General features: G+C 32.2%; 5 protein-coding genes across 11 annotated transcripts; 2 read left to right on the top strand and 3 right to left on the bottom strand.

The window, feature by feature from the left end:
- Window positions 1–671: 671 nt before the first annotated feature.
- LOC101221315 (E3 ubiquitin-protein ligase arih1) lies at window positions 672–6,013 on the top strand. Of its 2 annotated transcripts, none has more exons than XM_011662019.2 (4): window positions 672–1,060; window positions 1,479–2,101; window positions 2,602–3,359; window positions 5,134–6,013. In XM_011662019.2, exons 2-4 carry the CDS (start codon window positions 1,694–1,696, stop codon window positions 5,513–5,515), a joined length of 1,548 nt encoding a protein of 515 aa, XP_011660321.1. In that variant the 5' UTR covers window positions 672–1,060; window positions 1,479–1,693; the 3' UTR covers window positions 5,516–6,013. The 2 variants fall into 2 exon arrangements, with proteins under 2 accessions (XP_011660321.1, XP_004145453.1); XM_004145405.3 differs by having other exon boundaries at window positions 1,454–2,101; window positions 5,134–5,793.
- Window positions 6,014–20,972: 14,959 nt separating this feature from the next.
- LOC101207020 (O-fucosyltransferase 23) lies at window positions 20,973–23,616 on the bottom strand. Of its 3 annotated transcripts, none has more exons than XM_011662017.2 (3): window positions 23,191–23,616; window positions 22,967–23,029; window positions 20,973–22,827 (listed from the first exon to the last, which is right to left on the bottom strand). In XM_011662017.2, exon 3 carries the CDS (start codon window positions 22,678–22,680, stop codon window positions 21,340–21,342), a length of 1,341 nt encoding a protein of 446 aa, XP_011660319.1. In that variant the 5' UTR covers window positions 22,681–22,827; window positions 22,967–23,029; window positions 23,191–23,616; the 3' UTR covers window positions 20,973–21,339. The 3 variants fall into 3 exon arrangements, with proteins under 3 accessions (XP_011660319.1, XP_011660320.1, XP_011660318.1); XM_011662018.2 differs by having other exon boundaries at window positions 22,967–23,011; XM_011662016.2 differs by having other exon boundaries at window positions 20,973–23,029.
- Window positions 23,617–32,588: 8,972 nt separating this feature from the next.
- LOC101221075 (snRNA-activating protein complex subunit) lies at window positions 32,589–42,591 on the bottom strand. Of its 4 annotated transcripts, none has more exons than XM_031885805.1 (13): window positions 42,260–42,591; window positions 41,242–41,298; window positions 40,800–40,996; window positions 40,668–40,723; window positions 40,525–40,591; window positions 40,376–40,440; window positions 38,320–38,437; window positions 36,522–36,610; window positions 36,343–36,433; window positions 34,655–34,750; window positions 33,696–33,821; window positions 33,358–33,615; window positions 32,589–33,078 (listed from the first exon to the last, which is right to left on the bottom strand). In XM_031885805.1, the coding sequence occupies exons 3-13, from the start codon at window positions 40,953–40,955 to the stop codon at window positions 32,794–32,796; spliced, it is 1,407 nt and encodes a 468-aa protein (XP_031741665.1). In that variant the 5' UTR covers window positions 40,956–40,996; window positions 41,242–41,298; window positions 42,260–42,591; the 3' UTR covers window positions 32,589–32,793. The 4 variants fall into 4 exon arrangements, with proteins under 4 accessions (XP_031741665.1, XP_031741661.1, XP_011660317.1 ...); XM_031885801.1 differs by having other exon boundaries at window positions 40,800–40,979; XM_011662015.2 differs by having other exon boundaries at window positions 42,270–42,591.
- Window positions 42,592–43,455: 864 nt separating this feature from the next.
- LOC101220841 (ras-related protein RABF2b) lies at window positions 43,456–47,076 on the top strand. The gene is made up of 7 exons (XM_004145403.3): window positions 43,456–43,717; window positions 44,562–44,639; window positions 44,744–44,911; window positions 45,611–45,659; window positions 45,767–45,840; window positions 46,033–46,126; window positions 46,619–47,076. Exons 1-7 carry the CDS (start codon window positions 43,679–43,681, stop codon window positions 46,714–46,716), a joined length of 600 nt encoding a protein of 199 aa, XP_004145451.1. The 5' UTR covers window positions 43,456–43,678; the 3' UTR covers window positions 46,717–47,076.
- A 19,083-nt stretch (window positions 47,077–66,159) lies between these two features.
- Window positions 66,160–67,991, bottom strand: LOC101206783 (probable aspartyl protease At4g16563). Its single transcript, XM_004145430.3, has one exon. The coding sequence runs from the start codon at window positions 67,951–67,953 to the stop codon at window positions 66,397–66,399; it is 1,557 nt and encodes a 518-aa protein (XP_004145478.2). The 5' UTR covers window positions 67,954–67,991; the 3' UTR covers window positions 66,160–66,396.
- Window positions 67,992–72,089: the final 4,098 nt, after the last annotated feature.

Below are 72,089 nucleotides of genomic sequence, written 5' to 3'. Positions count from 1 at the left end.
TATCAAAAACCATAAGTGTTAAATTTGAACTTATACAATTAAAGGCATCAAATTCTAACTTCTTTTCAAATAAACAAGAAAAGAAGAAAAAGAAAAAAACTTTTTGGTAAAAAGTTTTGGATATATTTTTCTTTGATCTTTAAATACCAAAATATTAGGCTTTTAATTTTAAGTTTTGAGTTTCATCTAAAAATAAAAATGTTTAAAATGTTTAATTTTCAAATTTAATTTTAATTCTTAACACCCAATACCATAATAAATGTTTAGTAAAAAATGAGACCAAGAGTAGGAATCTTAAAACAAGAGACTAAAATGAAGAAGAAGAAAAGAGACTCAATTTTTAAAAATAAAACTATCTATAAATGAAAAAGAAAAAACTAAATTGAAACATAAAAACATACATCTTAAAAAAGATTGGATATAAAAAATTTAAGAAGGTTGTTATTAAAATAAAAAAGGGATAAAATATTTGTATTTGATAAAATGATTTAGTGTAATGGAAGTTTAATTTTTTAATTATGGTTGAAAAAACCCAAAAAGTAAAGATTAGAAGTAATTTGATTATAATAGTAATAATAATAAATAAAAAAAAAAAAGATAGAATGAGAATTAAAAAAAGAAACCCCTTATCCATAACAAAATTATAGAAATAAAAAACCCAAAGAAACATTAGAAAGACAAAAGAGCAAAGGAAGGAGATTGGCAACAAGAACAAACCCCCCATCAAATACAAAACCAACTTTCCTTTCATCTTACGCCACCAAATTACCCACTACTAACTCAACATTCTTCCTTTCTCCTCCTTCTTTCTTCTGATTCATCTCACTCTCTCTGAAAATCTCAATCAATGGATCCACTTGTTTCCTAGAGTGAGAGACAGTGTGTGTGTTTGTGAGTCAGGAGAGAGAATTTTTGGGTACTAGTTTTTGGTGCTCATTCTTCCACTTTGTCAGATTAGGGTTTTCTTTCTTTTTTTCTTTTTTTTTTTTTAATATCATTTTTCTACAGACAAATCTTTCAGTCTCCAGAATTCCCTTCACATGAGGTGAAATTTTTCATGGTATGGAACCTTCATTTCTTGTTTTCTTTGCATACTTTATTTTCTTCCTCTTTCTTTATTCTCCAACCCTCAATCCTCAGTTTTGTTTAGTCTTTTTATTCGTGTTAATATATGGGGTTTCATGGATTAATTAGTTGCTTAGTGGGTCGATCTTGATTTGAACAGAAAATACAACAACTGTTTGTTTTTATTTACATTTTCTGCAATTCGGAAATGTTCCTCTTTTTATTATTCCATGTCCTCGATGTGGAGATTTTACGAATCTTAATCCTTTTGAGTTGATTCTGCAATGGGTATTCTGTTGCTTTTTTGATCTAGAATATAGGTTTAAAAAGAATTTTTGAGTGATGTAGATCGTTTTTTTTTTTTTTTTTTTTTTTTTCCTGATTTTAGGAGCGATTGCTGATTCAATTTGCAGATTAAGGGAAGATTGCTTTTCTTATGGTGAACATTTGAAAAGTTGGACTCTCGATTACCGGTGGATATGGTAGCTTCTTCACGTGATTCTTTTGAGTGATTGTGAAGTGTGAAAGATAGTCTTAAATTCATTTGCCGGTGGGTATATTCTCTTATTTACTGCCACTTTAATTCTTAACCATTTGGGGTTTGTGGGTGGTTTGAGAAATTGGGAGAATGGAGCATCGTGAGATTTTTGGTCGTGGTTCTTCTCATGGTCCAGCTGAGGAAGATGATGTTGAAGATTTTCGAAGTTGTTGTGAAGATCACGAAGTGTGGAAAGAGACTGAAGATGCAGTAGAAGAAGAGTCTGAGGAGGATCTTGATGAGTTTTCTGTGAAAATGTTCTTTAAGGGCGTTTCAATAGCTGAGATTGGGGACTCTGCTTCTGGTCTTTCTGGTATTGGAGTATTAATGGAAAAATCAGGGAAAATCCCTTTTGTTCAGGTTCAGAAAAAACTTGATTTTTATGTTGACGAGTTAGTTGCTGACTATCTAGCTCTAATGGATGGTCTGGTGGAGGCCATGCAGAATGATGTCCGCTGTATTCGAGCTTTCACCAGCTCTGATCTGTTATATAAACAGGTTATTACTTTCCCAACCTCCTAAATTTTGCTTGTTATGACAGATGCTAACTATCAGTTTTTTTCTTCATGCTCCTACTGGAAGTTTGTTGTATTTTTCTAACCGCATTTTTGGGGTATGTTTGTATTGTTTTTCAAAAGAAAAATTGAGAATTCTCACTTACTAATCTAGTGATGTAATTTTCTGGAAATCTCAGTTTTTTTGTTTTTAAATTTGACTAGTTCTATATTATCTTCTTTATGAGAATCAAATTTTATTGATGACACGAAATTAGTCAATAGAGTGGAGGGACTAGGATCGATTATTACCATTTCTTCTGCAGAATCCAGAGAAGGATAGGGTTAGTTTCATTTTTCAGGGCAAGTCATTTTGAGTGGCTTAGGAGTGACTTTATGAGCTGTGGAAGTCGAGGAGAGTGGAGAGATGCATGAACTCTTATAGTTTTTTAGCCATTAGCTTATGAGTTTCTTATATGTTCAGATAATATGAATGTTTGACAGATAACAAATCACGAGGAGCCTGAAATTCCACTTCTTGTAGCTCTGAAAGAAAGGATTCTGGAACATGCTAGCAATTTTGAATCCTTTTCCCTGAGCCTTTCTTCAGGTGCTGATCTTCAGCAGCCATTTCATCTTGCCAAAGTGGCTATTGGTGTTCTTTCTTGTCCACAAAAAGGAGATAAATCAGTTGAAAATTGTTCTATTTGTTGTGACAATAAACCATCTGCTATGATGGTTGCATTGAAGTGTTGTCACAAGTTCTGCTCGCAATGTATGAAGACATATGTTGATGGAAAAGTAGATGCATCTCAAGTTCCTATCAGATGCCCTCAGTTGAGATGCAAGTATTACATCACAAGCAATGAGTTCAAATCTTTTCTTCCCCTGACTTTATATGAATCATTAGAGAATACCTTAGCAGAAGCAAATATTCATGCAGATAGAATTTACTGCCCTTTTCCAAATTGCTCTGTCTTGTTAGACCCCAGCGAATGTTTGTCAGCTAGGGCAAGTTCATCAAGTCAATCAGAAAATAGCTGCATTGAGTGTCCAGTTTGTCAGAGATTTATCTGTGTTGAATGTCAAGTTCCTTGGCATTCATCAGTGAGCTGCGAAGAATTTCAGAACATCCCATTAGAGGAGAGAGACACTGCAGATATTACCTTACATCGTCTTGCACAAAACAAAAGGTGGAGGCGTTGTCAGGAGTGTCATAGGATGATTGAATTAACTCAGGGTTGCTTTCATATGACATGCTGGTAAGGCTACTTCCTCCAAATCTCACTTTATTTATCACAATCATTTTGTTTGTACATATTGTGGGAAAATCGGTGATCCAGCATCAATATAACTATATATCAGACACTTCGTGGGATGTTAGATTTCTGAAGGATTGGGTTGTAGGACTTGTTGAGAAACTAAAACTTAGATGCATGTTTGTGGATAATCAAAACGCATGCATACAAAAAAGTCTTCCTTCCTCTTTCTAATATCTTTGCTTTCTGCTAACCATCGTGGGTTGACATAACTGTAAAAAAGGAGACATGGTCTCATTAATTAAGGGATCATGAGTTCAATCCATGGTGATCACTTACCTAGAGTTAATTTTCTACAAGTTTCTTTGATATCTAAATGCTGTAGGGTCAGACGAATTGTCCTATGAGGTTAGTTGAGGTACTTGTAAGCTGACCTGACTCGTGGATATCTAAAAAAAAAAAACTTTGCTTTATGCTAGATTAGATTTTTTATTGTTTTACAAATTTTCCAGCTGCAAATTTCTTACTTATCGGGTCCATCTCTCAGGAACTGCTGTTTATCACAAACTTTACCAGTTTACATGAATCCATATTTCTAAATTTCCTATCGGGATTTGTTGCAAACATAAATTCAAACTTTTCACATCAATGCTACCAAACCCAAGTTATTGAAATTGTGAGGCAAATGTTTCCATAGGGTTTTACCGTTAAGTGAATACATGCCTATATACTAGGGTAAATATTAATTTGGTGCATAACTTCACAAGTATATCTATCTTATTTGAAGAAATAGAATGTGGGTAAGCACATAATAGTCAGCATGTTAAATGTCATTTGCCACTATATATTGGTAGTCTGAGCTGGTCGTACAATGGTCGCGGCCTTTTTAGGGATTTCTCTAGAGGTGGAACACCTCCACCAGTTCACTTAAACTAATGTCAATGTGATGATAGTGGTAAAAGAGTGATCAATGAATATAAGGTTAAATTTACAGGTCTCTGCTTCTCTAGAAATGTTTTCAACTCCTTGGGTGTTATATATGATGAATCGGTATATTATTATTATTTTTTGATTGCTTTTGCTTTTGCTATGTTTACGACTTTCTGTCTATTTCCTTTAATCTCGCATTGAGACTCTTAGGCAAGAGTCTAGTCTATCAAGCACACTACTATTTACATCAATGAACATATGTGCTCACTGTATTCTTGTTTTCACTCCCACATGGCGATTATGTTAGTCCCTATAGTATTAACTTTGCAGATATAAGAATTGTTTGGTGTGATGGTTTATTGCCTTGTAGATAAAAAAATTGGTCCTTTATAGCTTTATTGGTGAATAGAATTTGTTATGCAATTGTTTCAAGAAATAACTTGGATGCATCTCCTGCTTCTTCTGAACCAAATCTGCCCATAAAACTCCCATCTCTTTCTACCAAGCTAGAGTTGTCCGCCTAATTTAACTGCACACATTTCTCCAGTAAAAGTTGAATTCCCAAATGGCCTTTATTCCAAACCCATTGGTTTACATTCTTTCTTCATTTAGTGACTACTATTCCTGTAGGTGTTTGGGAAATTGAGATTTTCGAACATGTATGAATATCTCAGATTTATACATCTCTATGGCCAGGCAAATGGGATTCAATATTTGCACTCAAAAGTCTTATGAAAATGATCCACAAATTGGCAATACCCGGCTTTGTCATAAGCTAGTTTGTGCAGGGCTTAATGTATATTACTTAGGTTGGATGCTTATACTGCTTTGCTTGGTGTGCTTACAGGTGTGGGCATGAATTCTGCTATTCTTGTGGTGTTGAGTATCAAGATGGGCAACAGACCTGCCAATGCGCCTTTTGGGACGAAGACAATTCTGAGAACCTGGTCACCCACTCTGTCCAAGAATCTGAGCAGTGGGCATGGGAGACTTTTAATTCCCTCCCCATGATAATGGATGCATACTCAGAGCAAGAGAGGTCACAATTGGCACTAATTCAACGATTCCTCGCTGGGGGATTTAGTCTGAGCGACCACCAACCATGTCAGTCTCCACCACGATGTACAGACTCTTATGTCGACACTATGAAGGACATACACCAGCTTCCTTGGCTCGAAAGGTTTGTTTCTGTTATAAGCGATAGCTACTATGAAGATTATGTACAATGATATCGATTCATAGGTGTCTTACTGAAGTTGACAAAATAAAAGGGAGGTAAGAAGAGTTTCTTACTCAAGCTTTCCTCCCTCATTTACACCGCACAGCTTGGCGTTTCTGTCCGTAGTTAAGCTCTCTTTATCTACTGAATCATGCTGGAATTTATGATGTGACCCTCCCTCAAAGGTCCTCCTTGCATTAGATAAGAATGGAGGAATCTTATGCAAGAATGTCAGCTTTCTTTCTATCCTCTTTCAAAGAATTGTTTGAAGAAAAAAAGAAAGGAAAAGGAAAAAAAAAAAAGAAAAAAGAAAGAAAAAAGAGAAAGGAAAAGAACAAAAGAAATAGACAAGAATTTAATGATGTCAATCAATGAAAATGAAATTTGTCTTCATTGTGTTGTGTGATGTGCATCCTTTTCCTTGTGAATGATAGTTCTGTTGTGACAAGTAACTCTCATTGCAGAGGTGGGCTTTTCTCTTTTAATTAATTCTTAGTCATTTTTTACATGGTCCCGCCCAATTTCATTCTAACATTATGAGGTCAATTTAGGAAAGCATTTGCTGCATAAATGGACATATGTATTGAGCCATGCATGCATTTAGCTGTCATTAGCTGTTATGGGAGGGTGAATGCTTGTTCTTCAAACTTTTTCAGATAAAGTGGGTCTGAAAAGAATAAGTTTAATAATTGTAGTTTAGTTTGTTGAATTGTAAACTGATGTTTGTATCCCATATAAGTTAAATGATGCCCTTTTTTATCTACTTTTTAGATGTGTTTTCAAAATTAAAGTTCAAGTTTTTGACTAATAAAAGGTAATTTTAAATTTACCTGAAAGCTATTAGGTATCTAAAGAAAGTTATATTGACATGTTAATGAATGATTTATTAAATCAAATAAGCATCTTTATCTCAAAGTCTGGCAATGGACAATCTTCATCAAATATATGTTCCCTCTAAACTGCACAACTCCTCTTATTTATAATCGATACAGAAATAAGCTTTGACTTAATAGGATAACAAAAACACAAAATAGCTTCTTAAATAGCTCATGGAGATCATAAAATAGCTTCTTAAATAGCTCATGGAGATCAAAAAAATGCTTAAAAGTGATTTTGAGTTATTATGTTCGATTCTACTAGTGATTTTAAAGTTACTGAATTATATTTTACATTTGAAAATTTATTTAACTAATTAATTATAATAATATGTTTTTTCATTTTCTGAAAAAACGTTGGTCACCGACGTTGTTGGATAATAGTTGATGGAGATGGCGGTAGAAGGTTGCTAACGGTGGTTGTTGAAAAATGGTGATTGGAGCTTGTGGCAACAATCGTTGGAAGTTGATTGACGATGATCATTGAAGAATTGTCATTGATAGTTAGGCGTTATGATTACGAGGAAAATGGTCTTCCAAAGTTGTACATCGGCCGTAATTGGAAAGTAGTCATTCGGAATGGTGATTGGAGGTGGCTACTTATGGTTGCCAAAAAATGGTGGTCAAAGGTTGATTTTACCCACCGGGTAAATAAAATTTATCTCTTGTTTCATTATTATTGATCAAAGGCCCTTTACATAGGCAATGAATATAGAAGAGAAATACAAGAGATAGAAGAAGAGATTAAATAACAGTTATACGGGAGTTGTGACTAATAACAAATTTAGTTATTTATTTTGTTACGCCCCCTCAAGATGGAATAGAGATATTGATGATTCCATCTTGGACAATAGGTTTTAAGAAGTAGAGATAGGTAAAGGTTTAGAAAAGATGTTTTTCTTGTAGATGAGTTCGAATGGGCAGAAGTTTCAATATGCCTCGAGCTATGTGACCACGAACGAAGTGTCAGTCTAACTCTATATGTTCTATTCTTTCATGGAACTTTGGGTTTAAAGCAATGTGTATGGTAACATCATTGTCACAATATAGAGTGGATGGAGAGGTGGAGGTTATATGAAGTTCTTTCAACAATTGAGTGATCCATAAGAGTTCACTGGTAGTGGTTATTAATTCATGATATGTTACTTTTATCGATGATCGTGAGTCTGTGGTTTGCTTTTTGGCCTTTTGTCTTATTAGTGAATCCTCGAGGAATATGCAAAAGCCTGTTGTGGACTTTCTTATATCAAACATAATCTCCAGTCGGCATCAGAAAAGGCACAAAGGTTAGATTGGTTGGTGGTTTTTAATAAAATGTCTTGTCCTGGGGAGGCACTTTTAAGTATTGTAATAATGATAAACCTGTATCATAATGGGGTTGTCTAGGACTAGCAAAAAACTGACTTCGTTTGTGTACGATATATGTGATGTCAGGTCTGGATATGGTTAGGTATAAGAGTATGTCAATCATTATTTTGTAGGATGTTGGGTTTGCCATTAGTTTGTTAACATCAAATTGTAGTTTTAGGTGGGGGTCTAGGGGCAATGAGTCTGGTTTGCAGACAAGTAATTCGCATTCTTCAAGTAGTTGAAGTATGTAGCGCCTTTAGGAAATATATACATGCCAGTAGATGACATTGCAAGTTCAAGACCAAGGAAGTACCAGAGATGACCAAGGTCTTTTAGTTGAAAGACTAAGTTGAGATGTATTTTTAGTTTGTCTATGTTAGTGGATGAGCCACTTGTGATGATTATATCATCCACGTATACTAGTAGAGCTGTAAAAGTGGGACTAGAGCCTCAAATGAAGAGTGAATAGCCTGACTTGGATTGGTGAAAGCCCATTGATAGTAGGGTGTGGGAGAGTTTTCCAAACCACTCTCGAAAAACTTGTTAAAGTTCGTAGATGGACTTTTAAAGTTTTCATATTAAGGTGCTCCCCCTGATTTTCAGCAATGTTGTGTTTATAGCCTAATGGTATATCCATATAGAACTCTTCAACAAGATCTCCATGTAAGAAGACCTTGTTCACATCGAGTTGGACAAAGGGCCAGTTCATGCTGGTGGTTAGAGTGAGTAGGATTTTTACAGTAACAAGTTTGACAACCGAGGAGAAAGTCCCAATGTAATCCAAGTCTTCCTATTGAGTGTACATTTTGCTACTAGGCGTGTTTTTTAGCATTCAACAGAGCCATCGGCTTTATATTTTACTTTGTACACCCATTTACATCCAATGGTGTGATGTCATTTGGGTAATGGTACAATGGACCATGTTTTATTTTCCTCCATAGCATTCAACTCGGCCTTCATAGCATCACGACCATGTACAATGGACCATGGTAAAAGGTTGGTTCAAAAGCAGAAGATACTGTTAATGATCAAATTCTTAAACTCAGTTTGGAGTTTTTTGTAAGAGATGACAGACTCCAAAGGGAATTTTAAGGTCACTGGTGGGGTGGGGTTGTTATGTAGGAGGTCACAGTGATATTTTCTAAGGTAGAAAGGTGGTTTTGTGACTCTGATTGATCTTTGTGGGGCTAGTATTGTCTCTGTAAGGGTGTTATTTGAGTGTGATGTTTGGAAATTGAAGGTGAGAGTATTATTAGAAGGTGTGGGTGGGTTTTCAATGCGGTTGTTTGGTGTTGCTTCAAAAGTAGTGATGGTGTTTATGGCTGAGATATTGGAAGGAAAATCATTGAAAAATATTTCATTTAATATGTTTGAAGGTTTTGGTATGACTAGGTCAGAGAATGAAACTTTGACTTTAGAGGTGTTGTTGATTTGCTGGAAGGAAAATAGGTCTTCGTGTAAAATGACATACCTTGATATGAAGATTTTTTGAGATGTTGGATGTCATATAGTTTGTAGCCTTTGACTCCTTGTGGATAGCCTATAAATAGGGGTGTAAGAATATGAGTTGAACTCAAATAATCCGAACTACCCAACCCATATTATAAGGGTTGGGTTGGGTTAGGTGAAAATGTAGGTTGAGTTGGATTAAAAAAATTGAACTTTTTCGGGTTGGGTTGGGTCTCAGGTTGGAGGTTTGAAAAATTTGGTTCAACCCAACCCAACCCGAATTAATATAATATATATATATACTATACATATATATTATTTAATTAATAAAATAAAATCTAAAAAATAGGTCTTCCTCTCTCTTCAATCTTTATCCCCTTGCGCCCCACTCACCCTTCTTCACTGTGTTCGATTCTTCTCTTTCATCTCACCTTAGTCTTCGGTCTTCTCCCTCACGATCGTGTCCGTCCACCTCTATTTTCGTTAGAAAGTAGAAACGTGAAAAAAAACACAACCCGATAACCCAACGTAACCAATATTTTACAGGTTGGGTTGAAAACTAAATTCGGGTTATTCGGGTTGCCAACCCATATAATTCGAAATTATGGGTTGAGTTGAAAATGTCTCCCAACCCAACCCAACCAAACCTGATTACACCTCTAATAAATACAAATACCAGCACACTGATGAAATTTGTCTCTAGAAGATTGTATGACAGAGGCAAAGCAAAAACAACCAAATGTTTTTAGGGTGTTGTAGTCTGCAATGGTGTCATTGAGTGTGTAATAGGGTGTTTACCCTGAGAGGAACTGGGATGGGGTTATGTTTATTAGATATGCAACAATAAGTACACATTCACCTCAAAAGGTCATAGACATTCGGGACTGAAATATTAAGGCTCGGGATACGTTGAGGAGGTGTTGATGTTTTCTTTCAACAACAACATTTTGTTGTTGTCTTTCCAACACAAGAGAATTGGTGGACTACTCATTTGGAAAGAAAAATTCTTTGAAGTAGGGTTCAGAGGCATTGTCGAATATGAAGGTTTTGATGGTTGTTTCATATTGAGTTTGTACATATGTAAAGAAGTTGGGGATTATCTTTAGGGTATCAGACTTTCTTTTCATCAAGAAAACCCAAGTATAGAGTGAGTGGTCATCAACAGTGGTTATAAAGTATTTATAGCCAACATGAGAAGTAATATCATAAGGTCCTCAAGTGTCACAATGAACCAAGTCAAACATTTATTTTGCAATATGGTTATTACAGGTAAAAGATAACGATCTTTGTTTAGCTAGAGGGAAAACTAAACAATTATCATGACATTGTGCAGGAATAGAATCAACATGTATCAAGTCTTTCAAAACATATAAGTGTTTATGTGATGGATGACTCATTCGGTTGTGCCAAGTAGTAATTAAAGACTTAGCTATGGAGCTGCAGACAAATTAGTTTGTTTTGTTGTTTGAGTGCAATAGGTATAGGCCACTCCACTTGCTAGCTTTGCCAATCATCTTCAAAGAAGACTTGTCCTGAAGGACACAAGAGTTATCAACAAATTTTATCATGATGGATATTTGTGCGATGAGAGAACTTAATGAGATTAAGTTGAAGTGAAATGATGGTATAAAGAGTACATCATGGAGAATTAGGTTATCATTCATATCCACATTGCTAGTGAAGTGTACCTATCTTTCTTTGGTTTGGTTAAGAGACAGTGGTGTTGGTGGTGGATTTAAGTGAAGTAAAAGGTTCTTTGGAATAACAAATGTGTTGTTGCTCCATATTCAACTATCCACATCTTTTGATTTGAAGAGGATAGGGAGAAGGTAGTACCTGCTACGTATGATCATTGGTGGTTTTGGTGAATGAAGTTGGTTTAGATTTGGCCTTATTCATGTGAGTTTGCAATATGTTCAACAAGCCTCAACATTGCTCATTTGTTAATGACGATGATAAGGAGTCTGTGAAAGATTCTATTTTTTGTGGACCTGTGGAGTTTTTTCCCAAACGATGGCCAAAAGGATACCCATGGATTTTGTAGCAGTGGTCCACAATGTGTCCAAAAAGGTTACAGTGGGTACATATTCGTTTTTCTTTATTTTTAGAGTGGTTTTTGGATGTGTTGTTTGAATTTGGCGTGTTCTTTACTAATAGTATGCAACAACAAAAATGGCAGGATTGCTAACGGTGGGTGAATTTTTGAGATTTTTTTGTTTATCCATTTCTTGGACAACTAAGGAAAATGCACGATTTATAGTAGGTTCTAGTTCCATGAGTATGAGTTAGGTCTAGACTTTTACGAAGGATTTATCAAGCTTCATTAAGAATATCATAACATTCTTTGTTTGAAAGTAGTTGGCCAAATCTTTTGTTCCACCACAGGTGCAAGTTGAGCAATAAGAGACTAATTCATTCCACAGTCTTCATCTTTGTAAAGTAGGTTGATATAGAATCTTGATTTTGTGTTAGATTTGAAAGTCCACAACGAATTTGGAGGATTCTTGGGTCATTCTTTTGTTAGTATCTCTCTAAAAGGTCTAGCAAAATTTTGCATGCAGAGTCAAAGAAATTAATACTAGCATAAATTTCTTTGGATATGGATTTGAGGATCCAAATTGTGACAACTCTTAGGATTTATGACCTAAAATTTGTAGATTGTAAATATAATCTATTGACCGTTATTAATAAAGTGTTATTATTGTAATAATTGATATTGATTAAATTATTAATTTTGTCTTAATAACCCAAATCCAATAAAATAACATCCTAAGTTGTTTTAATGAGTCTTAAACAGTATGTAGAGACATACAAGGATCAATGTTCAAGATCAACTTAAACAATTTATAGTATACGAATAAGGCTGTGTACCTTATCCTAGTAACAATATGAATACGACTAACTTTATATTTGATACAAACACAATGATCCAACACATTCATAGTTGACATGCGAGTGATGGTATCCTATGCAATGAGTTTGCATAAGACAAAACCATGAAATAGTAACCTCTAGATGTAACTTCGTTAACTAGTTAGGTATCTATTTCACTAGGATGACCTAGGTAACTTAGTCTTAATCCTGAGTGTATTATGAATTTTTGTTCACGATGGATTGTCCTTTGATTTGTACGGGTGAAAGTAGCCAGATCGCCGACTCAATAAGCTTATCATTTTGGGGACAAGACCAAGTGTGGAGCTAGGAACATAATTACACAAGATGGAATTCACTCATTCCCTACTTTATGGTAAGTAGATGAGTGTTTCCTTAAAGGGTGTCTCCAGGTCTTAAACAAAGAGCCCTACCCTCTATATGGCACGAGAGGGGTTCTGTTTATTGGTTGGACCATAAACAAGTTGTTCATTAGAGGAGCACTGATATTTAAGGATTATAGGTAACTCAAAGGTAAAACGATAAATTGACCCAACTTGTGTTACGAACACTCATGAAGGACTAACTTACTGTTATTGGTCTATATCCATGGACACAGAAATATATCTATATTGAGAAGAGTTCAGTTGTGAGTCTTTAGTGGAGTGTACACATAATTTATCTCAAATCGTTGTAGCTTTTGATCTGTAGGTCCATTAAGTCCCCTTCCTAGCTCGTAAAGGATAATGAAATTTATTCATATTAGTTGTAATTTGAAATGTTCAAATTTAGTTTGGAAATTAGTTTAATGCATAGTGATACATTATAATATAAAACTTATTGAACTTTATTATATTAATTTAATTTTGGATATGATTCAAAATTAATTTATGAGAGAAAATATTTGAATGAGTTCAAATATTAATTTAATGTGAATTTGATTCATATTAAAATTATTGATTGTGAGATAAACTTATATTTGAATATAATTCACATTTAATTTAAGTTAAATATAGGGGAATTTTTAAAAATAATAGATTTTACAAAATATTTACAATGTATAGCAAATTCTATCACTGATAGTGATTGATATGCTATAGTGATAGAAGACTATCAGTGATAAAATCCAAAATTTTGTCATAGCTTGTAAATATTTTAATTTATTTTGCTATTTTTAAAAATGTCCCTTAAATATATGATATTTAATTTAGATATTAATTAGTTGGAAAATTAATTAATAAATTAGTTTTATTTAATTAAATTTATAAGATATTGCAGAGATATTCATTCAAATAAGATTTGAATGAAATATTAATGAAATATGATTTAATTAATTATTAACTAATTGATTAATTGTTAATTAATTAGTAGATTTGATAGTAGAATCTATGATTCTCTCCTACTCCTTTTCTTATTTCAAGAAGGAAAGAGACTTATAAATATTTAGAAGAAAATAGTTTTCTTTAAAATGAATTCATCAAGAAAAGAAAGCCAAGGTTTTTGCTCTGCAAAAAGAAAAGAGTTTCTCTCAACAACCTCCAAACTTTTTTCCATCTCAATTGGTTCCCACAAACCAATCTCATCCCAGAGGATAGGAAGATCTCTGACCGGTGGTGTCCCAATTCGGTGGCTTGCAGATTCAGAGACGTCAAGAAAAGTAAGTTCTCTGTATCTTTTATTTAGAATTTTGATTCTAAATTTTTGCCAATGTACTGGTATTTTAAGATTCCAAAATTAATTTGAGGAATGGTTCTGTAAAATCTTTCGTTGTCATAGGACTTTTATCCCTTCAACAACGTCATTGCATATGATCCTAGAACGTGCATTTCTCTGGTGGGTCGTGAGAGATCTCCCTTGATGAATTTGATCCTGTTCTTTACGGTGAGTGCAATAATCATAGTCTAATTCCATGTTGTGTAGTTTGATTCTGTGAGTGGATTTGAGACGAATACTAAATTGATGTTGTCCGAAGGGTGAAGGAAATAAGGATTGGTATATTTCTCAAGAGTTCCCAGACTTAGAGGAGTGGTCGATGTCAGAATTGAATATGAACTCGATAGGATCACGTTAAGGGGTTGTTTGGTTGGGAGCCAAAGGAAGTTTCTGGTGGAGTTTCAGGAAGGATCATGATGGGAGAGAAGGAAAATTAGGTTCTTCAAAATGGGTAAGGGTTTACTTCTATACCATTTTACACACTATAAAATCTCTATCTTGTTTTATTATTATTGATGAAGGCCCTTTATATAGGCAATGAATGCAGAGGAAAAATACAAGAGATAGAAGAAGAGATTAAATAACTGTTACATGGGAGTTGTAACTAATAACATATTTAGTTATTTATTTTGTTAGTTGATTGGTATTGATTCGTTGGTTGCACATAACTAACTTCCGTAGAATTAATTATCTCTCAGGATGGGTTAGGAACACAAGCTGCCAAAGCTGCAACTGAGGGTTGATTTCCTTAAAACGATTGGTTAATGGCTTTAGCCAAAGAAACCAGTTGGTATTTTGATGCATTAAGCTCTTGGAGCTGCTAAAGCCTCAAAGTTGTGGAAGTTGATAGTTTTGCAAGCCAATTGTGACTGGTGGAAGCCATCTGCTCAAGCAAAGCATGAGCTGCTTCTGCAGTTTTAGAGAATAAGGAACCACTTGCTGTAGTATCCAAAATGAATTTTGTTGTACTAGTAGATTCATGGCCTAATATGTAAACCTGGAGCAATGCCCGTGTCGAGGATATTTTCAAAGCAACTCTTTGTATCTTTCCCAAATTTTAAACATATTGGAGGTGATTGTCAGTCAATTATCAAATAAAAAATAACTTGGTTAGTGATTTCTCAAAAATCAATTTAAAGTGATTTTTTTTTTCAAAAACAACTTTTATTTTCTTGCCAAACATGATCATTTGGGAGGAAAGTGATTTTGAGAATGACAAAAGTGATTTTAGTTTTGCCAAAATTACTTTCAAAGACGCCATTAATGTCTACTCTTAAATATTACCTCCATCTCAGAAAGACCATTAAAGAACATGCAAAAAATAGACCCAACTCAAATAGCCATGTTTAGGCAAACCTACTCTAGTTCTCTCCTAAACACTAAAATCATTTTTAAATGATCAAATGGTCCACTATATTCTTTTAAGAAGGCTAACAAGAAGATTAATATTATGAGTTTTAATCTTTTAACAAAGACAATTCATTTAGTTAAAATGAGTAACCTCATTACTAGACTATTAATAACTTGTAGAACTACAAGTTATTATGACCTTTTAGGTAAAATAATGAGACCAAAACACATAGTAAATGTGTCAAAATGCGTAGCTTTTATTGTAAATTTTAACTATTAGAAAATACGTCTTACATGAATCTCCATACCTATTTTACCCTGGATTTCAGTCATGTTTTAACGCATGATTAATAAGAAAAGAAGAATAATGAACTATAGAAGAGCACGTGCAAAGTAGTACGCTAGAAGAACCTTGTCTGGCAAGTGAAATCCCTAGGCGAGGAACTATGTCATCAAGCAAGGAAGGTTCACTTTGGGAATTAGTTTATCAAACTTTATTATATAAATTTAATTTTGGATATGATTTAAAATTAATTTGTGAGAGATAAAATATTTGAATGAGTTCAAATATTAATTTAATGTGAATTGGATTCATATTAAAATTATCAGTCATGAGATAAACTTATATTTGAATATGATTTAAATTTAATTTAAGTTAATTATAAGATATTTAATTTAGCTATTAATTATAAGATATTTAATTTAGCTATTAATTAATTGGAGAATTAATTAATAGTTTACTTTTAGAGACATTTTTAAAAATACCAAAATTTTAGATTCATTATCACGATAACATATCAATGACTATTAGTGATAGAATTTGCTATAAATTGTAAATATTTTGTAAAATCTATTATTTTTAAAAATTTCCCTTACTTTTATTAAATTAAATTAAATTAAATCAAATCTATAAGATATTAGAGAGATATTCATTCAACTAAGATTTGAATCAAATATTAATTAAATATGATATAATTAATTATTAAATAATTGATTAATTGTTAATTAATTAATAGATTTTATAATAGAACCTCATGATTCTCTCCTACTTCTTTTCCTATTCCATGAAGGAAAGAGAGTTATAAATATCTAAAAGAAAACAGATTTTGTTTACGATTTGATCAAAGAAAAACGAAGTCAATGTTTTTGCTCTCTGTAAAGAGAAAATAGTCTCTCAAATATCTCTAAACTTTTTCTCATCCCAATTGGCTCCCACAAACTAATCTCATCCTAGAGAATAAGGAAGTTTTCGACGGGTGGTGTCCCAATTTAGAGAATTAATTTGTAGATTCAAAGACATTATCGAAAGTAAGTTACTTGCAATTTTTAAGTTAAAAGCATGCTTAGCCTCTAAGTTTTATTTAAAAACTAGTTTCTTAATTATTTTTGTCAATGTACTGGTATTTTGATATTCCCAAATTAAATTGAGGAAGAGTTCTCTAAAATATTCCTCTGTCATAGGGCTTTTATCCATTCAATTTTAACATTCTTTCACATTATTATATTTTTGTCATAACGTCTAACTGATAGGTAGACCATAGAACTAAGATTTGATATCAATTCTCTATGTTCGACCTTGGTTCATCCGAGAAAACTTATTGTTTCGCTTACTCTTGGACAAGTAATAAGAAAACTTACACAACGCGAATTTGAAAATATGTGGTGGATGATATTAGGAGCATTCAGTGTACAATGATCTCATCAGCTCGCATGATGAATAGAATATTGGAAAGCATTTTGCATGCAATGATCTGTATTCAATAACACATTTGTACATCACAAACAAACAAATAAGTGGGCTAGATAAGTCTTTGTGCCTTTGATGATAGGCAAGTTTTTTAGAATATTGTTTAAAGGCAGCACAACTTATGTCATGTTGAGTCCTATGAAAAACCCCAAGCACTACCCAATCAAGGTCAAGAAAGGGAAGATATTGTACCACATGACATTTTGATATTTGAGGATTTCCACTGCCGGTTAGAAGTAACATTCAACAAAGAAAAACCATCAGAAGGAGGGCTACAAATAGAGGATTTTTGGTCAAGTTGTAGGTGCTAGTTCACTTAAGAAAATTTTAGAAAAACTATAGTATGACTACTGATTCTCCATCAATTGCATCGATAAAGATCATGAGAATTGTCCAAGGGAGTTTGAAGTCAGGGGCTATTCAAGAAGATAATTTGACAGTAAGTGGTTCATCTAAAAATGTTTGCAAAACTTCGTAGTTCTAGCCAAATTGTGGAATTTCAAATGCATTTATATTTCGAATCTTAAATCATGAATTTCTTATCATAAAACTTTGAGCTATGTGATGCATATAATTTCTCATATATTCTTAACTTTTGAAATAACACTTTTATGAATTATGATGATATGATAAAATGACTTTGTATCCTATTCAATGAAAATACTCTATCCCTATTGTGAGATCTGGAATAGAATACCCTATTTTTGTTGGGTGATCTAGAATAGGATGTCACATACTTGTTGTGTGATCTAGTATGGGATGACCTTTGCTTGCTGTGTGAGGAATTGAAGGATGTGTCGGGCAGTATAAAATTTGTGATAGAATGCTGCTACGTTGAGATCACTCCGCATCACGGCAACCCAACAAAAGAGTGTGGTGAACGCTTGAGGTTGGAGAAAAATGGAGTACAAAGAGATAACTAAATGCGCAAGGACTCCTGCGAGATAAATGTACTATAATAACAATCATGCATGATTTTAGGAAAAATAAATTTATAAAACACCTAATAATAGAAGAAATAAAATATTTGTAGAAAGCACAATTTTTTTTGTTATAATGACATGATTTGAATAAATTCTTCTTTGTATTTTATTGTTAATGAATTTGGACAAAAAAGAACCCCTCACTAGACATTTCTATCTAACTTTCAATTATTTTGATTTGTCCCCCGGGTAGCAAGGAACATCCAGCCCTTGTCTTGCCTTCCTAATTGCCTAACGTGTCATCCTTAATTTGCATAATTTATTTTGGTAGTTGTCACTATCTTCTCATAAGCATTTAGATGCTAGGCAAGATAGTTAAGAAGTTACGACTTGGTTGAAGTAGTAAAGTTTGTTGTATTAACAAAGTACTTACATCCATGTATTCCACTTTTACCATTAATGAAAGTCTCACATTTTGTTGGTTGCCTCATTCACGTTATCTCTCTTTTATCTTGTCCTTTCGGTTAAGCTCGCTTACTAAGTGATCTGCAAGATATCTCGCAGAAAGAATTGTGTAGAAACGCTTAGGCGGTCACACCCTCACTTATTTGCATTAGACAAATTTCGTGACAGGCATGACAGTGAGCCTCTCGCATGCAATGAACATGTCTCGTTGCGTAGAAGGATTGCGATATGCATTTAACATATACACTTTAATCGCGCAATACTAAGACTATAACTGAAACAAGAACGTTGAATCAATACTGTATATGCTGGTTACAAGCAGCATATACTATTGATTTTATCCAAAATATTTTTTTCTTAATTCAATCCAAACGAACCCACGTAGAGATAAACACTTTTAGACTAATCTTACCGTGATAATCGGAGCAACATAAGTTTTGACAAAAAGACGAAAGAGCTACAAAAGCAAGTAAGGACAAAAAAGAGTGGAAAACAAAGACAATGAAACCAGAAAACAACAAAGTTATAGTATTTATGGCTTTTCACATGGATCCATCTTAGCACTTACTTGTTGATTGGATTTTTAAAATTTATTGCACTCTTCTCATCTCATAAATGGTCCTAAAGATGTATGTGTTCTTAATACACCAACTGTCTTTGGACATATGATTTGAATATTTCAAAGGATTTTTTTCTAAGAGTTGGGTGCAACTCCTATCATATTACGAAAAAATTTCTATACCATCATTTATTGTTTGCTGTAGAATGAACTAATGAATCCATTTTTATAAATTTAAGATCTAAAAATGTATTTTTTTTTTTCTTTTCAAAACACACTTATTGATAGGAAGACTAAAAGTGTAATTTTTCTTAGAAATTTTTAAAACTTATATTATGAGACATTTTCATATATAGAAAAATGGTTAACTTATTTACATATATTATAGCAATATACCAAAAGAATTTCATTTTTTTACCATTTTGTCATAAAAAAATAACTTTTTCATTTTTCTATTTATAATAATTTCTCTTTTACAAACAACACAATGACAAACAATTTTTCATAATAAGTTTATCTAATTTCTATATAGCAAATCTCCGTCTCAATCCTATAATATTTGTCGAAAAATTCGTAGAGACAAGAAATAAAATTTGGAGAAGAAGCAGAGACCAAAAACAACCTAAAAGCCTTTTATATTCTCATCGGTAAACTAATAAATATAAAGAATTTAAAATTAAGAACTGAATTTAGATAAATGATAATTGGTCAGACTTTATTTCTTTAAGATTTTTATATTTGTAATTGTTGTACTAGAAAAGGTCCAAATGATTGTATTTTAAACGACACTTCAATTCAAAAGAGACTAAATTGTTATAAATTTTAAAATCCGGGTAAGACGTAAAAGAAATTAACAAACACGAAAGTAGAAGGAATAGATTCTTGCTTTAGACTAGCATCCCCTTACATTCATGAAAGAATATGACCCAATGCAAATACCTCTTTTTAGTGGGGGAAGATTCTTCCTTTAAGTGGAAAATGTGAAAAAAGTGGAGAGAAATTTTGTGAAGATCATGAAAAATAACCTAACCCTATATGCTTTTTTTATAGTTATATATTTGAACTCTTGTTGTAGTGTTCATATTTATAGGTATAGATGTGGGTTTTTTGACTTAAAATTTTGGTGTCAATTAGAACTTGTTCTATTTTTAAAACTTCATCTTTTCCACCTAAATCAAAGTGTACCAAAAAAGAGACTATTGTACACTCCTATTAGGGTACACTTTGCTCTTGTTTATCTTTCCTCTTTACAAGGATTCAATATTATCACCCTTTTCTCTTGCTTTCACTTTTCTTTTTATTTCTTCTCCCTCAATGTTTTTTCTTCGGAAATGAGATGGAGAAATAGGAAGCAAGAGCAACATCCTAACCCGCATGCCTAATAAATTGTTGATCTTAAGCTAAGTTTAATCGATGTGTGGTGTCGTTTGCCTATGTTCTATGTTCGTATTAAATTATGGGATTTGTCTTCAAATTTGTAATCAAAACCCACAATCTACAAGTGAGAAACAAATGATGATCAATCTAATCGTGTTTGAAAGTTTTGTGAAACCCACCACCACTATTACAAATATTATTATTGTATATATTTACCAATTTTAAAAAAGAAAAAAGTCCACAATGTGAAATAACAAAAATAGACGACAATTAATCGATCACACACGAGTAAACAAAATGATTTTTTTAGTAAAAAAATGACTTTTTTACCCCGTCTAATGATTATGTACCATGTCTAAACAATCTTGTAATAATAATGATTTATATCTGAGATAGACAACTGATTATTTAGATACTGGTGCATGATCGTTTAGATTCTATACCAATATAGTTTAGATTTTGTAGCAAGAAGATAAGAGATATTCTGAACGAGGAAAATAAGAAATTGATAAATACTTACCTAAATAACCATAATACGGTAAAATGAAGAAGTAATAATATAAATAAGTCGACAAGAAGAAAAAGAAAAAGAAAGTGAAAACTTATTTTTATTTTTATTTTGGTATTCGCATCATAAATATTTTGATTTTGATGTTTCATTATATAGATGAAAATTAACATATAATTTCAAAAATAAAACAAAAATATTTCAAATAATTTCCCAATTTAAAAACTACAAAGCCTGATTCACAAACGAAATTAATACTAAATTTGAGGAAACTAAATTGTTAAATTGTTACGAATTTAAACACAAAAGTACTTTTTATAGAACAAACTTCTCAACTTTGAAGGACTATAACATTGACGGAATAAATTAACAACTTCATAAATCTTTTATGAATGGTAAAGAATAAATAAATTGTAAACCGAGTGATGATTTCTCAAAAAATGAAGGAAAAAAAAAAATCAAATCAAATCATATCATCTAAGGTCTAACAAAATAATCAAATTGTGTATAAACACAGAAACTGTACCAATTTGGGGTTCTCCATCTTTCATCATCCCCTGCTTTTGCTTTTGATGTACAAAAACGATCTCAACACTCAAGAGTATAGGATTGAAATGCAACTGTGTTAACACCTCCGATCTTGGGGACTATCGACAAGAGGTATCATTGGAACCATAGCTAATGTTCTTGAGGCTTATATCAGACATATTAGATATCCATTTCCGAGGGCCATTTGAATCTCCTAATATGTTATAAGCATAAGAAGGCCAACTTAAATTTGTATCACAAAGGTCTACAACATCCGTTTTCATTAGCTTTTGTGTCCTCCCCAGAACTACAAGACTCGAAAATGTAGAGAAACTGTTTCCAACAAACACGTCAGCCCTTAAGCAAACTTCGTAGTCGATTGCTGATTGTATGAGGTAAGGATACTTCTTGTAGATCTTATCAATGCCTAATTTCTTCTTTTCAAAAGGTAGCAACCCTTCTTTCCAACCTTTCAAAATAGACGAATCGTTAAGCAAACTATCTGCAACCGCAAGATAAACCACGGTTGGCACTTTCATTTCCAATATGTTCCCTACCCTATTCATTATCTCCTCCTTGCTACTACAAATTTGGTTTATTCTAGATCTCTGCTCTAACTTCTTACAATGAATCATCCAATCTATTTCTATTCTCATGTGGACTGCAACATATGGCATTGGTTGCAACGAGTTCTCAGATTTAACAACTGTAGCATCGGAGTCGAATTTGCTTCTTACTTTTGACCCTACTTCTCTAATCCGGGAAATCACTTTATCTACTTCTTTCTCTATCTCGTCAACCAAAACCAAGCACTCAAAAATCTTTGCATAGTCCTTTACAGGCCAGTGGTCATGCCATAAAAATGGATTCTTACCAACTATTGTAATCACCTCTGACTGATCAAATGGTTCCTTGCTATACTCCTCCAATTGTTCCAAATCCCTCTCAATCGTCCACTTTCTTCCACTTCCTTTCAAAAGTTCAATCGGTTTCGTTTGATTTGAGATGTCCATATAACGACCCAGTCGAACAAATCCATTACAGCGAGAATTGAACTCTTCAAATTGAAAGATCTTGTCAAAGAATATTGGTTCCAAACGCTCAACTTCTTTATAGAAGAGAGAGGCACTTAGACTAGGCATCAAAAGAGTTCGGTTCAACATTCTTGCAGTTAAACAAGCTCTTGCAAATGCTATCTTTTGATTGTTTAAACCCCAAACAATCTGAGGAACCTCCAAAAACTTGTCAACACGAATACCAAAATCGGAACCATACAACGGAGACAGATTACGCACGACTACTAAGCCATTCTCTTCGATCCGACCAAAACTTGAGATCGTCGGGAATAAAATAACTCTAACAATCAATAGAAAAAGTAATGTGGCAAGGCATTTGGAAATTCTTGGATTGAGAATATGAAGACAATATATTGAGCGTTGACCATTCGATGATACTTCCATTAAGAATTAGAATCAACGAGTGCCCTGAAAACAATCAAACAGAGACCATACGATTTGGCTACTCCAGCACAAACGACTGAATGCTGGACAAATCATACCGAGCCTCAATCCAATTCAATCGTCTCCCATACAGATTCTGACTCAAAACTGTCCACAGAAGAAATCGAGAGAAACGCATTTCAATCGAGAAACCGGTCATCGGAAGAACCCAAAAATTAAAATCAACGGTAAGAATCAAACATTGTGAAGCACAAAATTGCCACGAATAAAGTTACTCATCACGCACCTTATTTGAATGGAGAAACAAGATTGATCCACCCAGAATCCTTTTCTACAAAAGAAAACACACCTATAAGAGACACCCATAAGAACAAATCATCAGAACACATCGATAAAAGTAAGAAATGAGAATGAATCTAGATCTTGAAACGATTTCCATGTAAATCAATAGAAGAATAAAGAGTTCAAATTTCAAATGACACAGGGAAGCGATTAAACAGTAGATCTTACAAGTCAACAAATCCAAAAACCCAGAGTCGGAAATTGAGAGGAGAGTTGAAAGCAGAAAAGAGAGAAGAAAAAGGAGATGGGGTTCACATGCAATGGCAAGAAAGTGAAACGGAGAGAGCCCCACAAAACATGCTTGAAGGAAAAGCAAAGGAAAGTGAAAACATGAGGAGAAATGGAGAAAGAAATGATGGGTGTGGATGAGGAATTAGAAGGAAATGGAAAGTGGGGGTGTGTCAGAGATGGGGGCAATGGCGGCTGGGAGAAGGAATTAAAGGGGATGAAATGAAAGAATGGATTCAGGTGGCGAGGGAGTTATGTAAGAAGAAAGAAAGTACAGATTGTGGGAAGGGTGTGGAGCCCAAATGTGGCAGAGGAATGAGGGCAATCTCCATTTTCCTTTCTTCCTCTTTCATACTCCTTTTTGCCTTCTTCCACAATTAATGCCCTTTCTACTTTCTCTCCTTTTTTTTTCTTTTATTGAAACCTATTTTATCATTTCATGTAATTTTGAAAACATTCATGTCCACCAATCCAAATGTAAAGTTTGTTAGGTTTGCTTAGTAAAAACGAACCCAAATTTTGTTTTATATTTTTGGATTCATGTTTAGTAAATAATTCAAGTTATTCTTATGTGATTCAAATGATCCTAAATTAAATAAAGTTAAAAGCTTTTGAAAATATTGCATATTCCCTTTATTCTTTTCTCAATACATGTTGTTTATGTCAAAAATACCCTTAAATTTTTTAAAGTTTTAAAAAAATGTAAAATACTCCCACTATTAATTTTTTTATTGAAACCGTTAAAGTTTTATTTTAAAAATATGTCTCAACTATTGAAAAGTTTCATAAATGTCATTAAATTTAAAAAAGATTCTCATTCATCCAAATTTTACACTAATTTTCTCATCAATCAAAATTTTAAGTTAAAACTATAGTTTTAAATTTATTTGACTATCAACACGAAATGATAGATCATGAATACAACCAATCTCAATAGTTATTATTGTGATTAACATACAATTAATTGTCAAATAAAAAATGTATTTGACTATTAACATACCGTGATAGTCTGGTAGATCTATCGATGTAAGTTTTTTTTTTTTATTTGACTAGTTATTGTTTTAATATGTTTTAAAGAGAATTCTTTTATAAAAAAAAAAACTTCATGAAAGCTTTTGTGATATTTTATGTTTTAACTAAGGTTTAAAATGTCGATGTTGATTTATGAATCAATCTTAATTAAATATGGAGTGTTTTGTACAGGACCTAGTACCTTTCTTCAATGACATAGAAAGATGAAGAGATGGATCATTGATAACGTGTATAAATATACACGTTATTATAGCCTCTTTTATTAGAATAATAAGGTCAAAATGGCTACGAAGAGTACCAAAGTGTGTAACTTATATTGTAAATACATAAGTATTTTGCATGTTTTACTCAATTGTCATGTCTAAATGCAGGATAAGTAGAAAGGAAGAAACTGGTGAATCTATGGAAACATCTCGCGCAAGGGCTACGTGATGAAAACTCATCTGACTATTAACATATCTAGGCGAGGGACCACGTCATTACATGAGGAAGGTTCACTAGAAGACAAGAATGGTAGTTGGAGTCGATGTGACTTCAAAAAGTTGCATTCGACGCTAAAATCTCATAAGAACATAAATTTTCCACTGAAAGTTGCCTATAAAAAGATTTCACCATGTATGGGCCAGAAAAAGGTTTGAATGGACCTTAAGAGAAAGTCTAGATGAACTTTCTGTTAGGATTTATGTCCTAAAACTTGTAGATTGTAAATATAATCCATTAACTGTTATTAATAAAGTGTTATTATTATTATTTCAGTAAATGTTATTGAGTATATTATTAGTTTTGTCTTAATAACCCAAATCCAAGAAACTAACATCTTAAGTTGTTTGATAAGTCTTGAGCAGTATGTAGAGACATATAGGGATCAATGTTCAAGATCAATTTAAAGGGTCTATAGTATAAGGATAAGGTTGGGTATCTTATCCTGGTGACATTATGGATACAGCACACGTTGTATTTGATACAAACGCAATGATCAAGCGCGTTCGTGTAGGTGACATGTGAGTGAGGGTATCCTATGCAATGACTTTGTATAAGACCGGACCACAAAATAGTAACCACTAGATATAACTTCGTTAATTAGTTAGGTTTCTATTTCATCCTAATGACCTCAGTAACTTAGTTTTAATCCTGAGTGTATTATGAACTCTTGTTTGCGAGGGATTGTCCATTGATTTGTATGGGTAAGAGTGGCCAGATTTTTTACACAATATGTTTATTATTTTGGGGACAAGACTGAGTGGGGAGCTGGAAACATAATTGCACAAGATGGAATTCACCCCCTTTCCTACTTTGGGGTATGTAGATGCATGTTTCCTTAAATGGTGTCTTCGAGATTTGACCAAAGGGTCCTATCCTCTTTGTGGAATGAGAGAGGTTTCTGTTTATTGGTTGGACCATAAACAGGTTGTTCATTAGAGGAGCACTTGTATTTGAGGACTTGAGGTAACTCAGGGGTAAAACAGTAATTTAACCCAATTAATGTTACGAACACTCGTGAAGGACTAACTTACTGTTATTGGTCTATATTCGTGGACACATAAATATATCTACAGTGAGAAGAGTTCAGTCACGAGTCATTAGTGGAGTGTACACAGTTAACGAATATTGATTAATGTGGTTTATAAGTTTAACCAATTAATCTCATATCGTTGTAGCTTGTGATCTGTAAGTCCATTAGGTCTCCTTCCTAGTTTATAAAGGGTAATAAGATTTAGTTATATTGGTTGCAATTTGAAATTTTCAAATTTACTTTGGGAATTAGTATAATGTATGGTGATACATTATAATATAAAGTTCATATTTTCATAAAACTTTATTATATAAATTTATTTTTGATATGATTCAAAATTAACTTATGAGAGATAAAATTTTTAAATAAGTTCAAATATTAATTTAATATGAATTAGATTCATATTAAAATTATTCGTTTTGAAAGAAATTTATATTTGAATATGATTTAAATTTAATTTAAGTTAAATATAAGATATTTAATTTAGCTTTTAATTAATTGAAAAATTAATTAATAGTTTAGTTTAATTTAATTAATTTAAAACTATAAGATATTGAAGAGATATTCAATAAATATGATTTAAATGAAATATTAATTAATTAATTTGAAATTTCTATTAGTTTGATATGTTTTAAATTAATAGAATCTCATGATTCTCTTTTACTCCCTCAAGGAAAGAGAGTTATAAATATGTGGAAGAAAAACAATTTTTTCTTAAATCAAAGACAAGTCAATATGTTTTCTCTCTAAGAAATAGTTTCTCTCTAAACTTTTTCTCATCCAAATTGGTTCCCATAAACCAATCACATCCCAGAGGATGGGAAGGTTTCCAACGGGTGGTGTCTCAATTTGGAAATTTAAGTAGATTCGGAGGCGTCAAACTATGTAAGTTTTTCATTCTCTGTATTTTTTAATTTAAAAGCATGTTTAGCCTTTTAGAATTTAGTTTCTAAATATTGCTATTGTATTGGCATTTTGGAATTTTCAAATTAAATTGAGGAATAGTTCTATAAAATCTTTTATTCCCCAGGGCTTTTATCCCTTCACTTTCTTCTTCGATTATGCATAAGTGAGAGCTTAGAGTGTACAAGGGGGAGAACCCAGTCCCCCATTTCCCTTTACTTGTATTTCCCTTTATTTTGTCTTCCATTTTTGTGTTTTTTGTGTAATATGTATTTTGTTCATATTGTACAATTGACGAAGGCCTACATTCTTAGATATTACATGTTCATATCTCTTTAATCCATCATATCTTCACTCTCCTTCAGTCAATAAGTTATTTGTAATTTAGAAGTGTGATAAGTTCTTGATAAGAAGTTTTGCTCATAAGTCTTATCAAGTTAGATGAGTTATTTTTATCGCTTGGCCAGCGTAAGTCACCAACTACCTAAGAGAAAAAGTAGCAAAGACCTAACTAACACGCGTAAGGAAGAGTTTCATATTTCTTTGTGAGGTCATTTCCAGAATTTGTATCCCGAAAGAAGAACAAGTGTGGACATAAGGCACCGTGAGGTTATCGTCCTTAATTGTGAAATTCTATACGGTTTATAAGTGATTTTCTCTAGATATTTCTTGTCTAATCATGCTTAGTCATATGGATCATGGAAAGCGACCATGTGTGGTGTATAATGACTTTGAGAGAAGCATGCATTAATTAGAAGCATGATTTAGTAAGATATATCACATCAAGAGTATCACACTACTTAGTTGCATGATAATGCATAGACCTTCCTTTTTTCATTTTTCTGATACAAGTAAGTCGTATTACTATGCTGCTATTCTATTCTATCTTTACAGATTCTCGAGGCTTAGTTTAGTAGTTTAGCTTATCGTACATTCATTGATTTCATTATTCTTTAATTCTTGTATACTGCCTAGATGATAAGTAATCCCTATAACTAATATCTTGAATCAATTTTTTGTGTTCGACCTTAGATCACCTAGGTAAACCTACTGTTTCACTTGCACTTGGACAAGCAATAGGAAAACTTGTACTCCATCAGGACTTAGTAGTTATGCTATAAACAAGTACATAGTGAGTACCTCATGTACAGTGATCATGACCAATGACTTGTCACATAGAATTGATTTTGCATAAACAACTAAGCTCCCCAACAGAGAAATCATAGACCAATCATCCTTACTAGTATTTCCATAATGGTTTGACTTGGTTTTGTTTTCAGTATGTTTAGAAAAGCCTCGTTCTCATCAATCCGGTCATCTCCGTCTATAATGACCCCATCAATATACTGCTTTGTTCACACATATCTTCCACAACAGTTGTCTCGATTTCATCATTCTCACCTGCCTTATTATCAGTATATGAATCAGTTGAATTCGTCTTAAACTTGTCATTCTCTCTCATTTTATTATTACTATGTGAGTTAATGGAATTAGTCATACCTTGATCTCTTATTGGTTAAGAATCCCGGACTAGAGTTGTCCGAACAATAGGAGACTTAGAGGTTCCTCTTATAGTAGGTATTCCAAGGATCTTGATTTGTTGATAGGAATGTACTATAAAGGCTAGGGTCAGATAAGGTAACCACAGCAAGGACAAGTAGACTCTAAGGGATGCTAGATTCATCACTCATACTCTCCCCCTAAAGTAGGCTACGATCTTCAATAAAGGTTTCACCCATGGTAATAAAGTACTTTCATGAAGATGGATGGAAGCATTTATAGCCTCGTTGGTGGAAAGGATACCCAACAAACATGCAAGTTTGAGCCATAGGGGTAAATTTAGTTTAGTTAGGACCATAACTATGGACATAGGTAATGCATTCAACATAGGTAATGCATTCAAACACCCAAAGGGAAATATAAGGGATGAGACGAATGTAGGGATGTTCTATGATCCGCCTGCATGTCATCCTAAAGCGACCATCCCTTCAGGTTAGTCCTTCACGAGTGTTCTTAACACTAGCTGGGTCAAATTACCATTTTACCCTTGAGTTACTTCTAATCCTTAAATACTAGTACTCCTCTAATGAACAACGTGTTTATGGTTCAACCAATAAATAGAAACATCTCTCATGCCCTAGAGAGGGCATGTCCCTTTGTTGAACACACCATTTAAGAAAACACTCATCTACTTGCCCTAAAGTCGAAAAGAATTAATTTCATCTTGTGTGATTATGTTCTCAGCTCCTCACTCAGTCTTACTCCAAAAATGATAAGCATATTTAGTTGACAATCTGGTCACTCTCACCCGTATGAATCGAAGGACAATCCCAACACATTGAACAACATTATTATATGATATTAGTCTATGTGAACACGCTATACGTATTTATAATTAAAAACTAAAATTTTATAAAGTAAAGAAAACAATAACAAAACAAAGCAAAAGTTGGAAATAAGAAATCCATTAAAAAATAAAGGAAAATTATCAAAATAGAAAATTCGTCTTCTAGTGGTTTTCTTTGTGAAATGCAAATAGTTTTTTTTTTAAAAAAAAACCCCAAAAAAATTTGGACAATTTATTTTTGTTATTCTTAGTTTACACTTTTTACACAATTTGATGTCATCATTTTGTACCTTCATCTTCATGAATATACCCGAGACCACTTCTCAAAACCAACATTACTAAGATAATTTTTTATATTTTGACAAACTAACTCTATACATCTCATGTGGTACTCAAATTCATCAATGGTGTAGGCATAAGCACAACTAAATGAATATTTATCAAGCAGTGCATCCTTAAAATGGAGTTTCAAGTTACATAAGAGATGTTTTATGCACACACAATACTCAACATTAGGAAACACTCTTAAAACTCCTTTAGGGATGCTAAGATGCCTACCAGAAACATTGATTAAATTATCTCGCTCTGAAAAACTACCTCGTATCTTCTATAAAAAATCATATACATGATGCATCATTTTCTGAGTCTACAATAACAAATGCAAGAGGGAAGATTTGATTGTTACCATCTTGTGATGAAGCTGTTAATAGGATGCCATCAAACTTATACTTAAAAAACGTGTCATCAACATAAATGATAGGTCTACAATATTTTCACCCCAAAATCGATGCACCAAAAGCCATAAAACAAAACTTGAAATGACCACTATCATTCATCTCTAAAGCAGCACATGTACCTATAAAAAATACAAAACATTTCTATCAACACCAACAGAAGAGAACAGATACACTGTGATAAATGTTAATATTTGTTATTCTAAGATAGACTTTGATATTTGTCTATCCCATCTATCTAAAAATGAATGTAAATTTGATATAGGCAGATGATCATAAATTTGATATAGAAAGATGACCATACCTAGGTTAGATTCAATCAATTTATTAAAGAATCTTGGATTCAACGTGTACGATTCAACTGTGTCATCTTGTAATATATTTACTATATGTTATTTTGCTCTCCAAGCTTTTTGATAACTTATATTAACTCCAATATTTGTATGAGCCTTATGGATAATCGCTTTTGGAATTGAATGATCAGTAGACATGAACCTAAAATCATCTATCAAGCAACTGCCAATTATTGTTGAAGAAGCTTGCATGTGACAACTTTGGATATTATTTAGTGAACACTCATGGTCAGAAATGTATTTTCATAGCATCCACAACTCGCTCTTCCTGTAACGAGATGCCCTAACATATCAATTGCACCATTCTTACAAACATCTGAATTCAAGAGATCTCAAATTTGATATTGTGGTTCTAAATTGAAAGTTGTTATTCACTGCTATTATGCAAAAACACTTTGAAAGCACTTCTTTGCTTTTAAATAATTTTTCGTCATTCAAATTGCCATGATAAGAAATCTCTCTTATAACTTTATCATTTGAAATAGAAGAAGAATATTCAACAACATCTTAACATTGTCTCATACACTACTAGAAGAAGACATTTTCAATGTCATGTCGACATTGTCCCTCCTATCCTAAATATTGCCTGATATTCCACTTGACTGCTCGAGATTCAACTCTAAAACCATTTTGTCCTTCGTCTCAATCTGCCACAACTTTGAAAAGGTCCAAGAACACTTCTTAATTCCCTTCTTTTTTGAGGATGGGTCAAACAAGAATATAATCATCTTGATATTGTTGAAGATGAGGAAGATGAAGAAAAATATTAAAGAGGGAAAAAAATCTAAAAGGGCAAATGAATAAATCGTAAAGAAAGTGAATAAATCACATAAAACAAGAAGAGAAAGAACTGAAAAGTCGTGCCACAATAATGAAAACTAATAAACACACATATGGAATTTATGAAAGTAATTGAACCTTTTGGACTTTTCCTAATTTGTTATATGATCGGTAAACATTTAACACTTTTGTTAAATTGACATAAATTTACCAATAAAAGATTGAAATATAGTTTATTAACTTTATTAAATTATCTTCAATAAACCAATATACATTTGAAATTTGAAAACAAAATTGGAGATAAACTTTATATACTATATTATCATACAATGATAATAATTCATCCATGAATATGTGCTCATTTATTTAAAGAAAAAAACATAATTATCTAACCCAATTAAAACCAACCATCCGTTTCCCTCACCCACTAGATTTGATCAATTAATTGAAAACAAATATATACATACTCAACTACAACCCATTACAAAAATTAACTTGCTAAAGCAGAGTAGTGTATAACATGCATTCGTAATTAAAGAGGTATGTTGTTCGTAACTAAGAGATCTGTTGTTTACAGGTATAGATTTATAAAAGGACCAAAAGGCACGTGTCCTCTCTCACATTCTCGATTTTTGTATTTTAATATTGATTTTGAAGTGTTGGAATACAATATATACTAAATAATAATTTATTATTATTAAATTTTGCCTTCAATATAGTGGTTGTGTCCCCCGTCAAAATTATAGTATCTTGAGTTTGAATCTCATCTACTACATCTATATTTTTTTGTTACATAGTGCTCCCTACATATGATTTCTGGATCCACTGGTTGATCATGTCTGTTACTTTGATCGTATCTAAAAAAAATTATAATATTAGATCAAATTTAGTTACCTTTCTTTCCCATTTATCCAATGGAAATTAGTAGCTTTTTATTTTATTTTTTTGAAAAACTATTCGAAACATTTATTAAAATAACAAAATAAATTAAAATATTTAATAACTATAGTAAAATTTTGAATTCGGTATAAATTGATAGTTTTTAAGAACTATATATCAATGTCTATCAATATCACTAATATAAATATATAAATATCTATCGATATCCATTATTAATGGAATCTGCAAATTTTGGTATGATAAATATTTTACAATTCTCCCTTTAAAGGTGTGATCACATAAAATACTACTGAGGACAACATAGTAGATCAATTTGTGATCTAAGAGAATACATTTTTGGTATTTAAAGTTCAAATGTCCATCCTGGATTTTTCAAACTCAAAAGTATTTGAGTTTAATATTTTGGTGGGACCAATCCTTGTGTTGATCCCATCATTCATTTCTTTTAACTCTTTCTTCATATTTTAAAACAAACAAACAAACAAATCGATTACATTCTCTGCCACTCTTTATGAACGAACAAGGAGACGAGAAGTTTATTTTATGTGGATATATCATGAAGTCAACAAAAAATCTTCACCTTGGGAACTACAAATGAAGTTGAACAAAAACAGAAGACTGTAATGCTTAGGGTATGATTTGGTTAAATTGAAATCTTATAGTAAATATTAATTAACCAAGTTGACATTTGTTATCAGTTTTTGTTTTTTTCACATAACTCCAAAGATTAGGATTTTTCTATGAGATATAAAGAGATCTATTCAGAGACTAGAAAATGTAAGTAGAAAACAATTTACCTTTCCTTTTATAAAAACAATCCCCCATTACACAACCAACCCAAAAAGAATAATTAAGGTTCCAAATAAAATAAAATTGTAACCATTTACCTATAGCTATTTACAGAATCCTCAACACTATCAAAACTGCTGAATGAATCTCGATGACCAAGTGGGAAGCATTTTTATACAAACTCAGCCACACCTAATCTTTCAAGTAATCGTGCACCACGAAATCGTTGTAAAGAAGGTTACCTTCTTTCGAGTAGTGAAGAAGAAAATAGCAGTCTTCACAAAAGTAGCATGGGTTTTCCTGCGCCCACTTGTCATCAATAGTAACCTTTTTAGCCCTGTAAATGTTGCAGACATCACATTTCTGAGCTCGGGTCCTAAGCTGAAATGTAACGATTGGATAAGCAGCACGGTCATGTACGTCCTCAGGATGGATCAACCTCATATCTCTAATCACTATGGTATGTTTGCAATCTCCCTGTGTAAACGAGGACTCCTCCAAAGTCAATGCAGTTCTTTTTTTTTTTTCAAATGTGATACATTGATATTAATGAAATATATAAAGGTACCGGAGAATAAAAAAAGGGAATCCTACTAGGAAGGGAACCAACTAAGGGCGGTAATTAGAGTACTCTCTTGAGAAGAGCCCACAACAAGTGATTGTTTTGATAACATTAGACCATATGACTTCGGCTTCTAATTTAAAATGAAAATTGAAAAACAGAATTCATATGAAAGAGCCAAATAAGCAATATACCTGATGACAGTACAGATACCCAGCCCCAAGCCTAAATTTCAGGTCACAAAATCGAGCCTTGTTCATGCTGACTGATCTAAAATGAGGCACATGTAAATCTGACACTTCACCTACAACTGAACTTTTCTGTTGGGATTCACCGGTTATGATGCATCCCCATTTCTTACGAGCTTCATCCTCTGAGTTTCTAAGCCAATCAAGTATAGGTTTGCTATAGTCTGTTGCGGAAGGATTCCTCAAATCATTGCAGAATACATCCTGGATATAATTGTAAACAAAACAGTATTTGGTTATTTAAAATCAAATTTGGGAAATATCGGGCTCGTTGAATTTCTTACTTCTACAAGAAAATATCCAGATGAATCTTGCTGCCCAGCCTTTTGCATTAACGTATCTGTCGAGCAATAAATCTTGTCCTTCAGTTCTGCTAACGTTTGTCGTCCAAGGGCCAAGAGCTCTTGAGACTGTAAAGAAGAATATCACAGGAAGGTCACATAAAAATGAGGACCTAAATAAACAGAAAATGTTCCTTCTTTCATGGTTCAATGACATTGAGGTGAAATATCTGAACCCCTAAACCCCTTAGTCAAAGGTATATGCCTTAACTAATTGAATTATGTTTTAATTGTTACAAAAGTAATAAAAAAAGACTGCAGTAAATGTAGTACAAGAAAGTATTACAACTAGAGCTAATTGATTTAGAAGAATAACTACCAAAATCTTCGAACACTCAAAGAAGCATAATATTTGTCGTCTCATTAGTTCTAATCTTTCCTCTCCATTAACTTGTTCGCACTTCTTGAGAATGGTTTATTACTCAACATACAAGTTCCAACATTGGTCCACAATTCTTTGGCTCTCCTACTTCTTAGTACAACAAATGTACTGGTGTGGAAATTTGAATATCTGATCTCAAAAAATGGGAGTACATGTTCATTATTGCTAGGTTGTGCTCAGGTTGGCTCTTTAACTCTCCTTTTAAGCCCATATATCCACAAGTATAAGATGTGGCAAACTCAAATGCCGTAAAGCGTCCAAGGTAAAACACTATATTTTCTACAATAGGAGAAAAACACATAGACAGAGGTTAACCGCCAGGGCACTGTCATTGAATTCTACCATCAGAGCTAACATCCTCCACTAAAGGTATCCAAGTTAAAATATTTAACTTTCTGGCCTCCTAGTGTTTCACAATGCAAATACAGGATCTCTCAACCGTGATTTGACTAAGTCTTCATCGATAGCTATTTATTGCTACCAAACCCGTTTAAGCTGTTAAAGAAAAAGAGAAGCATACCTTAACCATCTTGCGAGATTTATGGTAAACCTCCACAAAAAGTACAGTCGTTGGATGATGCAAAGATTCGTGTTTTCCACCGCTCAGTGATTTCACCTAACATGTTATCAGTTCCCATCAGCGGACAGGGAGACATGAAAAGAAATTCATGATCAAACAAAAATCACAAAATTATAAGGATCAATTCAAAAATAGCTTTTGCACTTCATGTTAGGATTCCGCATTTCAGATTATGCATTCCAGAGGTAAGGTGGCTCCAACTGGACAATATAACATTCAACAGATACATGGGCAATTCATAAAAGATTGAAGAGAAACCAGATATTTAAAGATTCTTTTCTAGAGTCACTAAACCTTGAGAAATTTATAAAATTGTTTAGCTCGTTTTAGCATGTTCTCTCACAATACTCTATCAATGATGATTCTAAGGCAGTTGAAATATTTCTATGTACTTCCTTTGCTTACGGGAGAGTGTCCTGCTCCTACAGTTCTTACAAATCTAGGATCCTCAAAAATGTTACAAATTGAATTCTCATTATTTTAGGTTCTCTCTAGGTACCACAAGAGTGAGAGTGACAATCTGAACTCTCAGTCAAATATCTTTCATGTCCTAGAAAAAATCTCCACCGTTCATCCTTCTGCCAGAGACTGTCACTACTAGTTTCAAGTAAATGGCAAAGCATCATATAGAGAATGATATCTCTAGGATCTAGCACTAAGGCATTCCGAGAAATTCCTGCCTCGCTCTAGCATCTTGGTGCTTCCTTCCCAAATTGTTTGGCTCTAATACACTTTGTAACACTCATCTGCTCCTTTTCTCCATTTGCTTCAGTCCAGACTTTAAAAAGGCCCTTCCAACAAGTTTCAAACTAAGTCTTCTACATGATTTGGAATAAGAAAAACCCAACCGATCAACTATAAAGCTATTTTTTCATTCTTTTTTAGAGTTGCTAGCCCAAAAGAGGAATCCTACCTGACTATTTCTGAAAAATACCATAAAATACAGGGTTAATAAATGCAACTCTATACTCATTATTGTTTCAAAGTGAAGTGATATCAAACAGCCTCTGGCAAAATAGATAAAGACTCAAAAACTACCATTTATAGTTAGTTTGCTACCTCTAAATTCCTAAGAAATCCAAACTGTCACTCTTTTTACTTCTACTTGGTTTTCTATCTCTAAATTCTTTTGTAATTATAATTTATAGCCTAACTCATGTCTACACTAGTTGGGCTTTTTCTTTTTGAAACCTGTTGGTGTGCGGGGATATCTCTTGTTTGTATTCTCCTTTTGACGAAATTTATGTTTCTTATAAGAAAAAAGTAATGGTAAATCTTATAATTGGACCTGTGTGTAAAAGAAAAACAGTAGTAGTAGTAATAATAACTCAGAGAAACCATACACGAGGAACATTTGCTCAAGAATTTGTAGACCTCAAGACTTCAACCTCACATTTACACTAAATTCTTTTGTAATTATAGCCTAACGCATGTTTACACTAGTTGAGCTTCTTTTTGGCATGGAGGAATGTCTATTCCCCCTCTTTTGTATTCTCCTTTTGACAATGAAAATTATGTTTCTTATAAAAAATAATAAATAAAAATAAATACATAGTGCTAGATCTTATAATTGGACTTGTGTGTAAAAGAAAAACAATAGTAGTAGCAATAACTCAAAGAAACCATACATGAGGAACCTTTGCAGAAAAATTTGTAGACCTCAAGGACTTCAACCTCTCTTTACTTTCTGACGATGAACTGGCAATATCCTTCTTCCACCTGGAAAAGAAATCTAAATTTAATGATCATAAGCCCAAAACATATTATGCATATCATGAACGGGATTTTTTAAAAGCATTGTACAAACTTGAAAGCATGTAATTGCACTACAGCTCTGTCTGTCTCCTGTTTTTGTTTAATTTTTACAATTTCAGCCACCTTTGCGATAGATTTTTCCTGAATAGTATGTAATGTGTTAAAAAATCAGTTAAGAAATCAAAAGAGAAAAAGTATTAAAAATAACTATCAAGCACAAGATTACAACAATTTTGCATAACTGCCATACTTAACATATGAACAAAGGAACAGATGGATCAAAAACTCCAGAGGATAGAAATATACTGCAACAAAAACAGAGAGAAAGAGTGTGTGAAAACTGAAAACAACTCGAACACAATTGAGAATAATTGTGAATTTGATGTATATGTGACCATTTTTATTTATTTTTAGTAGCCACGGTTATTCAAACCAGTTTTTGCACACCTTGTCCATCCTTAACAGTAGGAGCCAAGACAATCATATGCATTCAATACCCTGAGGTAGCTTCTTCCCAAAAGCTAGTTGTGTCTAAACAAATTATTGCATATCCCAAGACATCTGGACATTTTCATTGACATTCACCATATGTTCATGGTCTGATATTGAAATGAAGGGTGAATCAACATTTCTATTATATCAGAAAAATGACAACATATAGCAAAAATGTCAACAAATAAAGCGAATTTGGACCTGATATTAGATAAGGGAAGGATGTCCTGTTGGTCCCTCAAATTTGAATCTAGTTTCCAAAATGTTATACTTTCCCTGAATTTTCAGTTCAATATTCATTTGAACCCTAGCTTTCAAAATGTTACATTTGTATCCTGAGTTTTGAGGTCAGTTTTCATTTGGTCCTAAGGTTTCAATATTTTACACTTAACCTTGAAGCTTTTACTAATGCTCATTTTGGTGATTTTCTTTAAACAAAAAAAAAAAAAAAAAAAAAAACTTCTCACTGAAAAAATGAAAAGAGATCAATGCTCACTTTGGTATTTGACATTAGCCTTCAAATAACTAATCTAAATAATTATGATAAAACATATTTTATTTGATCTTAATGGAGATGAAAAATTAGTGATGACTGATTTAGTTATAATTAACTTAATCATTCTAAGTTAATTAATAGATATTAATACCAACAACTGAAAGTGAGTATTTAATAAAAAAAATTAAAGGTAAAAGTGTAAATCTTGTAAATCTTGAGATCTAAGGAACCAAATTGAAAAGAAACTCAAAACTAAGTAAAAATGAAACATTTTCAAACCTAGGAACCAAATAGAAATCAAACTCAATCATGCTAAGAATGTAACATTTTGAAACATAGAGCCCAAATGGAAACTAAACTCAAAATCTAGAGACAAAGGTATTTTTTTCCAATTAAAAATAATAAATTTAAAGTTAATTAAAAGAAAAAATAATTTGTTAATTTGTATATTTATTATGATTTTTCTATTTATAAAATTTTCAAAAGAACTATCAACATTAATGGGAAGATGGCATAATTCAATATCACCGCATAACAAACCTACCTTTTTTTTTTTTGGAAAAGGAAACAGTGCTTTTCATTGATATAATGAAAATAGACTAATGCTAAGAAATACATGATAGCAAACAATAAATAACAAGAGAACTATGCAAATAATCCATAATTCAATAGCACCACGAAACAAACTTATAAAAAAATAAGAGTCAAATGGCAAAGCTTGTAGACAGAATGTACAGCTGATACTTGTTTTACTTGTTCTAAAAAAAAAGTACTATGAAAATGAAAAATCATTAAATTTAACCATAAAAATAGTTATAGCTAATAAAAGACATAATTCAAAGATGAGCACTGAACAACATACCTCAATATTAGAAAGTTCCTCCTTTTTTCGCTTCCTTGTTATTTTATTTGTGCTTCTATTTGCATTTGATACCGAATCAGCCTCCAAATTGTGCCCGTTAACTTCCTCTTCACATTCTCTAAGAATACCATTTTTCCACAAAAGAATTAATGACCTTTTAACCAAAAACAGAATGAAGTAAAATGGAACATTCAAAATATTAAACAGTGAATATAAATCAAGTTTATATGCAAGTTTGAGTGAACCGGGAGTTAATTATCTATTTTCAGTAAATAATAGTTAATATTTATTAATAAATAAGAAGGAATATATTAAATAATGTAATTTCACTCCTTAGAAGAACTGAAGATGTCATAAAGAATGACCTACATATTGATCCTACCCACCAAAAAGTAAGCAACGCATCCTATTATGAAAGTACACGAAAAGAAGAAGAGTAAGAAAGGAATTCCTCAAGCTGATAAGAGGGAGGGGATCAGCAGACCAGTTAAACCATTGGAGGCGCGTGTTAGATCAATGTACTGAGGAGGGGGACTAACAAAGGGTATTTGTTGGGATTCGGAAATCAGTGTGAGGCCGGAATGTTTTGGGAGTGTGAACCCTAGAAGGAGAGATGACTCTCTTGAATCACCGATTATCTTTATGTTTTCTGGCTTGTCATTTTCACTTCTTGTTGCTTCTTGTTCTTGTGGACTTGAGACCTAGCTAGACTGGAACTCTTGATATATTTTGTGGATATTAATATTATATAGAGCGGAAGCTGATTGACCCTGTTTCTACTGTGTTAGGTGTTCTTTGGAAGTGTTTTGTGTATTTTTCTATGTGCAGGGACTTGTATACCTTACAATGTACTTTGCATGGAAGGTTGCTTCTAGAACCGCAGGAACTATCTTCTCACATTTTAGCTCCACAATTCCATAGAGGTTGAGGTTTTCATGGCAAGTAAAAATGAATTCTAAATAGAGGTTCCTTCCTTTGCTAATAAGAACACCAACCCATAAACATCCCAAGGTTTGCATTAATTAACTTCACTAATCAGATTCAAAATTATTCATTGTTATTATTACTAATATTACTACAAGAGAAACAATTCTTATTGAGTTCCTTTTTTCCTCACAAGGAAACAATTTCATTAATTAACTGAAAGTCTGTAATATAAAATAGGAGGGCCCATCCGAAGGGATTACATAGAACCTCTCTAAGGAAGAACATCTGTATAAAAAAATTCTTAGAGTTCTTTATTCTCAAGAAAGAACATTTGAATAAAATAATTGTATAATAAAAGTGTTTAACTAAAAAGGAAGAACATTTGTGCACCAATAAAGAAGCACAAAAAAGACGACTCAAACACTTCATTCAAAGATTTTCTTTATTCTTAAAGATTCTTGAGTCCTTTCATACCAGAAAGACCAAATTGTAACTCAAACAAAATGTTGTTATAACCATCATGGATTCGCCTAGTAGTAAAAGAGGGACAAAGTTTCAATAAATAGATAAGAGGTATGGGTTTCAATCTATGGTGGCCACCTACATGAGAATTAATTAAATGCGAGTTTCCTTAACACCCAAATATTGTCAGATCAGGCGGGTTGTCCTATGAGATTAGTAGAAGAGCGCATAAGTAGACCGGAACACTCACTGATATATATATATATATTTCTATATGTGTGTAATTACGTACATATAAACAAAACAAAATGCTGCCATTAGTTCTACTTGTGTTGTTTAAAGGGGTGTTCTGTGACCAAGAACGCTATTATTGGGAGATCATAAAAAGAAAATTTGCTTCTTTGGTCCCCTTCTACTAATGTACAAGGATTACCATCTATAAAATCTATTTAATGCTTCTATGGACTTTTGGGGAAGGGGACTGCTGTACAATGTAAATTGTATTTTCACTAAAATAGTTGCCAATGGGGTGGATGTGCAGAAATGTCAATCCTGTTGGTCTAATACCTTCGCCTAAGTCAAAAATTGACAGGGAAGATATCCAAGTCAAGCCCAAGTTCAAATAAACACTCTTCAAAATTGTAAAATAACAATCACAATTAAATACCTGAGCAACCCAGCATTCATATTTTCTTCTTGAAGCTCCGACTGGTTATTAGCATTCCCATGACTCTGCATTAGAACAGCAGAAAGTTTACCAAGTGATTTCTTTTAACAGGAATGTACTAGATGATATGGGACACTCGGTTTGCAAACCTGCAATGATCCCTCCAAGGCCATATTCAATAACTGTTCTTCAGTAAATATCTTAAGTTCGTCAATCCTGCAGAATAGTAGTTGTAAATTAACAAATTCAACCATGAGCAGAGCACATTCAAGGGAGAGAAAAATATACATACGAAATATCTTCATCACATTGTTGACATGAATCCAACTGTAACTCTGCCTCCAGACTCTGCTCAAGAATAAGGATTAGATGTAGAACAGAAACAAAGGTGCAAAGTCATGTTTTTAAGAAAATATATGAGAACCTGAAGTTCTTGAACAACAGAAGACTCAAAGTGAGGGACCCTGGTGAGCGGACCAACCAAGTTGGGTGCATATATAGGCCCACCCAAAGGAATTGAGAGGCCGTCTCCATTAAGACCAATCTCCTCTGAAGTTCCAGCCCTGTCGCTCGCCTCCATGGCTCTTGTAACGACCCGACTTTCCTGAAAAAAAAAAAAACCTTGTGTTTGCTATTAATGCAAGGTTTAGAAAACATAAAATTTGGTTGTGATAAATAAAAAGAAAATCCACAAAAACTTTATTAGATAAAATAACATAGAATTCGCTCGCGAACCCTTAAACAATAATTTAAAACCAAAATAGAAATTTCAAAACGGAACATTTGACTCATTCCAATGCTAGTCATTGTACTCTTAAATAATTTAATAAAAAACGACAAATCAAAATCATGATGCAGAAGCTTACGATTAATCTGTTCCCTACGCCCGCATTGCAATGGCCTGCCAGGCCTCTTGCCTTTACCTATAAGGAAATAAAATGGGAAAGGATGAGTATTATAAAATAATAAAAATACGTAGAATGTGACCCCTGGAGTGGTCCACCATGCATATTTGAGCTACACAAATAATTCAAATGCATCCAACGCGCATACAAGAAAACAGAACATAAGATTATACGTTATGGCACTCTCAAAACATAGATATGGTATACACAACTCTTAGGTGTAAATAATTTATGAGATATGACACCCACATCACACAAATGCGGTGTACACAACTCATAGCCTACACAGAGCACATGCCATGAACATTTGTGTCACACAGAACTTCACACAAACCGTCAATGTACATGGCATGCTTAAAAAAAATATCAAACAAACATTACAATATAGCAGTGAGATACCATATCAACGCTAAGTCGACAAGCAGCAGTATTCCATGCATCGGTAGTCCTAATTCCATCATCAAAGAACCACTTACCTCAAATTAAGCCCAAAAACTACCAAGGTAAAACTATGTTTAGCTTGCAAAAACCACATCTCCAACCCTAAAAAAATGTCATGATTAATCCCAATCTCCAATATCCATAAACAACTTCATAGCATGATTAAGATTCAATTTCAACCTGTTATTATTATTATTTTTTGAAAAAAATCGATTTGAACCTGTAAGGTCACTTGAAAGTCATTAAATACTTACTCAAACGTCCCTTTATCAAAACCACCTTAATTCCACCACCAAGAACTCGAATGCAAGAAAAACACGAGAATAAGGATAAAAAAACCCCAACTTAAGAACAACCAAAAATACGTTTTGAAGGGACTTTAAGACGTAAACAATAATCAAACGTCACCCATAGGTATTACGCAGCCAAAAGCAGATGAAAACTCCAAAACCTCGAAACAACATGGGTAAATTGTTTATAGGCCGAAACATAAGGTGCTCAACAAAGACGGAAAAAAGAAAACGGAATAAAACCACACTTTTACTCACTGCAAACTCGCCACCGTAATCCACCGAATCCTGGGTCGGTCACGAGAAGGGGCGGCGTTGATTAGCAGCGCGAACAGCAGACAATGCTCGGAAAGGTGAAGTGTGGAGAATGAGAGAAAGAGAAAAGAATTCGATAGGGGTCTCAACGGCGACTGCCTGGGAGGGATGGTGGGCGGCAGTGAGCAATAGGTGGCGGTGGTGTTTTAAGTCAGCAATGACGTGGGTTTCATCGTCTTTGCAAGGAAGAGGGAAACACAATTTCATTTCATTTTTTTCTTTTCTTTTCTTTTCCTTTTTATTTTCCCCTCTTCAAAATACCAAAAATGCAACCAAACCAATTTCCAAATACTATAGACTTACTTAATTTGAGAAGGTAAATTAATTATATTTACTTGTAGTTTAAGAGATCAAAATATTTATTACATCCTCAACCAATTATTTTAGTCAGTAATATAAAGTACAATGATGTTGCAATGTGATCACAATTCTTATCTATTATAAGCCTTGAAACTTAAACATATGCTTTCTATCATTGTTCATTTTTCAATTTCCTACCAACCTTCAACTACTTTTTTATTGGTTATCAATTGGTTTCAAACACACACAAACAAAAAAAACTCATTCCTTTCAAAACGATACATACTACTATTCATATTATTACTTATTAATTGTATATGACAATTTATTATTCTTAATACGTTTTTTATCCAAACACATTTTGTTTGTATATGTGAATTTTATATTGGAAAAGTGTTGAAAAAGAAGAAAGAGAATTGAGAAGATTTATTTATAAGAACAATAGTGATTAATTGTTAAAAAGGATAAGGATTAGAGGAAGGAAGGATGATTAAAGTTGAACCAACGATGAAGAGTTGAATGGTAGGAAGAAAGGGAGAGAGAAATAAGGATGCATGAAAGGGAAAAGAAAAACGAGAATCATGGTAAAGAAGATGAATTAGTTTATGAGACAAATGTGATGTGAAAAGGGATTAATGATTCTATATAAGTATTTTTATCAAAATAAATATAACTCTAAGTTTGTATGTAGGTAGATGAGGAAATGTTATGTATAAGATATATTTCCAATGTAAAACCTAAAACAAAATGATATTTTAATTTCTTATACAGAAAGAGAGAGGAAAGAGGAAATGGAAGGGTGGGGAAAATAATAATAATAATAATAATAGTGATAATAATAAATTTCCAATTGCTGTCGTGTATATTGGAGTTAGTTCTTGTTCATCTTGAGGAGAGAAATAAAAGAGGGGTGTTTTGCTTCCAAGAGAGGCATCTGTCCGTATTGTTTTTCTTTTTTGCTTTGCTTTCGTCTTTCTCAACCCTTTTCCTCCCGTCAACGCTTCTTCTTTCACAATTCTCTTCCATCTTTACCTTCATTGCGGTTTACGGCCATGGCCACCAGCGGAAACAAGAACATTAATGCCAAATTAGTGAGACTTTTCTCCTCTTTTTCCTTCTTTAACTTTGATTTCCAATCTTTCTAGATTTTTATCTCTAATCGCGATGTCGCTCTCTTTGATTTCCCCTTTTTCAGAATTGTATGTTGATTCTTTTTCTAATTTTCGTCGTCAATTCGATTTGTGGCTTGCTTTGTTTAAATCCCTGTTAGTTTCCATTTGTCGGTGAACTCTGATCTGGGGTTTACTTTTGTTCGCCAAGAACTCAAATTCTCTCTCCTTTGATTCTTTCTAAACTCTGTTGCTTGCGACCGCTTTTTTCTATCTCCAGTATTTCTTGTTTATTGCATTTAAGAAATCCCTGTTTTCATTCTCTATATATCAGTATCTTCTGATGATTGTTGGGATGATCGCTTTCCAATTAATAATTCCGTTCTGATCTCAGCTAATTCTCTGCGTTTTATTTTGCAGAAACATTAGTAATGTCCCTTTTTGTTTTTCGAGGTCATTTTTAACATTTTATTCCCTTCTTTGCGCAAGTAATGCATAAATTTTTTTATACTAGAAATAGCAACCTTATGGTAATTTGATTGAGCCTACGGTTGTTCCAGCATGTTTGTAGTGCTATGGAGCCATTGTACTCTGCTGAAAAGTAACCTTTTCTTTTTCCTGAACAACTTGGTCGTAGTTTATTAACTTCGTATTATGTTTGGCGTTGTTTTTGTCATTCAATTGTCCCATTTCATTGGCAATCACACTTGGAATTTTATTTGTTGAAAAAGGAAATGGCTGGATGAAGATGAACTATGTTTAGCTACCACTATTTTGCAATAACACATGTTAAATCCAGTTTATTGTACCTTTGTTTTGTGCTCAGGTGCTTCTTGGTGATGTTGGTGCTGGGAAGTCAAGTCTAGTGTTGCGTTTTGTTAAAGGGCAATTTGTAGAGTTTCAGGTTTGTTGTATAAACCATTTGGTTTTGGCTATTGAATTTTATGGCATGGCTTTCTGTCTTGAGTCTTGACCATATATATTCTTTTTAATTGTTCAATTATGTAGGAATCAACAATTGGTGCTGCCTTTTTCTCTCAAACATTAGCTGTAAATGATGCCACTGTGAAATTTGAAATATGGGATACAGCTGGGCAGGAGAGATACCACAGTTTGGCTCCAATGTATTACAGGGGTGCAGCTGCAGCTATTATCGTCTATGATATTACTAACCAAGTAAGTGGCGTTTGATAACTCTTGTTGTGTTACATATAGTCTACTAACCAAGCAAGTGGCATTTGATAACTCGTGTTGTGTTAGATATAGTCTAGGAACAATTCATTGTTACTGTGCTTGAGAACCGTATCATCTAAAAACATGGCATTTTCAATCAGCCATATTCATGAAATATGTCTGGGATAAAATAAGTATATATGTGCATGAATTAGGTACTAACCATTTTTAAAGTATTTTCTTTTTTTTGCTAAAAGAATTTAGCAATAATTTTTTTTCTTTTTCCGTATGATTTTTTTATGGAAGCTAAAACAACTTAGAAATTCACCAACAGGTATTTGATTTTCGATAAGGAAACTGCAATAGAATTGATGTTTTGAACTTTTAAGCAAGTGGAGGATTTGTAAAATTATTGAGAGGTTTAAGGTTTAATTAATCATCCCAGTGCTTAACCTTAAGTGGGATGTTGTGAGTATGTGTTTGCATTCACACATATGCACGACTGTGTATTAGGTTGGGTAGCTAGGAGTAATGACTTTTAGGAGTTCTTACCCTTCTGAAAAATGATATGTCCTAAAGTCTAAATATATCATTTCTCACTGGGGATTGATAGACTATTCTTTTATACACTACTGTAATTGAATTGGAACGCTGTTCCTTTTCATACTTCAACTCTTTTCGGTATCCTTTATTTGGTTGCAGGGTTCATTTGATCGGGCAAAAAAATGGGTTCAAGAACTTCAGGCACAAGGTAAACTTACTATTGGATTTTACATCATATGAACTTCTAATAAGTAAAACTAGTGTGGGACTTGGCTATCTTAATTTGTTTTACCAATTGGACCGTTCTTTCATCAGGCAACCCGAATATGGTCATGGCTTTAGCTGGGAATAAATCAGATTTGTTGGATTCTAGGAAGGTTGCTGCAGAGGCAAGTAACCCAACCCCGGTTTTCTTTTGTTCCTGTTACTTTGTTGAACTGGGATGCATTTCATACAAATAAAAAACATATTTCTGCTAGTGAAGAGCTTCTCCTGCTGGAGTTCTGTGATTGTTCATTGAAATGTCTATCACATATTTTTGTACCAAGCTTTGACAATTGATTACACTGCTGCTTCTACAGGATGCTCAAACATATGCACAGGAGAATGGCCTTTTCTTCATGGAAACCTCTGCAAAAAGTGCTGCTAATGTCAATGATATCTTCTATGAAATAGGTAAATAACTAGGACACACACACACACACACACACACACGCGCACGCACACACACAGTGATCAACAAACAGAAGGAAGAGAATGAAGAGGTGAAACAAGGTTACTCTTCTACGGTTTGGATGTCACTGCATCTTAGTTTCAAGTAATTGGACTATATATGGTGCTCCAAAAAGAAGTTTATGAAGCCTGAGTGTTTTAAACATGTTTTTGAGCATAGAAACGTTGGTTCTGTGTCACATTTGTTTAGTCAATGGGATTATGATTTATAAATGCATTATAAGATGTGAGTTTCATGAATTTGGGTTCGTTAAGTTGCTATAGCAAACCTATTGTTGGGACAAGTAAATCCATATCTAAGTTCTTAATCTTGAGGTTACACAAAGTTATAGAAGTTCCAGCTCTGGCACCCATTCCCAACACACGTGTGTGCACACACAAAAGGGTAAAATAGAGGAAAAGCAAGTTGATTTTGATTCCCTGTTTTTTATGCAGCAAAGAGATTGCCGCGAGTGCAACCAGTACAGAATACAACCGGGATGGTTCTGGACAGACCTGCTGAAAGGGTTGCAAGCACGTCATGTTGCTCGTAGAACTTGGTTCCTTGTTCAGTTTTAATGTGTCAGCAGCTTGTCCTTCATTTGTATGAAGAATTCTAAGAAGAAAGAAAAAAAAAAATGGAAAACGAAAGAAAATGGAAGCAAGGTTGTTGATGTTGAATGGGATTTATTATGTGTAAATTGACTGTTGTTTTTAGATGATATGCTTATTTTGCAGCCACAAGAAAAGTGGCAAGACTACTTTGTGTTTGTATATGACCATTGTGCTTGCTTCACATCCACACTTATCCATACTCAAAGCCACTCCCTCACTACATGAAACACAGGATCTGTGAATGTGAGTAGTTGTTTAACTCCTTTTGTTAATGAAGTTTTCTATATTTGATGCGATTATTGTACCCTCTTCTTCCCTTTTTTTCCCTTAGGGGCTAAGGTTTTGATTTAATGCCCCCATGATTGTTTCAGGCTAAGGTTTTAACTTGTGCCCCCAAGATTGTCTTGGGGATTGTTTCTAATAACTTCTTAAATTTCAAGAACTTCAAAGGTCATTTCGAACAGATTCAAAGTTCAATTTAGGTAGTGTTAAGTAGAATCAAATCAAACTTCTTTACTTTCGATCTTTAGGATTATGTACAATCGAATAGACATTGATTCAGTTCTGTCTAATGAATGAAAATTTAAAACATCTGCTCTTTGTTGGCAATGGTATCAGATATGGGTCCTATCCCTTCCAAATCTGAAGAAATTACAGCCCAGAATAAATTTTCCTAAATTTATGCAGTTTCATTTGTTTTGGAAAGGAGAAAGAAAAAGATCCCATAGTAAAAGCAGTACCTAAGAAGGGGTCTAAATACAAACTAATTCCATCCAAATTATAGTAAAAACCTATAAAAGAAAAGGGTTCATATTTCATTTGCATATCTTTTAATATTGAAAGAAATTATATACCGATTCAAAATGATTTCTAAATATGTTTTAAATGTTTTTTTATCAGAAGAAAACATTGACTTTATCATATGGAAATATCGGTCTTAACGGGTTACAAAAATGAGGCTTAACCTCTATGATTGATCTCAACCACAGCAAACCAAGATTCGAATCATAGCAAACTAAGCTTCGTTTGGATTGCCTATGAAAAAAATGTAAAATTGTTTTTTTAATAGTACATTTTTAAAAAAAACCTTTTTGTAAAAACTTACATGTATGGTTTGACCTTTTTATAAATATTTACTGTCATGTACAACAATATTGTACTTGGGTCAAATTACAATAAAAGATTATTAAATAGTATGAATTAATTTCTTAAAGAAATACACATGTTTTGAATCTTTCTTTTATAAATATATTTTAAATTTAATTGCACATTATCTTGAAATTATTAATTTTTTAGTTACTTGAAACTAAATATTAATTTCATTTTTTATATATTTTTTTTTACAATTCAATTTTAGAAGCACAAATATCTTGAAATGTAAATACATAACCGTAAAAAAATTGATTTTGTGCAATTCGATCACATTCTTCGTTCATCTTCATTTCATGAATCAAATGATTATGTTTTTCATTGACATTTTCATGGTTTCTTTCACATATGATAAGGTAAAATAGATTTTGTTGATGCAAACCCCTATATTTAAATGTATATGAACACACATTGAAGAAATATTAAAAGTATTTTGAAAAAAAATATATATATATAAAAGACGGAGTGAAAAATAGATAGTAAAATACAAACTGAGTTTTAGGCATAAATTCCAATAGTCTGGGAGGGGTGTGACAATAGGTGATAACTTGTAAAAATACAAGTTATTATAGTCTCTTTTATAGAATAACGAGGCCAAGATGTAGGAGAAGTGTATTAAAGCGTTTATATTATGTTGAGAATGCATAGGTATTCAGAGATATAACTTACATAAAGCTTTCATGTCTGGTTTACTGCACTTTTAATGCTCTAACCCAGGATTGTAAACAAAAAGAAGAAGCTAACGAGTTGCATAGAATCTCGTGCGAAGAAACTCGACAAAAAGGCCATATAAGAAGGCGAGAAGTAGTTCACTAGAAGACAAAGTAGTAGTTGGAGTGACGTGATCTAGTTGAAGAGATTACTTTTGGTATACACAATTGGAAGACCAATTTCCCGCCCAAAAGAGTATAAAAAGCGTCATTCTAAGAGAGGCTTGAGAGTCCAGACGTCTGAACAGACCAGCTAAATTCTAGAGAAAGGTGGAAAGGAATAGTCTTTCCACCAGCTGCAAGGGATCCTTATTCTTATTATCTAATCAGATTTGTAAAGAGAAAGCTTAAAGTCTAAATAGAGAAGAATCAATCTCCCATTTTTTCTCTAACTTGTATTATTTTTCATTCTTTAATGCTTCCCATCTTCGTATTTTTTGTGTAATATATAGTATTCATATTGTACAATGGCCACAGACCTACATTCTTTGATATATATATTACATGTTTATACATTTTTCAATCTACGACTTCTTTACTTTCCATATGTCAATGTGTTTTTTGTATTTTAAGTTTGTAGCAATTTTTTGATAAAGAGTTTTGCTTATAATTCTTATCGAGTTAACCGAGCTATATTCATCCCTTGGCCAATGTATGTCGCCAACTGCCCGAGAGGGTAAGTAGCAAGGACGTGGCTAACACGTGAAAGTAAGAGTTTTCTCAACCTTGTGAGTTAACTTCCATCATTTGAATCTCGAAAGGTGAACAAGTGTGGGCAATAGGCATCGAGAGGTTGCTCTCTAAATGTGAAGTTCTATAAATTTTATAAGTGAACACTTTTATATTATATTTCGCTTAATCACGATTACTCACATGGATCCCGACAGGTGACCATGTGTGGTGTTCAATGTCTCCGAGTGGAGCACGTCTTAATCATATTTTGGTTAAGAGCAATATGTCGCATTAAGGCTCTCACATTACTTAGTCATCTTACAATGTATAGATTTTCCTTCACTTTTATGTCTATGCAAGTTAGATCGTATTTCCATCTTGCCATTATTTAATCTCCTTTACAGAAGATCTCTAGGTATAAATAAGTAGTTGTATTTCCCTTTAACATTCTTTATATTTACTTTATTATTTTATAAAGCCTAATTGATAGGTAGACCCTAGAACTAAGCTCTGATATCAATTCCACGTGTTCAACCTTGGATAGATCATCTAGGAAAACCTACTATTTCGCTTATACTTAGGCAATACTTGCACTCAACAAGGACTTAACTATAACATGATGAAAATGTTCATAGTGAGTATTTCGCATACGAGGAACTTAACCAATGACTTAGCACATAGACTTCATCATGCACATATACAACCCTCAGTCTAAGTCTACGTTCATATATCCTTCCATCCTTCTTTTCTTTTGCAAAAATCTCCAAGCATGCAACAGGGGCCTGGGTATTCAGTTGTGAGGTTAGCTAGTGCTACCCAATGCCATGACATGGCATGCATGTCTACGTGTGTGGCAAGGTTATGACATTGTCATGGCATGTGTAGTGGCCTAGTGCTAAAAAGTAATTTTTGGAAGTGTGGTGTTTTTTGGTCGTGTTTTTTCTATTTTTTAAGAATAAGAAGATTAATATTAATTGCTTTTTTTTTCAGACCGAGAAGAGAGAAGAAGAATTTCTTAAGTTAAGGAGTTGAGCTTCAATTTATGAGTGACAAAATAAATTTCAAGGTTTATTCTTAAACAATATGAGTTTAAAGCTAAATGTTTCTAAGCATGTTTTGATAATTTTGAATGATATTTCTTTACTAATTTAGTATATGATTTGCAAAGCAAGAGTTTAAGTACAAGTTTAAAGCATGCATGAGTTTTTATTAAGCATGTTTTATAAGTACTTTCAATCACGTCTTACAAATATGAGATTTGAAAGCTAGATTCTAAAATGTTTAAAAAAAAAAAGCATGTTTTTAAGCTATAAATGATTTGAGTAATGCAAGAATTAAATCAAGTATATGTTTAAGCTAAGATTTTAAGTATGTTTTACATGAATATATACACGATGGTTACTCTCTTTACTTAAGTTGTGCAAACATGTTTTCCATACTCATGTGAAGGGAGCAAGACCTTACAAGGCAATGACCTATGTTTCTTGTAGATTAGTGAAGGTACAAAATATTGTGCCTAAGGGAGAAGGTTATAGTTATAATTGTGCCTATGGTTTGAGAGTTATGAGGTGAGATGTCACCTACTTTATCTTATAGACAGGTTATGGAGTAATGTACAAGCTAAAACTTATGTAAAATTATTTAACTACTTGCATGTTTCCAAGAGCTAAAGCTTTGAGCCTAACTATTTAGAAAAGCATGTTTTATTAAAAGAGTCATTAACTGAGTTTTTCAACTCATCCTTTCAAAATATTTTCTCACATTCCACGTAGTGATCAGCCTGCCAAGTCTATACTACAGCTGCTACTGATGAACTAAGGTTATTTTTCTTATAGTTAGTATGTGTATCATTTAGCATAAATTAGAAGACATGAGCCTACATAGTAAGATTTATTTTTCTATTGTTTGTTTGTGCTAAATAGTTATAAATGTTTAAGCATTTAACTTATGTTGGTCTTAGTTAATATGCATTGTTAGTTAGAAGGTTGATATGTTACTTAGTTTAGTTAGTTGGACAGTGTGGTCGAGTATGACAATGTTCGAAAGAAGGGGCTCCAGGAGGGGGTGTGACAATAATAATGTAAAATAAGCTTTAGTTTATAAAAAAACATGTCAAACTATATAATAGTTTAAGCTTGTAAAAAAGAAAAGTAACCTTAAAGAAATAAAAATCTTAACAATATTTATACCAAGAATAACTTAAGTTATTTAACTTAACTAACCAATAACAATTATCGAGCTAACTAAAGGAAAATATACTTAAAAGAAGCAAACAAACTAAAAAAATTTAACAAATTTTTTCCCTTTAACACTAGAACTAGTCAAATTAACGAGGCTATAAAAACTATAATTGATGCGTTCCTTCAGTATAATTCAATCCATCCTCCCAGCTTGCCGTGATGCACATACTATTTTCTTCTTAAAGCTAAAGTCACTCAAAGAATGAAGAATTTTATGGTATGAAAAGCTTGTGCCTTCTGGTGATTGTGATGGTGATGGTTGTCAATACAACTCACTTGGTGGAGGCAGTGAAATGTGACACAAAGGAGCTAAGAGTATATGGTGGTTGAAAATTTGTTGTTGAAATATAAAAAGATTAATTAATGTTTTAAAGACTTTTTGGTATTTTCATTAATTAGGATAGAATCTCTATAAAGCTATATAATGTCTTTATTCTTCCATTTGTAAAAACAAGACTTTTGATGAATGCAATTTGAAATCTCATTTGGAGAGTTTTCCCTTAATTTGCAATTCTTGTGATAGAATGCAGGCGAGCCATTCAATCTAATCTTGATCAGGTTTGATTGTGGAGTGACTCAATTTAGAACAACATTTCCAAATCTTGCTTCTAGATCTTTAATCTAAGAGGTAATCTAATCCTAACTTTCTCTTGGTTGATCTAAATTAGTATAATGAGGTGTTAGTTTCTTTCAAAAATTCTTGGTACGTTAATAGCTTGGATATTTGAATTGAGGATTAGGGTTGTCTTGTCAACTTCAGTTTTACATTAAACTGTTTACGAAAACTTGTTTTATAAAACTGTTGCTCACTAAATCTTTTGACTGACTCTTTCAAAATGTTTTCCCTCTTTACAGGTACAAATTATGACTCTCCAAGTGCCGAACTTACTACGACCAGACAATCTAAACTTTCAATCATGAAAGGAATATAATTGTTAAAAAGTATTACTGTGTTTTATCAAAAGGTTATATTTCCATGTTTTTTTACATTTTACTTGGTATTTATAAAAGGCATTGCAAATGGGTTACAATACAGTTTTAAAGTGTTTTTAACTTTAAAGACTTCTGTTGACAAATGTTTTGTGTTTTCAAGTCAATGGTCAGTTGAAGTTGTTTTGAAGGTGAACGACTTTAGTTGATATCACACCACGTCTCGAGCCAAACAAGTAGGTACTCGGGATGGGGTGTGACAAAAGGTTTGCTTAATGGGAATGAAACAAACCATCTTAGTGAATCTATCCATAATTACCCATACTCCATCGCAACCACTTGGCATTCTGGGTAACCCAAACAAGAAGTCCATAGTTATGTGCTCTCACTTTCGTTCAGGACTTAGTAGAGGGCGCAACAACCTGCTAGCCTTCTAGCATTTTTGTGGTTTGACTTGTTGGAAAATCAAACACTTGAGCCACACACTCAGCTACCTCCCTTCGCATGCCTAACCACCAATAGTAGGTTTTCAAGGTCCTGTACATCTTAGTACTCATAGGGTTGCATCAGATAGGCTGAGTCCTTGTCTCGTAGATGCAATATTATTCGTGGATATGTCATGTTAAGCTCTAAGTGAGTGACTTAGTAGGCGATTAAAATAGGATGATGTGATAAAACATGCAAATCATATCTATATGTTGCTAATTTCTTCATGATATGCAAGTAATACAAGCTTTTCTCTCTCTCTTCGAGCTGTAAGTGAACACAAGGGATTTCTATCAAGATTTAGTTATAAAGTCTACTTCTCATTCCGACGGTATACCATTTCTATACAGTGTGAAGTAAATGTTTGTATGAGTATTAAATCTACTATTTGCCCTAGAGATTTTGTAAAAGGTGGCACAGGATGACTTAGTGATGGAAAGTGAACTAATTTGTTTATAGAAAGTATGAAGGAATGTCTCCACGTTGTTAGGCGATTAACAAGGTGATAGTCCTTGATGCAATAGAGATCAGTTAATCATCTACTAATTAAGGTAGACACTTCTCAGTGACTAAACACCACACTTACTCACCTCTCGGAATGTAAATGATAAAGATAAATTAAGCAATAACTATTTAGAGTTTGATACTTGTAAGACTTACATTGCCTCACTTTTAATGGTGACCACCTCTCGGCGCCAAGTTATTGCACCTATTCTCTTTTCGGGATACAAATGGTAGAGGTTTAATCGACAAGATGAAGTTTGTCTCCAAACTCCTTCCTGTGTGCATTTAGCCATGTCCTTGCTATTTACCTCTTGAATAGTTGGGCGACAAATGTTGACACAGTGATGGAGTAAAGCTTAGTAAACACGATAAACCTTATAAGTAAAAACCTCTTATCAAGTATTTATCACACACTTAAACTACTTATAAACAAAAAAACATGATGAGCAGTAAATGAGTGAATAAGTATGCAATGTATCGATTGATTTAGGCCTTTTGGCCATTGAAATACATAAAAGTCAAACATTACATTGAAAGTACAAAAATGGAAAGTAAAGAAGGAAGTTGAACTGCAAAATGCATAAGCATTCCTTAGGTCTTTTACAAGTTAGGGGGAAGAAGATGGTGGATTCTCTCTTTAATCTCTTACTCATAAGATTGATCACTAGAGAAGAGGTGGAAGAACCTTTACAGAAGATGAAAGGCTAGTCCTTTCCATCGTCTCTCATGGAGATATCTAGGGTTTGGTCCATTCAGAATAGACAAGTTTATATGTTAGGGATGGAGGCTTTATATAGACTACTTTAGGAAGGAAGCTTCTATTCTTCTACACATGTTAGTGTTGATTGCAGTCTTGTCAAGTCACATCAACTTCAACTACCATTCTTGTCTTCTAGTGAATCTTTATCGCGCGATGATGTGGCATTTCGTCTAGGGATGTTAATTGTCAGGAAACCTTCCTATCACAAAGCTTTTCCACGTGCTCCTTTTGCGATTCACTATGTTTCTTCTTTTCTTTATAATTTTTGATAAAACACTGAAAAGCATGGTAAAACAAGCATGGAGACTTATGCAAGCTATATTATCTTATCTTTATAAATCTCATGTGAAAGCTACGCGTAAAAAATGATAAAATGATTCCACCCCTATCTCAACAAATTCATGTTAACCCTTTAGATTTCTATTCAACACCAATTTAAGATATATTTGAGAGTCATTTTCGAATAACTAATTTTAAGTGATCTAAAATCATTTTTTTCTAAATCTGTGATTATTTTTTTAAAGAAAGCTATTTGAGGCATATACATTAATTATGAAAGACCATCCATACTAGCCCCACAACCTGAGAAAGTTAAACAGAGTAAGCATCAGTCAATCCTTGCAAAGAAACAAAAAAGTTTGGCTAAAGAGTGAACCATGCACAAAGTTACATGATCTCTAAGCAAAACTCAATTTCTAAACCTTCATCCTACTAATAAGAGCTACCACTTCAACATAAATTACACTAAAAGGTGATGAAAAATAGAGATTGGAGGGCAAAAATCATACTTTCAACTTAAAAATCCATTTACCAAGCCCCAAGAGCATTGCTAAAATTTCACCTATGGCAGTCGGGAAATTACATATTTTTTTCATATTCGAAGTCATTTCCATGCAAGTAGGGATAATAAGATTTGAATCTAAATAATCAATTTAAACCTAAACTTTTAAACTCTAGACTATAAATGTATCAATATAAAACATTATAGAAGGTAATTTAGATGGACACAATCATGGAATTTAATAGTTCCGAGTTTAAAGTAATACCACTATTTTATTACTTTAAAATTTTGAATATTTAAAATAAAATTAAATAATTGAAGGAAAATTATTAAAAATAGCAATATCATATTCTATCAACTAATAGAAATTTTTAGAAATCTATCCATTTCTATTAAATGCATTGATAGACACTAGAATCCTAGATAGAATCTAAAAGTTTGCTATATTTAGTACATATTTTGGTTCATTACCCTATACTTGAAAATGTTCCATAAAATGATTCAATTCACGCAACCTTTTGATCTAGAGTAAGATGCATTACGATTGTGGTACACATCCACACATACTCTTTATGTTAAACTTTGACGATGTTTTGATAGGCTAGCTAGAAAATGTTAAGTAGTGTATGTGGGGGTGGTGATGGTGATCGATGGGATGATTTTCTCGATCAATACGCTGCTTGGTTAATTAATTTACACCAGGACAATATTATTTTTTGTTACATTTCATAATTCAGATTTCTATATTCTTCTAGAATTATGAGCTTGATTGTTTCTTTTTTGTATACATGATTGTGTTTTATTTGTATGTCTTTGACTTTGTGAAATTCTAATGATTTATCTCAATTCAACCCTATTAATACTAGTATGAGCATAGTTCAACTAGCAAACCATAGTTCAACTAGCATTTTGCTTGTATTATCAACCTCGAAATTAATCGTTTGTTTCTTTTTCAAATAAATATTTATTAATTAATAAATAATTTCAATTGCAATTCAATAACTTAAAAAACATAATATAATATAAATGAAACAAGATCATAGTTAATCTTGTAGAAAATGGGATCTTAAGTAAACACCTTTTTGCTTCCATAAGCCAACCATTCTCCCAAAGATTTCTTACAAGTTCAAATTATTGTCATAATTAATAATTTGTAGTTGGAAACATCCACATCATTAAACAATTAATTCCTTTATAAATAAATCTCACACACACTTTCTCCAGAATGATATAATAAATAGAGCGTGGGAGAAGCACTACTATCAGCTTTTCTTAAGAAACATTAACCCTAACTTAAATATAAAACAAAATACTATTTAGTTGATGATTTTAAGGAAGATTCTCATAAGAAGACATGATTAGTGAAAAAGTAATATAACCCATAAAAAATGAACAATATGATTTCATGGCTACCCTATATATTATTCCTTTTAATTAAAAATTCCATGTGATATCATTATGTTTTCCTTTTGTTTCAATGTTAATTAAATTCCATTATCTTTATAATTATTTCTAGTATTCATTAAATACAATTCTTTATTCTTTATTGTAACAAGGAAATAAAACATTAGCACAAAGACTTCAATAAAGAAATAGGGTTCAAATAAATTTTGTTTGATCTCACATTATTATATTCTATCAACAACACTCATACGGCAGGAGTGTGTATCACAAATAGCTTTAGTTAGCCACATGGTTAATAAGGTTTATACAACCAAATAATAATAACATTTGTAACAATGGTAAAAAGTAACAGGCTATTTGGATTCGCAGTGTATTTTGTATTCTATAAACTGAAAATGTGAGGGGGAGTGAGGGGATGTGTTTTTCTAGATAGCAGGTTGGACGAATGCTTAACTTTTTGTTCTAAGATTGACAGGTTATAGGGTTGTTTAGACTCAAATTAATGTAGTGATTAATCATCCACATTGATATTTTATGTTGAACACTGAATTGAGAGTATATTGTGTTCTTTTAAGTAAGTCAACTAGCATGAACTCTCAGGTGGTGAATCTCTACAAATACTGATTAATGTTGATGGCAAGACTTGTTGCAATGTAGGTAGAGTTTTATTGGCCCAAGCACTTATTTGTTGAGGAGAAACTAATCCAATTCGGAGTTGTTGATGTTTATACCGATCGATCATAGAAAAAATTTTCTGATTCATTTTGATTAAGCTTCCTTCCTATTAATCTGGAAGTTCTTCTCAGATACAAGGAAATGATTCAGTTCCAAAGCCAAAGATCGTAATTGTGTGAAAACTCTTATTTTGTATTTGATTACCTTGTAAGAGATTTACTAAGCTTGATTATTAGCTTTTTATCTTGTGTATATATATTTCTCTTCAAGAACATTTAGTAGTTTCCTTGTTGTTGACAAGTTTATTTTTATGGATAAAAAAAATAGGAGTTCAAATATTTACATTGTAGAATAATTTTGAAAAAAAAAAAAAAACCTACGTGCCCATGATGAAAAATACAAAACAATCTTTTAGTTTTGACTTTTTTGCTACATGATAATCTAAACGATTTTTTTTTCAAAATTCTTTGGTAGATGATTGTTTAGATTTGACTATTATTTGGTATACGATCATTTAGATTTGATCGTTTAAATTAATTAGGTAGTCAAATCTAAACGATTTTTTTTCAAAATTTGTGGTGCACGATCATTTAGATTTGGTATACGATCATTTAGATCTTATCGTTTAAATTTGAGTAACAAAATTTAAACGATTTTTTTCAAGATTCTTTGTTTGACGACTGTTTAGATTTGGCTATTCTTTGGTACATGATCGTTGAAATTTGAATAGGCAAATAAAAACAATTTTTTTCAAGATGTTTTTAACATGATCGTTTAGATTTTGTATACGATCGTTTAGATTTGACTATTTTTTGTACACGATCATTTAGATTTGGCTACCCAATATTTGAATGAGTTTTTTTTTCATGACCTTGAACAACCAAATAATAGTTTGAAAAAAAATAGATCTTTTATATTTGGTACACAATTTTGAACCAAATAACCCTTTGAAAAAATAAAATAAAAAAATTGAGAAAAAGACAATGAAAAGAAAAAGAAAATTAAATGCAGAAAAAAAATGAAAATGAATGACAAACCTAGAATATTTAAGAAAAATAGTTGGCTTTGAAGACAAAGCAATTTTCTAAGTGGGGGTGGGTAGTATGTTTTTTAATACTTAGCTTACATGTGTAAGAATATGGGGTCTTTTGTTATTTTTTTTTTCCGATGCATATCTATTCAACCCTTGAGTTGAGTTCAAGTTTGTGAATTGTTATATTCTGAATATATTTGTTGATTCTGAATACTCTAAATCTGTTGAGAATAAGTTGTTATCTTTTTTTTTTTTTTTAAGCCCCTTTTTAGCTATACCATATTGAGATATGAATACTTAAATTTCAAATGGTATGTATGTTGTGATTAACTGATTGCATGTATAATATTATAAGTGCATGGATACTTTTCTAGTCTTGTCTTTTTAGTTGCGTTATTAGGATATGTCTATGATATACTTAGTCCAAATCTAGCCTAAATGGAGTTCAAAAAGGATAAGAGCTACTTTTTAGAAGTTGAGAAGGTTTTAACACTTTTGTCCAGTGTCAAACATGAGTTGGAAACCTCTTGTATAGCCATAACAAACTAGATCCCTTTAGAAAAGATTAGGCGTTGATAAAACTTGTTGTCATTCTGAAAAAAGCAGTTAAACTTAGAAATTAAGTCTAGAACCATAGAAATGTTAGCCCACCGGTTCTAGCAAGCTTAGTTACCAAATGCATACCAAAGAAAGAAAAGAGATGCTTAAAAAAAAAATGCAAATAAAAAAAAGGTGAGACAATCAAGAGCTAAAAAAAATACAAAAAGAAAAAAAGAAAGAAAAATAAATATGCTTTAGAAAAAGCTCATAAAAATAGTGAGGGGTCAGGTAGGTCAAAGAAAATGTGTTTACTTCTCTAACTATCAGAACTTTTGGGGAAAAACTTCACTTTTGATCTAAGTAAAACCAAACAACCTTCTCTAATTAGCATTTTAAACATAGCATCGAGTTTGATGAGGACTTTGAAAAGAGGAGGAATCCTTCCCGATCCATAGTAGGGAGAAAACAAGTCTAAGGTGTCTTTCATCTTTTCAAAGCATGTGTAGCATCCGAGTTGCAAAACTTGATCATCTTTCAAAACGTACTTGTTCCAAACGAACTTAGTTAAACCATAACCTCAATCGATAACTTGTAATCTCTTTGATAATTTGAACTAAGTTTAAGCATAGGTTTGGATAGACTGTTAAGGCATTAAGTAACGTCGCTAAGTTGACTCGTTAGAAATGCGTCACCTATATACTTGCAGAATCATTTGTTTCTCTCTTAAGTTGATGTTTGTTTTCCGTGCCTGCTGCTTGACTGTTTGATATTAGATTTTACTAATTTGCTCAGGATGAACAAAGCTTAAGTGTGGGGTATTTTGTTTGGACAATTATTAACCCATTTGTTTGTAGCTTATTCTAAATCTATATCATGTATATATTCACTTTTCTAACATTTTTATGTAGAATATTATAGTAGACTTTGTTGCAATCTCAACACAATGAGAAACACTTAAAATAGCGTCTAAGTGGTCAAATTAAAGATCAAAAGCATTTTGGTAAATAAATTAAAGAAGACCTTTACACGCGTCAGCCTGCCACATGCGGAATCCACATCAAGTCACGAGTTCGAACTCCACTAGGCAATCTCATTTTTTAAAATCTATTTTCAATGGGAATTTCATGATTTTTTAGCAACTATTCGAAAATTAACCAACTTTTTCGTCAATCCCTTCAGGCGCACGTCTCAGAGGTTGCAAGTTTGAACCTTATGATTATTTGATTTGTATTCTATATAAACCCTGAACCCCTTAATTTCTCATGAATTCACCATCAATTAACAAAATCAACTCCAAACCACGCGATGGGAACTCGCTTGGTGATTGACACCTCCAAGCAAGGAGCCACATCATCAAGTGGGGAAGACTCACTAAAAGACAATATTGGTAGTTTGAATGATGTGACTTCATAGGACCGAAGACGGCGTTGAGAAGATCAGAGAAATAGAAGTTTTCCGTCTGAAGTTGCCTATAAAAGTGTTTCAGCCCCAACAAGAAAAACAACACCTGTATGGGCGAGAGGTATGAATGGATCACAAAAAGGAGTCTACATGAGCTAATTTAGAGCCTGCATGAACCAAAACCTAGAGGGCCGGTGGTAAGGATTAGCCTAACCATCGATTGTACAACACTTCTTCATCTTTTTCGACTAGATTGAAATGCGAAAGCTTAGAGTTTGAGAGGAGTAGAGTCATGTCTCGTCCCTCTAACTTGTATTTCATTTTCTTCCTCTTACAATTTTATTATTTCTTTACATTGTATTCAGTTATATTGTATAATGGCCGAAAGTCTTCATTCTCGAATACAATGTATATTTATACACTTTTCAATCCATCCATGCTTCTGCTATTTGTAATGATCTAAGTCTTTACACTAAGCTGAGATACTAAAACAAATAAAGACTTTTTTGTTTAAAATAAAAGAAGATACTAAATTTTAAAGGAAAAGCTTCAAATATTCATTTATAAATTATAAATAAAGTATGTAAATAAATAAAATACTAATTCGGGTCCTATTTAAAATAAAAATAAAATATCACAAGAGCATTCATGAATTCTAAAATAAAATATTGTAAATCAAAATACTGAAAACATAAAAGCGGAAGAAATCATAAACTTTTTCCTATGGTGAACTACAATCACTTCTTGTTATTCACCAGTTTTCCTCTACCTCTGCCATTGCATGAAAAATTAAACATAGAAAGAGTGAGTATAAACACATACTCAGTAAAGGACCTATTAGTAGTCTCGTTATGTGTCTGTTAACTGGTATCTATCTTTGAATTTGACAGATAGAATGCTATTTGTGTCTATTAGAGATAACAATAGATATCATTCTATCTATGTATATCTCAAATAGACTTGAATACTTGTTTGTACTGATCATTACATTTCTCTTATTTATCCATTAGGTTGATCCTATTAGCAACATTGAATACAAGGTAATGGATGAAAATGAATAGTTCATAGTGAAGATAGACCTAGGATCATGTAGTTGTCGAGTATGCGATTTTGAGGAAATTTCATGTGTACATGAGCTTGCTGTTCTACGAATGCTTAATTTAGATACCTATTTTTATGTAGCTGAGTTTTATCTTAGAGAAACATTGTCAATACCATACAGTGGTTTGTGTTTGACTTGTGGAGTTCATTTGGATTGGAGAGTTGAAGATGATATCATGAAAATATTATCTCCTATTATTAAACGTCAAGTTGAAAAATCTAGAAATAGGTGAATTTAAAAGTCCATCAAGATGTTCTCTAATTGTAATCATAAAGGTCACAATAGTAGGACTCATAAAGTAGAAATAATAAATCAAAAGATGTAATCATTCTTTTTGCATTTTAAAACATATATAGACAAGTGAATTGACATTAGAGTTTATGAATTATATTTTATGATTTATTCTAGTTTTGAGTTATAAATTTATTTAATTGTTTTTAATGGTACGATCAATTATTCAGGAACTGAAAGACGCACAAAAACATATGGAAGGACACAATCTACATGCAGTGATAGACATAAAAAATAACCAAAGTAATGCACAACTGTCATCATCTATCTTAGATAGATAGATGATAGTTCTATCTTTGCCTATCTCAGATAGACACTAATAGAGGATTATCAAATTTTCTTTTTCACCTGTTCGTATTGTCATCACCTAATTAAATCATGTGGAATGATATATATGTTGATGTATCTTTATGTACCTAAATAGACAGTGATTATTAAAATTTAGCAAAAGTAGCATAACTAACCTACAAGCAAAACTAACCAAAGCAATGTACAACTATCACTATTTATTTCAGATAGACAGAGATAGAATACTATTGAGCTTGTTGGCCGGTGGATTGTGTTTCACATAAAATATGTGACTGAAGTATTTTAGTTATTTCACGTATTGGGTTTGAGCTTTATTTTTTCTAAAACTATTTTATGTAGTGTAAATATTTTTTTCTATATTTAAAAACATTCCTAGAAATTGTCAATCATATTCTAATTCAAAATGAATTCAATCACTCAATCACACTATCGCAAAAAATAGTTGCTGTTTTCAAAAGTGATTAAATCCAATTTTCTCTCATGTATTGAATGATATATATTCTTTTGTCTTCATTTTGTTGCTATTTTACAAAAAAGTTTGATAAATTATAGTATTAAAAATTAAAAATAATTATACATACATATACTCCATAATTATAAAGCAAAGAAACAAATTTAAGTGATTAATATTGGATTCTATTGTAGGCATATTGTTGTGTCATCTCCACGTAATTGAATAAGCAAATCTGACTGCTTTCAAATGGAAGCCACTAATACTAATATAGTTAGTAATCATAGTTAATTTAATAAACTTGAAGATTTTGTTTAGAACAAAGAAAAAGAAAAGAAAAAGAAAAGAAAAAGATAGCAACTGAAGGTATATTATATAATGGAACAATGGGTACTTAAAGATAATAAAATATATATGTGTGTGGTGTACTTTTATCCATTATTTTATAATGACTTGAGAAGAGCTTTTAGTTTGATTAATTAACATCAAAGCAGATTAAATTAAAGCTGTTTATGTACTTAACTTGAGTACTTCTTCTTTATTATATTTAATTAGTTAGCAAGTTTTGTTAGGTTTTAAAGTGTGAATAAACTAATTAGCTAAACTTTTATTAGCCTTTGAAGATGCGACTCTCTTTTCTCTCCTTCTTCGTTCTTTTATACAAACAAAGTCTCATATAGCTTGAGAAAGAGATAGATCCTCGATATATACCATTAATAAGATAAAATTTGAGAAAGAGATAGATCCTCCACATATACCATTAATAAGATAAAATTTTGGTTGATATGCAACCATAAGAATGATGTTGAGACCATGATGACTAATTAAAGTAGACAACAATTATATCAATGTAAAGATAGATGGATGTTTGGTTATCCTTCTTCCAACTATATATTTGATATATATTTTTTTTCAATTTAGTTTTGAAAACATACTTACGTTTTAAAAAATCAATGAAGATGTTTCTTTGAACCTATTGAAAACTATAGTATGGAATTTGTGGAGAAAAATTGATGAACAAATTCATAAGTTTTATAAGTACGAAAAGTCGATGAACCAAGTGGAGACGTAACAATCAAATAGTCAAACGATATACATGTGATTTGAGCATTAGTGAGATGTTATAACAAAAACTTAATTAATGATTTAAATATCAATATACTTATTCAAGTTTGATAATTAAATTGGTAGAGTTAACTAGTCAAATTAAAGATTTAAATAGTCTAGATTAAATTTTAAAGTTAATATTAACCTGATAAATTTAGGTTTAGGTTATAATAATTAAGTCCTTGGCATATATACTTTATTATTTGCAAAAATTGCAAAAAAGAAGCCCAGTTCACACATACGAGATGTAAAATGTCACTAATGCTCTCGTTACTAATATACATTTAATACTATAGTTTACACTTAATATTTATACACTTAATACTCATTGATATATTTGATGCTTTTTGATACACTTTATACATTTGATAGATACATTTGATGCACATGAATACTCTTTAATACACTTGATACTTTTTTGATACACACCTCAAACATCTTGATACATTTAATACCCCTAATTACACTTGATTCTTCTTGATACACTTGATACCCCTTATGCCTTGATACACATAAATGCTTCACTGATAAGTTTGACACACTTGATGCATTGCTAATACACTTGTTCACTAATACACTCAATAAATTTGATACGCATGATATGTTTAATAGACCTGATGTAATGTAGACACATTTAGTATTCTTCACTAATACATTTGATCGGTTAAATACACTTGATATGCTTGAAATCCCACTGATACACTTAATATACCATTGTTATAGACTTGTAAACTTAATTGATATACTTGATAATGATTCATTTTACCAATATGTTAATATACTTGATAATGATACACTTGGTTATATAATTCACATACTTAATAATACTACAATAAACTGCATATAGAATTTGAAAAAAAATGAAGATCACGTAGTAAGTATATCAACCAACTAATACATATAATATTAGTATATCACTACATTGATATACAAAACCGATACAAAATAAAACCAAAACAGAACCAACGTATAAAAATAAAGTAAAATAATTTAAAATCCGATGTAACTCCAAAATACACATCAAAGAAAATATAAAACAACCACAAATGAAGTTAAATTACTTCAATAAAATACCATATTATATTTTATATTATTTTAAAATCAAGAATAATACAATTAATATATATATATATTAATATAGTTAATACAATTAATATATATAATATTAATATAGTTAATACAATTAATATATATAATATTAATATAATTAATACAATTAATTCAACCCAAAATTATGAAAGAAAGTAGAGAACAATAACATATGAAGTTAAATACACCACATATTGCAACTAATGGTAGATGAAATTGGATAAAAGGTTTTCAAAGGTAAATAAAAGGAGAACGGTAGGATCCACAATTTTACAACTTTTCTATCTATTTCAATTAAATTTAGGATAGTCATCAGAATTGGAAACTGAGGGCCCGTTTGGTAACATTTTCGTTTCCTGTTTTTTGTTTTCTGTTGCACGTTTCTTCTTTTTTTAGAACAAGAAACATAAATGTGTTTGATAACTGTTTCTTGTTTTTTGATTTTTTTCGAGATCTAATTTTTATTTTATTCACATCTAATTCAATTAAACACTACACCACTCACTTTATCAAACCTAGATAGAAAAATCTTCTAGTAATCTTATGAAGATCAAGATGAAGATTGAGATATGGAGGACAAAGTTGGCAAGGAGAAAGATGAAAACCCACGATAAAGAGGAGGGTTGAAATCCACGACGAATCGAAAGACAAAGACCCACAGCGAAAACACAAATCTGGCAAAAACCCACAGATTTGGCGAAAATCTAGATGCACGCAAAGAGGAAGAGGAAAACTCAGATCCGACGAATAGAAAGACGATGAGAAGCGAGGAGGAAGATAATGAAGACGATGAAAGGAAGAGGAAAACAATGGTTATTTGGAGAAGACGATGAAGATAATAGGGAAAAAAGGAAACCACATGGAGAGTTGTTATTTGGAAAAGAAGATATAAATAAGATGAATAAAAAGGAAATCACGTGGAAAAAATGGAAAAGAATAAAAGAAATCACGTGGGAAAATAGAAAAGAAAACCAATAAAAGTAATTGAGAAAAATGAAAACGAAAAAGAAACCAATAAAAATAATCGAGAAATTACTAAACATTTCACTTTCTTCAAAGATGAAAGCAAAAATAGGAAACATGAATAAAAATGTTATCCAAAGATACTCCAAAAGAAAAAATGGTAAAATTGAAATTACAAGTACACAAGGATTTGATTATTTTTGCTATATTTACAAAATCACAAACTTTATTAGACATTTTTGCAAAATAAGTAAACCCAAAATAGTTAGTGATTATAGTGATGTTATGTTTATAATTAATTTATTATTATTATTATTTTTTAGAAAATAATACTATTTATAACGAAGTTGTATCAATTTAGACACTAAATTTTATATGGGTATGAATTTAAACTTCAAACTTAAATGAATGTATCCTTTTACTATGTTGGTTATATTTATGAAATGTTAGAATTTAAAAATTGATACACATGCTTAATTTGAATTTATATTAATACTACTATTAAAATAATCTAGAGTTTAAATTGGTATAATATAAGTTATTTAGAGTATAAATTGATACAACCTAGTACGTATAAATTAATATTTTACTTATTTATTTATTTTTAAACAAAACACAACTAAAAAAAGAGAAGAAAAAAGCCATAATTAATTGTAGTCAATTTTTTTTAAAAAATAATGATTAATTGTAGTTAATTAATTTAATATATATAGGGATTCCTTGATGAGTTCAATTAAACTATAACATAAAAAGAATTACAAATCCATTTCCCTTTTGCAAGTGGATGCCCACATTGAAACCTCATTTGCTTTTCTTAATTTTATAACTCCAAGCTTTAGATTCTATGGAGAAAAAAACAATCAAACCAAACCACACTTTCCTTAATATAAATTCAAATAAAATAACGATTAACTGACTTCCAAAGATGAAGTTTTAAAAAACAAAGTAACATAAAATAACATAACCCACCCCAAAATGGATTTGACCTTATCAAAAACATAGAAAACAAAATTGCTCAAAGTTCAACTTTCATTCCTTCTAACATTCTTGTGAAGTCCCTGTTTGGCAGCAACAGAAACACAATCCATTGGTTGAAACCCTAATCTTTCCTTCTCCAAATCATAAACGACCTCTATATTTTGCTGTTGAAAGCTTCCGAAAATACCCGCCGGCCCATTGTCGTCACTGTCGTTATCGTCACCAACACCGTCCATGCTTTGATACAACAAACATTTAACCACAGTGGAGTTAATTGGAGCAGCCATGGCATAGAAGTTATTGCCTTGAGGCAAAACAACACTGACATTATTCAAAAAATGGAATGTTATAGAAGGGAGTTGAGCGTCATCAACAAAAGAAGAATTGTTGTTTTTACAAGGAACTTTATAACAAAGATCAAACCCAGTATTGAGTTCAACTTGCTTGGCTCTTGGATAACCTATCACTAATTCAAGATTAGAAATAAGTTGTGAATACAATGGTTCAGGTAAATGAGTATAAGTAGTACCAGAATCAATCAACATCCCTCCATTACCCTTTGTATCAATCTCTCTCAATTTAAAAGAAACCCCAAATCTAAAATTATTATCCCCATTCCCAATGGTAATTGACTCAAGCCCAATATAGTAATAGTTAGGGTACATTGGACTTTTCAACAAAGGGGTAAATTGCAAATTTTCATCTTTTGAAGAAATGGCAAGATTACCAAGAATCAAAGGGCTTGAGAAATTAGGGTTATTTGAGAATTTAAAAGGTAAAAAGCAATGAGAAAACCCCTTATGAGAAAACCCTAATTGAAAAGGAAGAGAAAGTAAGCCTCTTCCAAAACCAGCAATCCCAATTGGCTCTCTATAAGTTGCTCCAACACATCCAAAACAAAACCTAGGGATTTGCTTATTATTGTTATTATTGTTATTATAATTTCCATGCGTAAAAAGAACATCTCTTGTTAAACTTCCAGTTACAACCCCACTTGCTCCATAAGTATAAGCAAAAGAAGGGCAAGGTCTAGGGCAAGTGCCCTTCACAAGGCTAGCTAAGGAACAACCAGCAATTGTGCAAGGATCAAAAGGGTTATCAGAGCTATGAATATCCATACAAAAGGAACTACCACACGTGTCTCGAATAGAAGTAGAAGAATGAGTAGGCAAAAAGGCGGCCAATCTTGGGCCAGAAATATTGTTTTGATACTCCTCACAATCTTGACAATCAAAAGAGAGGTTACCACAAGGAACCCACGTGAGATCACTTCCAGTGTCCATATACACTTGAACAACTTGTGGGGGTGTCCCTATTGATAAGGACATTAAATAACCATCCCTAATTTCTCTCAATGGCTCTATCACATTATCATCACCATCCGTCTGATCCATTGCCTTCATTCTCTTCTTTGAAATGAAATTATAGCCTTTTTTGGGTGTAAGGAGGGATGTTCTTGAATGAACAAGACCAAGAACTAGAGAATCTTTGGGGAAATTGGTTTTAGGGTTTGTTGCTAGGGTTTGTGTTGAGACATGTACAAGAAGAAGGAATAGGCTCAAGAATTTTGTTGCAGTGGAGATTGATGATATCGAAGGCATCTTTCTCTTTTTGTTGCTGTTGGTGATGTAGTCACAGATTTAAGCTGATTTGATAGTTGAATATACCCTTTTTATATATACATAATTTATAGGAGGAACGTGAAGCTATCTTAGTTTATTATTATTATTATTTTAATTATAGTACTAAAGAATGTAAATATTATATGTATGTGTGTAAAAAGGTGTTATTTCTTGTTAGCATTACTATTATTGTTTTCTTTATTCTTACCTATGGTGTATACAATTAGATATATGAAAAAGAAATCATATTAGGTATTTTGAATTTGGGTTAAACAAATATATTTATGTAGTAGGATTATTGTAAGTGGGAATAAGAGATGAAGAAGTTGTCTTTTGGCTGTTCTTGTTGGGATTTTACTTAACTGTCAGCTAGCTGGCTAACTGTGGATAGTTTTTATATTTCAAGAGAAAGAAATATACTAATATAATATATGACAAAGAAAACGTTCGGATGAAAAACTTTTTTTATAATATACTCTCACTTTTAAATTATGATCTATCATGGTTAAACTCATTAGACTTTTATAAGTGTCTATTAGTGATAAAAGATATTGATAGAAAATTATTAAAGAGTGTTTATGGCATTGATCATTCTCGTACACCATTGTATCCTTAAATTTTCTTTTTATAAATCCATTGCAGAAAGGTAGACCAAAAAATAGTCCATACTCCCATGGATTTATCAATATATTACATATTGTTTTCTATGAAAATCTTGTTGACACTTTCATACATTAAATGCAAATTATTTTATAAGAATGACTATAATTAGTTTCATAATCAAAATTGCTTTAAGAGAGATCCCAATAATAGATTGAACCATTGAACATGGTAATTTGGTGATTGGCCTTAACATGTTAAGAAATGGAATCATAGCTCAATGAAAGATAATAATTATTAAAATAGTTTGGTGTTGTTGGCCAGTCATCGATGGCGACAGATCTAAATAATAATAGTTTGCTGTTCTATACCTATCATCTTTGGAGGGTTTGTAAGCTTTGAAGTTATGATGTTACCTTATGTCTCTAGTGATCTGTCAAACTGTTGAGGCTAAAATAACGTTCTTTTGTTTTCATGGTTTGAGTTTAATTATTTTTCTATTGAAGATCTGATTATTTTCCTTTTCCTGTTCTTTACTCTTGTGGTTGAGTTTTGTTGTGTGTTTGTGTCTTAACTTCAATTTGTGAAGTTTTCATCTTTTATTGTTGTGATTTAATACCTCTAAAAAAACAAGATATATAAAGAAGAGACTTTGATCGGAAATCTTTTGTTTTTTACTTTTTCTTCCCTTGGCCGTTGATATCCCAAAATTTTACCATTGATCTCCCCAAATTTTCTTACCAATCCAAATTCTTATTAATTTATACGTACTTACAAAAATTCAAATTCTCTTATAAATAAGTCTCAAACAATCTCTCTCTCTATAATGATAATAATAGAGTGCGTGGGAGAAGCACTACTTAGCTTGTAACTTAATATAATACAAAATACTAATTAGTTAATGATGTGAAGGAAGATTCCCATAAGAAGCTATAATTAGTTAAAAAGTAACCCAATAAAAAAAAAAAAAAATGAACAAGATGATTTCATGGTCACCCATTATTCCTTTTAATTGAAAAGATTATAAAAAACAACTTCCATGTTTCCTTTATGTTGTACTTTGGTTTCATTATTAATTCACACTCCATTATCTTTGAATTCATTTCTAGTACACTTTAAATACTATTCTTTGTTGTAATGGAGAAATATATATTAGCACAAAGTATATAAACAACTTTAATTCAATTAAATAAAAAAGCTTCTACCAACAACACTCATAAATTAAATATGGTGATATGTCTATATCAGTTAGCCTACAAAGTAGTATAAAGTTAATAAAATTTATAGTAAAACTTTGACCAAGACATTGTTGAAAACTATAATAATCTCTAAATGTTACAAATTTTATATCAACTCCTTAAATTATAAATTATAAATAGTGATATATGTGTTTGTTTTCATGGTGAAAGTGAGTAATATAATTAGATTTTCTCCTTGTATTTTATAATCTAATTCTATATAAAGTTTAGTGGCAAGTATAGCTTTTCAAATCAAGTGAAAGATGGAGATTCTTTTGTCACTATTTTATTGATATTTTACCACTAGTTTATAATAGTTTTGATATATTATAATAGTAAAAAAAATAGTTAATATTCCATATTATAAAGCATTAATAAAAAAGTTTTAAGTGATTAACGTTGGATCCTATTTTAGGCATGTTGTGTCATCTCCACGTAGTTGAATAGGCAAATCTGACTGCTTCCAAATGGAAGCCACTAATCCCAACATAATTAGTAGTCTTGATTAATTATTTAATGCAATTTCATAAAAGAAAAATAAATAAATAGTATGTGTAAATAAGCTATAACAATTATGCCAAAATGGGTACTAAGAAAATAAATAAATAAGTGAAACAAAATTAGTATATGTAGCTAATAGTTTGGTGTGAGAACCGATTCGAACTAGTTTGGTTAGAGTTGGATCGGTTAGAACCGATTTGGTTCGATTCCTATTTTATCAGACTAACCCACTTAAATATAAGAATTAGGTTGCTCCTCTCTTCCGTCTCTTTCTCACAGCTCCCTCTCTCCCACTGTCTCTTTCTCTCAGAAGAGGAAGACAAGGGAAGAAGTTTACTTTAATTTTACCAAATAAGAACAAGATCAAGAACGAGCAGTTTACCTTTACCCAAATAAAGAAGAAGAAGATTTTGGTTTTTCTATTTAAAGAAGAAGAAGAAGAAACCAGGAAATATTGGTTAATAAGATTTATTGTTTACTTGGTTGGATATGAGCATCTATGTACAAAATTATGTGATTATTGGACTGGAATACAAGAACAATTAATCCAGAGGCAAGCTGTAGGGAAATCTCCAAATTGTAACTTAAAAAAAGGTTCACGAGCGAAATGTTCTTGATGTGTTAAATGTCAGCAACACCTGCATTTTTTTTTTGTATTATGTAAAAACTATTTTGATGTTTTTCACGTATCAAGAAGAGTCTTGACGTTTTTCTTTTTTCTTTTTTGCATACCAAGAAGATTGACATTCTTGACGATTTATAAATGTCAAATTTTCATATTCCTGACATTTTTACGAGGTTATGAATTTTGACATTCATGATATTGACTTCTATGATGTTCTTTTTAAAAGACATTTTATAAGTGACTAAACTTGATTAGGTGAGGTACATCTCAAAGAACTCACTTATAGTACTTATAGAACTTCACAATTAAGGATAGCAACCTTCGACGCCTAACGTCTACACTTGTTCTCCTTTTGGGACACAAATGATGAAAGTCACCTTGTAAGGTGGGGTTTGTCTCCAAATTTCTCCTTGCGCGCGTTAGCCTTATCCTTGTTACTTGTCCTCTCAGGTAGTTGGCGATTGACACTGGCCAAACGATGAACATAGCTCAACTAATGCGATTAAGAATTATATGTTGATATTCTTATCAAAAACTTATCACAACCCTAAACTACTCAAAACTCAGTTCTCCTTTTGTGAGACAATTTCCATCATTTGTATCCGAAAAGGAGAATAAGTGTGGGCACTAGGCACAAAAGGTTGCTGCCTTTAATCGTGAAGTTCTATACGTCTCAAAAGTGAACTCTTCTAGGATATATCTCGTCTAATCACTCTTAGTCATGTGGATCCTAAAAGGTAACCATGTGTGGCGTTTAATGACTCCGAGAGGAGCACGTCTTTATTATAAGATGGTTGCGTAAGCTATATCACATCAAGAATATCACTTGGCTTAATCGTGTTAAATGCATAGACATTTTTTCACTCTCTCTCGCATAGAAGTTAGTTTACATATTCATTTCGCATTCATTCCCACCCCTTTATAGAATCTCTAGGCAGATGTAGGTAGTCTTGTTTCCACTTCTTATTCTATTATATGTTAATTGTTTATTCTTTTATACTGCCTAATTGAGAAGTAGATTCTAGAAATAATATTCGGTATCAATTTCTTGTGTTCAACTCTGCTTTATTTAGATAAACCCATTGCTTTGCTTATACTTGGGCAAACAATAGAAAAACTTGGGCTCAACGAGGACTCTATATATATCTATT

This window comes from Cucumis sativus, chromosome 1, assembly GCF_000004075.3.
Source record: "Cucumis sativus cultivar 9930 chromosome 1, Cucumber_9930_V3, whole genome shotgun sequence".
In the NCBI taxonomy this organism is placed as follows: Eukaryota; Viridiplantae; Streptophyta; class Magnoliopsida; order Cucurbitales; family Cucurbitaceae; genus Cucumis; species Cucumis sativus.
This window is presented reverse-complemented; position numbering and strand designations above follow the sequence as displayed.

Excerpts from the sequence above, each read along its gene's own strand:
- LOC101221315 (XM_011662019.2), top strand. The coding sequence starts at position 1,694 with ATGGAGCATCGTGAGATTTTTGGTCGTGGTTCTTCTCATGGTCCAGCT. Across the intron at positions 2,102-2,601 it reads CTGATCTGTTATATAAACAG|ATAACAAATCACGAGGAGCC; the intron begins GTTATTACTTTC and ends AATGTTTGACAG. Across the intron at positions 3,360-5,133 it reads TGCTTTCATATGACATGCTG|GTGTGGGCATGAATTCTGCT; the intron begins GTAAGGCTACTT and ends GTGTGCTTACAG.
- LOC101207020 (XM_011662016.2), bottom strand. The coding sequence starts at position 22,680 with ATGGAAGTATCATCGAATGGTCAACGCTCAATATATTGTCTTCATATT.
- LOC101221075 (XM_031885805.1), bottom strand. The coding sequence starts at position 40,955 with ATGGAGGCGAGCGACAGGGCTGGAACTTCAGAGGAGATTGGTCTTAAT. Across the intron at positions 34,751-36,342 it reads TTTCTGCAAAGGTTCCTCAT|GTGAAATCACTGAGCGGTGG; the intron begins GTATGGTTTCTT and ends ATAACATGTTAG. Across the intron at positions 33,079-33,357 it reads GGTATCTGTACTGTCATCAG|GGAGATTGCAAACATACCAT; the intron begins GTATATTGCTTA and ends TCGTTTACACAG.
- LOC101220841 (XM_004145403.3), top strand. The coding sequence starts at position 43,679 with ATGGCCACCAGCGGAAACAAGAACATTAATGCCAAATTA. Across the intron at positions 45,660-45,766 it reads TCAAGAACTTCAGGCACAAG|GCAACCCGAATATGGTCATG; the intron begins GTAAACTTACTA and ends TTCTTTCATCAG. Across the intron at positions 46,127-46,618 it reads TGATATCTTCTATGAAATAG|CAAAGAGATTGCCGCGAGTG; the intron begins GTAAATAACTAG and ends TTTTTTATGCAG.
- LOC101206783 (XM_004145430.3), bottom strand. The coding sequence starts at position 67,953 with ATGCCTTCGATATCATCAATCTCCACTGCAACAAAATTCTTGAGCCTA.